The sequence below is a fragment of the Mesoplodon densirostris genome, chromosome 11 (genome assembly GCF_025265405.1).
Source record: "Mesoplodon densirostris isolate mMesDen1 chromosome 11, mMesDen1 primary haplotype, whole genome shotgun sequence".
Taxonomy (NCBI): Eukaryota; Metazoa; Chordata; class Mammalia; order Artiodactyla; family Ziphiidae; genus Mesoplodon; species Mesoplodon densirostris.
In genome coordinates this window covers 77,128,459-77,200,547 of record NC_082671.1, presented here as the reverse complement: position 1 = coordinate 77,200,547, position 72,089 = coordinate 77,128,459, and the positions used below count along the sequence as shown (strand labels likewise).

The window sequence follows — 72,089 nt, the reverse complement described above, 5'->3', positions numbered from 1 at the left end:
TGCTCAGCACATTTTCCTCTCCACTCTTGGGGCCCCACCTGTTCCTTGGTTCTAAGCCCCAAGTCTTGGAGTCCTGAGGTTGTCATAGTTGATGAAACACATAGCCAAGAAGCTCTAAGAGCCTAGCTCCATCCTACCCTCAGAGGTCACCTTAGAAGTCACCAACTATGTAAGGAGCTCCTCCACTTGTGCATTTGATCTCAGCCTGTTGCGAGGCTGAATCTCTTCATTGCACTTACCTCAGCTGATGATTTGGGGGCATCTATTCGTGGGTTTTTGTTGTTGTTGTTTTGTTTTATTTTGGTTTTTTGTCTGTCAGCTTCTCTAGGTCAGCCCTACAGTGGCATGGATAGATGCTCACATATATTCCTGAGTCCCTACTTTGGTCTAAGCACTGAGCGTAGTGCTGGAGAAACAATGATGAAGCCAAACCAAGCCTGATCTCTGTGCTAATGAATAGATAGTCTCATAGGAGACACAAAGGTTAAGCTAAGAGTCACACAGAAACCTAAACCTGCAACTGTGACAAGTGCTTTGAGGACAAAGAGGCTCTATAATAGGGAGACTTAACCCTGTCAGGGAGGTGAGACCAGGCTTCTCTGAAGAAGTAACACTTGAGTAAAGTTTGAAGGCTAACCAGGAATTAATTAGGCAAAGAGGAGAGAAAAAGAGCATTCCAGGCAAAGGGAACAGCTAGTGCAAATGTGTAGTGGTGGGAGGGACACAAAGAGAAACCCAAGAAGGGGATAAGAGGAGCATAGAAGGAGGAGAGGGGGATGGAGGTCAGACCAAGACTGGCCTTGGAGGCCAAGTCTAGGACTTTTGTTTTTTATCATAAGAGTGATATTGAAAATTCTAAGATGGGAAAGGGATGATTTGTTCAGATTTACATTCTGAAAAGGCACTCTGTGTTTTTTTGTTTTTTGTTTTTCTTTTTTAGGCCACGCCACGGGGCATGCAGGGATTTTAATTCCCTGACCAGGGATGGAACCCACGCCCCCTGCATTGGAAGGGCGGAGTCTTAACCACTGGACCACCAGAGAAGTCCCTTGAAAAGCCTCTCTTTAGTGCAAGGAATGAAAAGGGAAGGGGAGCCCACCTTGGTGCCTGACTAAGGTCTTCTCTCCCCCGCTCTCAATCCTAGTCCCTGCAGTCTGGGCAGAGCGATTGGGTGAAGTGAGCCTGGCCAATCAAATTGCCACACCCTCTTGTCCTCAATGACTCTTTCATGGATGAGCATGTGATGCAAAGATGGCTCAGTCAGAGTGACAATTGGGAATTGAGCAGGAATTACCAGAAATTACCAGAAAAGATGCATGAATTTTCTCTTTGGCCTTGAACTTGAGCACACATGAGGATCTCATGCAGCTGTCTTGGCCACCATGATGTGGAGAGTCTGACCCTACCAGGGGCCACTGAGTGGGTCCTGAGAATGGGACCGAGCTGAGAGATGGTGTGAAGCTGAGTCCTGATGACTTTTGGTATCTTGTCAAAGCACACATAGTCTTTGCTTATGTACTTTTCAGTTCCATGAGGCAATGCTTTCCTGGTTTGCTTTTGTCAAATTTCACCCAAAGGGTGAGAGGGCTGATGGGCAGTAGGGACATGTGGAAGCAGTCTTCACCTGGGCATGCTATATGATGCATTAGGACTGTGGAAGAGATGGGAATTTCTGTTTCTACTACTCCAGCTAAGGAGCGTGGACACCAGAGGAGGAGTGGGAGGGAAATGGGCCCTGGCCTGGGAAGATGTATTTTTCAATACTTGGTTTTCTAGTTAGGATGAGATGTGTAAATTTACCCTTCTCTATGTTGAAAAAATTACAGTGTGGGTGCTGCTGTGTCTTGGTTTCCTGGCAAAGTTCATTTTGGAAGCGCGGGTTGGCTCTTGGCTGATCTGAGGGAGAAAGGGAGGGAATCGGGGAACCAGAGAGGTCAGAATGCCCTGGAAGCTGGGAGGCCGATGGTGTGGCAGCCACTGAGGCCAAACTTCAGCTCCAGGGAGATGTGCCTGTGGCTGGTCACCAGGGAAAGACATGACTGTCCTCTTCTACCCATGATGGGGGCTCCTGCTAAGTACCTGCCAACACTGCCTCTATAGCCAGGAACTCTGAGTTCTAACTGATGTACTAGGTTTTCAGAGCCAAAGCCGCCTGCCAAATCTGTTGGTTATTTGAGGTTCAAAGGTTCACACCCCTCAATCTCTTGTCTACCAAAGGAAGAATAATATCTGCAAGGGAAGAGAACAGTCAGAGGGTTGTCAGTGGTCCAGTGTATCTTTAAGGATAAAAGGGGCAGGACAGTATAGTCTGCAGATGGAGGGTGGGGGGCGTCAAGTTCCTGCTCTGCTATCTAAGGGAGCAATGGTGAATAGACCTCTTTGCTGAGTTTCCTCACTCTCAGATGAGAGCATCGGAATCAATGTTCTTAAGTCAAATGCTGTATATGTTACAGTAGATAAATGCCTTTTAAAACTACTCAGAAAACGAACCCTCTCTCAGGTTTGGGGGGAATCACCTACTAGGTCACGATGGGAGGCAGAACTCCCCTTTCCCTCTCTCGATGGAAGGGAGACGGCTTCTCTTCCTCTCTGACCGTACATAGCATTTCACTTTGGATTTTTCCTCCTGGGGCTTTGAATCTTGCCGCAGAGTGGCACATAGTTAAGTGAGGGTGGGGTGGGGTTTGTGATAGCAGCAGTGGTAGATAGAGACAGAGGCAAATATAGTGCCACTGGTAGCAGGTATAGTGGCACTTGGGGACAGGCACAGCGCACCGTGGCTGCAGTGTCCCCATTGCTCAGTCTCCCTTGCCTTCTGACTGCTTCCCAGGTCTGTTCCCAATCTTCCTATTAAGTCTGTGAACCACCCAACAGAATCTACTCCTTAGGATTTTAATTTAATCCCCTTGAGGATTAAATGAGATAATTCATGCAAAGTAGTTATCATTGTGCCTGACCCACAGTAAGTGCTCAAAAATTCATTAAGTGCTCAAAAAGAAGCTAGTAGGTAGCTTCTTCCTACCCAGTCCTCCTTATAGACCACTCTGCTTAGTCTCCCTGTGGGTGCAATGCAGCCTGAAAGGCTTTCCCTGCTTACTTCTGATCCCCCCTCTTCCCTGTATCTTTCAGGTGTTTCCTGTAATAAATCTCTTGCTCTCCTAACTCCTAACTCCCAGGAGACCAGAACTCATGGAGCCTCTAAGTCATATTTTACTTTTACTCATATTTCATTGGCTAAATCTAATAACAAGTCTGTGCCCATCTTCAAGGGGTGGGACACCTAATCCAGAAGACAACTAGATATTGGGGCACATTTGTAATATCTATCACAACTACTGATTTAAGCAGCTATTAATTATTCTTCCTTTTTTTTGCCAGCAGAGCCCCAATTTTGTTCAGGTGTCTATCCTGCACTTCCTGTCATGACCAGGGCAAACTGTAACTTACCAGAGCCAATTATAAATGTCCTATTTACCTTCCCAGTGGCTGGATCAGGAAGGGGCATATGATCTGATCCTGGCCAATGAAATGGGAGAGGAAGTTCTCTGGGTGCCTCCTGGCTTTAGAAAGGAATATGAAGGGGGGAAAGCTCCCTTTTTGTTGCTGAGTATTGTCATGTGTGATTGAGCTACTCAGAGCCGAGGCAGCCATCTTGCAACCTGTCAACAGGGAAAAAGAGAAAAACAAAAATAAAACTCAGGTTGTCCAACTTTTTGTGGAGAGTCCTTTACAGAAGGCAAACCATGAAAACTGAGACTGACTGAGATCCATGTTCTCTGGTACCTTGTTGGCTCTTTCTTGTCGGATCCATTTCAGTCACATGCCTTTTCTGTCTCTTTCACACCACATCAGTTCTTGTCTGAAGAATGAAAATAACAGCTAAACGGTGTGATTTAAAACTGGCACAGAGAGAGAAGCTAAAATTGCCCAGTCAGGAAATGAGGCATGCATTAATGATTTTCTTTTGACTCAGTGTTTTTCGAAAACATCCAAATGCAGTTAGCCATTGTCCACGAAATAAAATAAGTTCCTAAAAAGGAAAAAGGAGACACTAGACTTATTCTTTTACTCCATGTTAGGGAGAGGACAGACTAACATGGGGCACTTACTGTATGCCTGACATTTTATTAGGAACTTATCGTCAAATGATTTTGCATTACCCTTCGAATAAAATCTTAACTTCTTCCAAAGCCCATCCTACCCAGTGCAATTTGGCCTACCTCTTCAGTGAACCCCCTACATTTCTGCTCTAGCTTAGCCATCCTGGCCTTTTTTTTCATTTATGAAACATACCCAGCTTGTTCCTGCCTCAGGACTCTTGCACGTCACATTCCTTCTATCTGGAATGCTCTTTCCTTGGTCTTCACATGTCTAATTCCTTCTCATCAATCAGACCTCAGCTAAAATAGCCCTTCCTCAGAGGGGTCTTCCTTGACCATCCAACCTAACACAGACCTCCCTCTTAGGAACCTATTCCAGTATGCTGCTTTATTTTTTTCCCCGTTGCACTTATAGTATCTGAAATTATTTTTTATTTGATTTTGATCTATCTCCTTGAATTAGATTTTTCCTCTATGCCTTGTTCACTGCTGTATGTCAAGCATTTAGAAGAGTGGCTGGCACAAATGAGACACACAATAGTGTTTGTCCAAAGAATAGGCAGATAGCACACTCTATAACCTTATAAGGCAGAGTATGTATGATTTACAAGGGCCAATGTCCTCCAGTCAAAGAACTCCAGGAACATCCTGGTAGTTGAACAAGTTGGGTTTATTGCTCATCATAGTGACAGAGAATGCATACCATGGGGAACCATGAAGCATCTCAGTAACAGAGTGTTAGACAAGGACTTAAAAGATCTGGGTTCAAGTTAGGTGATTTTGGTTGGGGTTTAAGGAAGCAGCACTTTTATTTCTGGATTGGATGTTGTCGGGAAGCATGAACAGTTCTATGACAGGATATCCTTAATGAATCTCACCTACAAGGCAGGAAGACTGGAATAGTGCTAAAATTACAACTGGTAAAAAAAAAAAAAGTAGCAATCATTTGTATTAGTCAGGATTGGGTGGTTTTTTTGGTTTGCCGGTGACTTTGTTTTTGTCATATTCAGACAAGATAAATGAGTGGCCTTACTTTTGGTCTACTTCCTCGGAGTTATTGAGCCACCATCTCTGATACTGGTGTTCTGTGCAACTGTCTTTAATAGGAGAACATGAAGACCTAGCTGTGACTGTCAGACCATTTTCTGGATGTCAGGGTCTGTTTTTCTCTTTCTTATGAGTGTTCTAGGGCTCCAGTGTCATACAGTGAAGAAATAAGCAAGAGTGTTTCTTTTGGCCCTTTGATAATTCACCGCCCCCCCTTTTCCCTCACCAATTCTGTATTTTAAAGGGGGTAGCCACTGAACCAAGATGGTGGAGGCCAAGGTAGAGAAGCAGCTCTTCTAAGATGGCAGACAATTCAAAAATGCCCTATTTGCCCAAGAGTTAATTACCATCTCAGCATGAGCCCAGCTATACCTAATTTTCAAATGGAGCATGGTGTCTCTTTTGTATCCTGAATGATAGGACTACCCACTCCTCACCATTGTCCCAAAGATCATGTTCAACCATCCACCAGGGCCTTGGTTCTAGTTCAAGGTTTCATCTAAACACAGCTGTATGCTTTTAGGAAAGTCTTTGTACCAGTATCCCAGCATCCCCTGGGTTCCCTGTATTCCTCTGTTAGCATCCCTGCTATATTGTAATTAATTTGTTTAAAATCTGTCTGCCTGGTTAGACTGTCTCCCACATGGTAGAATCCCTGGAACTTAATTTTAACAAAGAACTTGGCCCAGGCTATATTCTCTATAAATATTAAATGGATTTAAAATGGAGATTTAATTCCTGGCTTGAATTCATCTCACACAACATTTATTGAGTCTGTCCTATGAGCCAGGAGGACATTTTGATAAACCAGATAGTCCTTACTTTCAGGGAAATAGTGCTCATTTCTAATAGGTTTAAAAAAAAGAAGAGCTGGCATTTATTTAGGGTCAAGCACTGTGTTAGGTGCTTTGCATGTATCAGAATTATTATTGCCGTTTTACAGGTAAAACAACTGATAAGTTGTGAGTTAAGTAATTTTGCTGAAGGAACACAGCTATTAAGCGGCAGAGCAGGGATTCTAACTCAGACAGTCTGACTCCAGTAATACTTGCCCAACTATTAGGTTGAAAGATGCCACATAAATTCACAGTTCTGTCATTAAATTAGAGTTCAGGTTGATCTCCAGTGGCCTTGGCCTGCAGTGGCTTGAAACAGGATCTCAGTTCCCTGACCAGAGATTGAAGCCAGGCCATGGCAGTGAGAGCCCCAAATTCTAGCCACTAGACCATGAGGGCCAGTGGCTAGTGACAAGGCCCTGGATTGTCTGCTTTGGAGAAAGGAATTTCAACCAAGAGACAGAAAGTAGTGAAACAAGTAAAGCATTTATTAGGAGGAAAAAAGTACATGTGCATAGACACGCATGGGTGGGCTCAGAGAAAGTGTAGTTGACAGAGCATACTATGGTCTAGTGCCCCCTCCCTTCTCTGACCTCTGAGGAAACTTTCTGCTATGTGTAGTTTAAGAGGTCTCCTCGACCTCAAGAATGAGAAATAGACCAGAGGGCAGACAGCAGAAGCAAGAAGAATTACAATCCTGCAGCCTGTGGAACAAAAACCACATTCACAGAAAGATAGACAAGATGAAAAGGCAGAGGGCTATGTACCATTTGAAGGAACAAGATAAAACCCCAGAAAAACAACTAAATGAAGTGGAGATAGGCAACCTTCCAGAAAAAGAATTCAGAATAATGATAGTGAAGATGATCCAGGACCTCAGAAAAAGAATGGAGGCAGAGATCGAGAAGAGGCAAGATATGTTTAACAAAGACTTAGAAGAATTAAAGAACAAACAAACAGAAATGAACAATACAATAACTGAAATGAAAAATACACTAGAAGGAATCAATAGCAGAATAACTGAGGCAGAAGAACGGATAAGTGACCTGGAGGAGAGAATGGTGGAATTCACTGCTGCAGAACAGAATAAAGAAAAAGGACTGAAAAGAAATGAAATGAAGACAGCCTAAGAGACCTCTGGGACAACATCAAATGCAACAACATTCGCATTATACGGGTCCCAGAAGGAGAATAGAGAGAGAAAGGACCTGAGAAAATATTTGAAGAGATTATAGTAGAAAACTTCCCTAACATGGGAAAGGAAATAGCCACCCAAGTCCAGGAAGCACAGAGAGTCCCATACAGGATAAACGTAAGGAGAAACACACCTAGACACATAGTAATCAAACTGGCAAAAATTAAAGACAAAGAAAAATTATTGAAAGCAGCACGGAAAAATGACAAATAACATACAAGGGGACTCTCAGAAGGCTGACAACTGATTTCTCAGAAGAAACTCTGCAAACTAGAAGGGAGTGGCATGACATATTTAAAGTGATGAAAGGGAAGAAACTACAACCAAGATTACCCGGCAAGAATCTCATTCAGATTCAATGGAGAAATCAAAAGCTTCAGAGACAAGCAAAAGCTAAGAGAATTCAGCATCACCAAACCAGCTCTACAACAAATGCTAAAGGAACTTCTCTAAGTGGGAAACACAAGAGAAGAAAAGGACCTACAAAAACAAACCCAAAACAATTAAGAAAATGGTCATAGGAACATACATATCATTAATTACCTTAAAAGTGAATGGATTGAATGCTCCAACCAAAAGACACAGGCTTGCTGAATGGATACAAAAACAAGACCCATATATACACTGTCTGCAAGAGACCCACTTCAGACCTAGGGACACAAACAGACTGAAAGTGAGGGGATGGAAAAATATATTCCATGCAAATGGAAATCAAAAGAAAGCTGGAGTAGCAATACTCATATCAGATAAAATAGACTTTAAAATAAAAAATGTTACAAGAGACAAGGAAGGACACTACATAATGATCAAGGGATCAATCCAAGAAGAAGATATGAAGAAGATATAACAATTATAAATATATATGCACCCAACATAGGAGCACCTCAATACATAAGGCAACTGCTAACAGCTATAAAAGAGGAAATCATCAGTAACACAATAATAGTGGGGGACTTTAACACCTTACTTACACCAATGGACAGATCATCCAAACAGAAAACTAATAAGGAAACACAAGCATTAAATGACACAATGGACCAGATAGATTTAATTGATATTTATAGGACATTCCATCCAAAAACAGCAGATTACACTTTCTTCTCAAGCGCACATGGAACATTATCCAGGATAGATCACATATCAATCCTCAGTAAATTTAAGAATATTGAAATCATATCATGCATCTTTTCTGACCACAACGCTATAAAAATCACAAACACATGGAGACTAAACAATACATTACCAAATAACCAAGAGATCACTGAAGAAATCAAAGAGGAAATCAAAAAATACCTAGAGACAAATGACAACAAAAACACGATGATCCAAAACCTATGGGATGCAGCAAAAGCAGTTCTAGAGGGAAGTTTATAGCAATACAAGCCTACCTCAAGAAATAAGAAAAATCTCAAATAAACAATCTAACCTAACACCTAAAGGAACTAGAGAAAGAAGAACAAACAAAACCCAAAGTTAGCAGAAGGATAGAAATCATAAAGACCAGAGCAGAAATAAATGAAATAGAAACAAAGAAAACAATAGCAAAGATCAATAAAACTAAAAGCTGGTTCTTTGAGAAGACAAACAAAATTGATAAACCATTAGCCAGACTCATCAAGAAAAAGAGGGAGAGGACTCAAATCAATAAAATTAGAAATGAAAAAGGAGAAGTTACAACAGGCACTGCAGAAATACAAAGCATCCTAAGAGACTATTACAAGCAACTCTATGCCAATAAAATGGACAACCTGGAAGAAATGGACAAATTCTTAGGGGAGGTATAACTTTCCAAGACCGAATCAGGAAGAAATAGAAAATATGAACAGACCAATCACAAGCGCTGAAATTGAAACTGTGCTTAAAAATCTTCCAACAGGGCCTCCCTGGTGGCGCAGTGGTTAAGAGTCTGCCTGCCGATGCAGGGGATACGGGTTCGTGCCCCGGTCTGGAAGGATCCCATATGCCGCGGAGCGGCTGGGCCCGTGAGCCATGGCCGCTGGGCCTGCGCATCCGGAGCCTGTGCTCCGCAATGGGAGAGGCCACAACAGTGAGAGGCCCGCATACCGCAAAAAAAAAAAGAAAAAAAAAAAAATCTTCCAACAAACAAAAGTCCAGGACCAGATGGCTTCACAGGTGAATTCCATCAAACATTTAGAGAAGAGCTAACACCCATCCTTCTCAAACTGTCCCAAAAAATTGCAGAGGAAGGAACACTCCCAAACTCATTCTACCAGGCCACCATCACCCTGATACCAAAACCAGACAAAGATACTACAAAAAAAGAAAATTACAGACCAGTATCACTGATGAATATAGATGCAAAAATCCTCAACACAATACTAGCAAACAGAATCCAGATACACATTAAAAGGATCATACACCATGATCAAGTGGGATTTATCCCAGGATGTAAGGGTTCTTCAATATATGCAAATCAATCAATGTGATACACCATATTAACAAATTGAAGAATAAAAACCATATGATCATCTTAATAGATGCAGAAAAAGCTTTTGACAAAATTCAACACCCATTTATGATAAAAACTCTCCAGAAACTGGGCACAGAGGGAACCTAACTCAACATAATAAAGGCCGTATACAAGAAACCCACAGCAAACATCATTCTCAATGGTGAAAAACTGAAAGCATTTCCTGTAAGATCAGGAACAAGACAAGGGTGTCCACTCTCACCACTATTATCAACATAGTTTTGGAAGTCCTAGCCATAGCAATCAGAGAAGAAAAAGAAATAAAATGAATACAAATTGGAAAAGAAGAAGTAAAACTGTCACTGTTTGCAGATGACATGATACTATACATAGAGAATCCTAAAGACTCTACCAGAAAACTACTAGAGCTAATCAATGAATTTGGGAAAGTAGCAGGATAAAAATTAATGCACAGAAATCTCTTGCATTCCTATACACTCATGATGAAAAATCTGAAGGAGAAATTAAGGAAACACTCCCATTTACCACTGCAACAAAAAGAATAAAATACCTAGGAATAAACCTACCTAGGGAGACAAAAGACCTGTATGCTGAAAACTATAAGACACTGATGAAAGAAATTAAAGATGATACAAACAGATGGAGAGATATACCATGTTCTTGGATTGGAAGAATCAATATTGTGGAAATGACTATACTACCCAAAGCAATCTACAGATTCAGTGCAATCCCTATCAAACTACCAATGGCATTTTTTACAGAACTAGAACAAAAAAATCTTAAAATTTGTATTGAGACACAAAAGACCTCGGATAGCAAAAGCAGTCTTGAGGGAAAAAAACAGAGCTGGAGGAATCAGACTCCCTGACTTCAGACTATACTACAAAGCTACAGTAATCAAGACAATATGGTACTGGCCCCAAAACAGAAATATAGATCAATGGAACAAGATAGAAAGCCCAGAGATAAACCCACGGACCTATCATCAACTAATCTATGACAGAGTAGGCAAGGATATACAATGGAGAAAAGACAGTCTCTTCAATAAGTGGTGCTGGGAGAACTGGACAGCTACATGTAAAAGAATGAAATTAGAACACTCCCTAACACCATACACAAAAATAAATTCAAGATGGATTAGAGACCTAAATGTAAGACTGGACACTATAAAACTCTTAGAGGAAAACATAGGAAGAACACTCTTTGACATAAATCACAGCAAGATCTTTTTTGATCCACTTCCTAGAGTAATGGAAATAAAAACAAAAATAAACAAATGGGACCTAATGAAACTTAAAAGCTTTTGCACAGCAAAGGAAACCATAAACAAGATGAAAAGACAACCCTCAGAATGGGAGAAAATATTTGCAAACGAATCAACGGACAAAGGATTGATCTCCAAAATATATAAGCAGCTCATGCAGCTCAATATTAAAAGAAAAAACAACCCAATCCAACAATGGGAAGAAGACCTAAATAGACATTTCTCCAAAGAAGACACACAGATGGCCAAGAAGCACATGAAAAGCTGCTCAACATCACTAATTATTAGAGAAATGCAAATCAAAACTACAATGAGGTATCACCTCACACCAGTTAGAATGGGCTTCATCAGAAAATCTACAAGCAACAAATGCTGGAGAGGGTGTGGAGAAAAGGGAACCCTCTTGCACTGTTGGTGGGAATGTAAACTGATACAGCAACTATGGAGAACAGTATGGAGGTTCCTTAAAAAACTAAAAATAGAATTACCATATGATCCAGGAATCCCACTACTGGGCATATACCCAGAGAAAACCATAATTCAAAAAGACACATGCACCCTAATGTTCATTGCAGCACTATTTACAATAGCCAGGTCATGGAAGCAACCTAAATGTCCATCAACAGACGAATGGACAAAGATGTGGTACATATATACAATGGAATATGACTCAGCCATAAAAAGGAACGAAATTGGTTCATTTGTTGAGACGTGGATGGATCTAGAGACTGTCATACAGAGTGAGGTAAGTGAGAAAGAGAAAAACAAATATCATATATTAACGCATATATGTGGAACCTAGAAAAATGGTAGAGATGAACCGGTTTGCAGGGCAGAAATTGAGACACAGATGTAGTGAACAAACGTATGGACACCAAGGGGGGAAAGTGGCAGGGGGTGGTGGTGGTGGTGTGATGAATTGGGAGATTGGGATCGACATTTATACACTAATATGTATAAAATGGATAACTAATAAGAACCTGCTGTATAAAAAATATATAAAATAAAATTCAAAAAAAAAGAGAGAAATAAGTGGTCTCTTTATCTTCTATCCCAACAGGACTCAGCTCATCTTTGCTCCTGCCATTATCTTTATCTTGGAGTATCTGTCCACAGGGGACAGATTCCAGCTGCTCAGCCTGGGGCCCATCTATCTCCTGCCTCAAGGTTCTGGATCCAGGTCATCACAATTGTGGCAGATATTCATTTTAAAGTCGAGTAGGTTAATATGAACAACATGGGAAGACTTATGTTGTAACTGTGGATGGGGGAACAGAGCTGCATTGGTTTTCTGTTAGAGCAGAAATGGATTTCGGTGTTGGCTTCAGTCTGTAACATATTTTGGGCGCCCACTGTGCTCAAAACAGCTGTTCCCTGACACTTCCTCTCCTCCCCACATCCTGGCGCAGGGAGGGGAAGTGGCAAAAAGGAAGAAAAGGCAAAGAGGATGTGGAAGGCAGGCAGGTGGGCAACCTCTGCCGTCCAGCCTCACTCTCCAGCCCGCACCGGCCGCGCCTCTCGGCCCCGCCCTCGCCCCAACCTACTTTAAACTCCCGCCCCCTCTTAAGGGCGACCAATGCCCAGCCGGGGAGCCCGCAGGAGGCTGAGGATTGGCCGGCGCCGCGGTTGCCCAGGTGACGGGTGGGTCCTGCTGGGTCCCAGAGCCGGGCGGGGCGGGGGCGAGGGTTGCCCGGTGGTTTCCGTCCCGGCCCGCCCAAGCCTGCGGCGCCCAGGTTTGCGCCCGGCGGTAGCTGGAGGGGCCTGTCCCCGCGCGCCCCTCTGCCCAGCGCGTTTTTTGCCGGCCTCCCGCTAGGGGCGCGACGCCCTCCGCCTCCGTCTCCGCCCCCAGGATCTGCGGCTGCCAGCTTCCGAGCGCGGCTTCCCCGGACGGCGGCGCGATGGGCTGCGGGAACTCCACCGCCACCAGCGCGGGCGCGGGCCAAGGTGAGCGCGGCGGGCGGCTGGGGGCGCGGTGACGGCGACTCGGGGGCTGTGGGGAGCTCTGCAGGGCGGGCCGCCTCTGCGGGAGAGGCCAGGAGAGAGGCGGCGAGAAGGAAGGATGCAGGGACCTCGGGCAGGGAGGGCGAGCAGCCCCCTCTCCCCGTCCCCATTTTCGGGAGAGGAGCCGACCGTCCGGTTTTGAAAGACCGAAAGCAGGGCATGTCCCCCCTGTGCGGGGGGCGGTCGCGCCGGGACGAGGCGAGCCTGCAGAGCGATCCTGCGGAGGGAGCGCGGGGAGTCCTGGCGGCGGGGCTCCCCTGCAGCGCGTAGACCCGGAACCCTCCTGGGAGAGAGGGTTCCTACTCGTGGCCGGCGTCCGCTCCCCCTCGTCTCGCAGTCGCTCCCGCAGGCCTCGCCCCCAGCCCCTCGGAAGCCAGAGGCTGCACCTGGAAAAGTGCAGCAGAACAATTCAGTACTTTTTTGCGGGGAGGGGGGTGCTAGTGCGTTGGTAAGAACTGCAGACAGGGCTCTAAAAATTCATCCGAGTCTGTCTTGATGCTTAAGACCCGCTGGGCTGCTTGTACGATTTCTCTGAGAACCTGCAGTATTGAGGATGCTTTAGAATATGTGTGACAGAGCTTTAATATTAGCAGTGATCTGTTCGTATATTTTTCATTTAAAAAATAAAAAATATTAAAAGTTCTGTTTACACCTCTTCATTTTGTTGATTGGCAGGGGAAGTGTTCTACAGATTTCCGCAGTCAGCCAGGCTTTGTATCGAGTGACTTATTCCAAAACTCAACAGTTCTCTTTGACCCAGCTAGTGTCTACTGATTTACGAGTCTGGATCTGTTTTGAGTAATATCTGCTGACCTATTTTGGTGTCTTTTGGATAAAGAACTCATATCTCATCCAGTTGAGATCAATCAGATGCCACATTCCATCCTAGCCAGCAAATGGGAACAGCGCTCTGATGCTGCAGTATTTCCTAGGCGGGCGTGGATGCCCTGTCAATGACTTTGTGACCTTGGGTCTGTCACTTCCCTTAACCCAGGCCTCCTGGAAGATGTAGTTTAAAATTTAAGCCTTTTTCATTTATTTAAAGTTTATTTTGATGTTCACGTATGGGATCAGATATGGAAATCTGCTCATTTAATTGGCCAAGTTTGTTATTCCTCTTTGGCTGTCAGTGACCACACAAATGGAATATTTTAAGAAACGGTGCTAAAATATGTGGGATTCTAGTCCTAGAGCTTTGAATGAACCCAGGTAATAATTCATTGAAAAGTTTATCTCTTGCAGGTAACTTTTACCATCGCGAATTAAATTCTCAGTCTTGTGATAGGCAGAGAGCCACTGGGGAACACATTTTTCAATTCCTGTAATAGTGATGTAGGTTAGTTAGCTTAGTTAGTGCCTTAAGGCAAGGACAGGATTCTAACTTGAGAGTGGCCAGAGAGCTCTGCGTGGAAACCTGGAACAGTGTCAAGGCCATATCCTGCACCAGGAATTACAATTGACTCTCGAACAACATGAGGTTGACCTGTACAGGTCCACTTATACACGGATATTTTTCAATAGTAAATACTATAGTACTAGACGCTCTTTGGTTGTTTGAATCCGAGGACGTGGAACTGTGGATATAGAGGGCTGACCATAAGTTGTACTCGGATTTTCAACTCTGTGGAGGGTTGAGGCCCCTAACCCCTGCGCTGTTCAAGGGTCAAGTGTATATCTCTCAATCTAACATGCACTGTGGCCCTATGACTTCCACTGCATGTTCACCCTACTTTTTTTTTTTTTTTTTTTTTTCTGTACATGGGCCTCTCACTGTTGTGGCCTCTCCCGTTGCGGAGCACAGGCTCCGGACGCGCAGGCCTAGCGGCCATGGCCTATGGGCCCAGCCGCTCCGCGGCATGTGGGATCCTCCTGGACCGGGGCACGAACCCGTGTCCCCTGCATCGGCAGGCGGACTCCCAACCACTGCGCCACCAGGGAAGCCCCACCCTACTTTTAAAAAGGTTAAGAACCATTAACCACAATACACAAAAAAGGAAATCATAGGAAGGATTTGTAACAGATTTCCTTTAAAGTGGAGCTAGTTTACTCCATTTACATTTTTGTTTATTAATGAACTGCTTGTCAGGTTTGGGGATAGAGGGAGGAGTTCCACTGCTAAACCAGAATGATGATAAGGGAGCTCTGCAATGGTAAGGTAAGAAATAGAGAAAATATAATCCTCTTTACAAATATTTGGTTGACCTTCCCCCCACCCCCAGGAGCACATCCCTTATTATGTAAAGGGAAATACAGTTATATTGAAAAAAACCATTCCAAGTGCATGTCTTCTTGATGAGTAGCCTCACTTTTGTTCATGAAGGACAGCTCCTGTAAGAGCGTGCTGTTCTCTCCTCAAGCTCGTTCTTTGCTAAAAATTACTGTATGTTCAGAGCAGAGCAAGATACTGAGGGCAGACTGTAAAACATGAGGGAGGAGAAAACATTTGAGTTGGGAGTTGTTGCATCACTTCTTTGATGGCTCTGCCCTTGTCTCTGAGAAGTCATCCCCCAAACATTTCTCTGCTAGTGAGTCCAGCTGGCTAGCTTCGGGATTTGTTCATTGTTATTTTGAAAATTTCTATCAGCTGGTGGTAGGACTTCTGTTTCAGAAAGGAGGAGAGATGGAAGGTTAAGAAAAAAGTTCAGAGAAAGATGGTGGCCAGGTGCTGAACTTGAGTCTGGAGAGTGAGGCTCAAGCTTGACATGGGCACTGTGCTGGCTGTGTTACTGTGGGCATTTCATTTTACTTTTTTGTACTGTAATTATTATATAGTAGTAGAAAATACCACGTTGAAGGTGAAATGGTTTTCCTTGAATATTTTTCTATAAGAACATGGCAAATCTACTTTCAGAGGATGCATTTGCACTTTATAATAATGCCCCCAACCTGAAATCTCCATTGTAAGCCCTGTTTTTACTACCTAAGTAATTCAGGTAAAACCAGATAATTGTTTCTCTTTTCCCTGAGCTATTTGGACAACTGCTTTTCTTGGCTTTTGTCTGGTGAAATTGGTTTCTATGACAAATTGGTATTTAGTGGTGTACTTGAGTAAATTTGATTCTGTATGTCCAACATGTGGAAAAACTAAAATGCAGTACAATGGTCAAATGGCCGGAAGGAATCAGATCATTCAGCCCCTAGATAATTCAGGTTAGATTTCCTTTATAGTAGATTTCTAACTCTAAGCTTGTACAGAGTCCACCTCTATGTGCAAAGCTTTGTACTCTTTTAGGAAATTTTAGGGCAAAGGTAGGGGCAGCCAGCAAGGGATGATTGTAGAATGAAATCAAACGTTCCCCCTCTTAAGAAGCTGATTATCTAGGTAGGAAGGTTAACCATTTGAGAACAGTTGCAAAGCAAAGTGTAGTAGAATATACATCGAACGTCCAAATGCCCAGGAGATGTTGAATAAGATGCTAGTTTAATCAGAGAAGTCTTTGGGGAGGAGTCAAGCTATCAGTGCTTCAGTGTAGATGGGATAATGAGAACCATTCTGCTTACACAAGCGCTCTCTCCATTCTAATGTTTTAATAAGATCACCCTCTCAATGTAGGAATTTGATTTTTCCCAGCCTAGAATTATACAAGGACTTCTTGTATTTTCCATTCATTGAAGATTCAGTACATTTTTCCTGCACAGTGTAGAGTCTAGACACTAAACTGTAGAGAAACATCTGGGTTAAAGAGTCCATTTTTAAAAATTGAAGTATAGCAGATTTATAACATTTTGTTAATTTCTGCTGTACAGCAAAGTGATTCAGTTATACATATATATACTTTTTTATATTCTTTTCCATTATGGTTTATCTCAGGATATTGAATATAGTTCTTTGTGCTATACAGTAAGACCTTGTTATTTATCCATCCTATATATAATAGTTTGCATCTGCTAACCCCAAACGCCCACTCCATCCCTCTCTCACCCTCCCTCCCCCTTGGCAACCACAAGTCTGTTCTCTATGTCTGTGAGTCTGTTTCTGTTTCATAGGTAGGTTCATTTGTGTCATATTTTAGATTCCACATATAAGTGATATCATATGGTATTTATCTTTCTCTTTCTGACTTATAAAGAGTCCATTTTTAAGGAGTTGCATTTGCTATAGGGCAGGGAGCTTTTGCTTTCTGTGTGTTTTTCTCTGCTCTCCGTCCCCACCACTCTCTCACTCAGCAATCAGATTCTCTATCCGTTTGTTTTTCCTTGAATGTATTCTCTAATTAGGCTGAGACATGAACACCCTTGCATTTGAACTGATGATCCACAACAGGTCAGTCGTATCCTGTATACAGTCATATATGTAGATTGTTGAGCAAGTCTGTAATGTAAACCAGAAAGTCCTATTTTATGTGAACCAGAAAATCCCTTCAAAGTTTGGACGGTTCCAAATATCTACAAGAGCCTATTTCGATGCAGGCTATTTTGCAGGCTGTAGAAGCTTTTTGCAGGGCAGAGTCATTTCAGAAGTGTTCTGCTCATGGTAGTTGACTGAATTGGTGAGTTGTAGGTTTTCTACCAGAGATGTGTAACTGGCAGCTATCTGACCATAGCTTACTACTAGAATGTTTCTATAATGGTTCTTCTGTTATTTATATACTAATAGTCTGAGAAGGCATGGAGGAGGAATTTAACAATTCTTTAGCCTATTTTATCAGTGTACCCAGGGAGTTACTCTAATTCTTTTGGGTCCAATTACTTAGGTTAGTTATCTCCTTATCCTCAATTAGATAGGTAATTGCATTCTCTTCTTTTGCTGTAGCTGTATGGTCCGGCCTTAATCTACATCTGTAAATGGTTTGGTAGTATAAAAATTCTTCCGGGGCTTCCCTGGTGGCGCAGTGGTTGAGAGTCCACCTGCCGATGCAGGGGAAACGGGTTCGTGCCCCGGTCTGGGAAGATCCCACATGCCGCGGAGCGGCTGGGCCCGTGAGCCATGGCCGCTGGGCCTGTGCGTCCAGAGCCTGTGCTCCGCAACAGGAGAGGCCACAACAGTGAGAGGCTCACATACCGCAAAAAAAAAAAAAAAAAAAAAAAAAAAAAAAAAAAATTCTTCCACTGTGCTCAGCATTAGTCCAGGCCATGGGGGGGGGGGGAAATAATACAAAATTTTGCTGATATCATCAAAGAAGTCATTAATATCTTGTGCTACTTCCCCCCAAGTCACTTAGGTCCCAGCCCCACCATCCTTCTTTCTGTTCTTTATGCTGAACTCATTCTTGTTTTCTATCTGTTTGAAACACTCTTTGCTGGAGAGCTGATATTTTGTTAATTTATTTATTGTCTTTTTTGTTCCCCTTCCCCAAAGGTAGGCCTCATGAGAGCCTCGCACATCTTGTTCACAGCTGGACTCAGCCTCTAGACCAATATCCAAACTTTCAATGGAATTTTTAGGGTCTTAAAATTTTTTCTTTTGTTGAATGAATAACTATATTGGGGAAACAAAGAAGGTGTAAAATTGAGTCTTAAATTTTCATCATGTACCCTGTGACTGATGTAACACTGGAGGGAACGAAATAAAACCTTAAGCAATCAGGGAAGCCTGCTTGGAGGAGGTGGGACTCGATTTGACTTTGAAGAATAGGTAGGATTTGAATAAGCAGAAAACGGAAGGGAGGGCATTTTTAGAGCAGTATGAAAACATAGGGACAGAAATGGGTTCGGTGCATTTCAGGGCAGTGAGAAGTCTGGCCTGACTGGGTTAGTAGTTCATGTTGGTTGCGGGATGTTGGAAGTAAGAACAGTTAGGATGGGGGTGAGGAGGACAGAGAGGCAGGAAGGCCTCAGCATTGAGAGGAGGCACTGAGCCAAAAAATCCTAGTTTGAATCCTGCTTTCATCATTTATCAGCTGCATGACCTTGGGCCACTTGCTTAAACTGTCTGTACCTTAGTTTCCTCAGCTGTAAAATGGGAGAGTAGTTATAGAACCTACTCAAGATTAAATGAGTTAATATATGTAAAGTGCTTAGAGCAGTGCCTCATGTAAGTACTCAGTATTCTATTTATTATTAATATAGGGAAAGACATTCATGACTGGTATAGAAGGAAAGAGCGAGCATGTAGAGTGACATAATTTAATGCTGTTGTCAGGAGTGAGTGAAGTGAGAGGGCCGTCGGTGAGTGATGGAGGTATTGATGTCAGGGACCCCTGGAAGCCAGCTAGGCGGAGGATGGGCTGCATGTGAGGGAGGAAGGGGAAGGGAGAAGGAAAAATGAACCCAAACTGTTAAAGCCTGGGCGACTGGGAGATGGTACTTCCTCTAAAGGAAGGTAAGAGGATGCAGGCGATCCATATACTCTTGGGTGTACCGCGTTTGACGTGATGTGAATGATGAGGGGTGTGGAAACGCCTCTGCTCAGACAGTTACCACTGATGCAGCAGAATCAGGAGGTTCACTTGTTCCAACTCCCCAGAATCGATGTTGCAACCATGTGAATGGTTCATGCAGGTGACCCAAGTGAATGACCCAAGTTCTGCCGTGAGCCATTTACAGCTCAATCTAGACATGGCTTAAATTATAGCAGCTAACTGTCAATGTGTTATTTTATGTCTGTACTTATATGGCTACCTTTATTTATTAATTTTTACCTGCTGAAAGCATAGCTACTCAGCAAGGACAACCTGTAAGCAAAGAGCTTTTCTGTAAGAGCTTCCACGTTCATTAACATAATTTTATTTGCAGTAACATGGATGGACCTAGAGGGTATTATGCTAAGTAAAATAAGTCAGACAGAAAATGACAAATACTCTATGTTGTCACTTACATGTTGAATCTAAAAAATGAAACAAATGAATAACTATAACAAAACAGAAACAGATTCACAGATACAGAAAACAAACTAGTGGCTGCCAGGGGTTGGCGGTGGAGTTACGGGTGAAATAGATGGAGGGGATTAAGAGGTACAAACTACCAATTATAAAATAAGTAAGTCACAGGGATGTAAGGTATAGCACAAGGAATATAGTCAATAATATTTTAATAAGTTTGGTGCATAATCTATAAAAATATTGAATCCTATGTTCTTCTACACCTGAAATATAATATTATAAGGCAACTATACTTTAAAAAAATTATATTTCTAGGACACGTTGACCTGAATTTTTTTCTCCATTACTGAAGAAATGACTTATGAATCTGTATCTCTTATTGGCTTATTAAAAAATAAACACTGCTTTAGATGAACTAAAGAGCTGTTGTTCTCCTTCTTTGGGCCAAATTGAGACTATGACATAGTTTTAGAACTATTATGGGTCAGAGGAGACGTAGCAAGCTGTCAGAATTAGAGGGAACTCTGTTTATTTTTCTGTAGTTATGTTTATACAGTTCTCAGAGGGACATTTTTCTTTTATAAAACAAATAAAGAGTAAAATGTTTCTGCATATTTTTATTATTTCCCATGAGAGCCATAATCATTTATATTTCTGATGATTTATGCTGAAAGAAGAGTGATTTGTAAATCTTTAGTACCTTTTAGAAATTCTTCATATACATAATTTTATTTTTTGGTGTGTGTGTTTAAATGATCACTACTCAGTCTGAACAAGGAGACATGATTTAATATGTAATTTAGCAATTCATTTACTTGTGAATATTTCCAGTATGTTACATGAAAGCTATAAAGTGCATAGAGAACAGTGATGAAAAAGGCATTAATAGACTATATTCTCTAATGTACAGATGTATGTGACCTTTTTTTTTTTTTTTTTTTTTTTTTTTTTTGCGGTATGCGGGCCTCTCACTGCTGTGACCTCTCCCGTTGCGGAGCACAGGCTCCGGACGCGCAGGCTCAGTGGCCATGGCTCACGGGCCTAGCCTCTCCGCGGCATGTGGGATCTTCCCGGATCGGGGCACGAACCCGTGTCCCCTGCATCGGCAGGCGGACTCTCAACCACTGCACCACCAGGGAAGCCCCAGATGTATGTGACCTTTTAAAAGAGATAAATATTTTCTTTGTATTAGAATTTGGCACATGTAAGGAAACTCATAACAATAAATGTATGACTCTGAACAATATTGAAAACATACTGAGCAGTACAGCTCAATCTTTTTAACTTATAAGACTGATTAGATTGCAAAGGTTTCTGTCTATAGAAACCAAGATGTTATAAATATCTACTTAATATCACTGAACTGATGTAGTATCTTGCAGCTGGCTTTCTCATGCACAAGGAATAAAGTTTTGTCTGTGTTTGCAGAATGTATGATATGTCATATTAAACTTAATTCTCCCCCAAGATTAATTTTGCTATGTATTACTTTTCAAAAGGGAATTTCTGTTTTTGGAGAGGTGGAGGAGGCCAGGGATGAGGAGGTGTAGTGGGTTGAATGGTGACCTCTAAAAAGATATGTTCACGTCCTAATCCCTGGAATGTGTGAATGATATCTTGTTTGGAAAAAGGGTCTTTGCAGGTATAATTAAATGAAGAATTTTGAGATGAGGACATCATCCTAGATTGTCTGGGTAGGCCCTAAATCCAGTGATAAGTTTCCTTATAAGAGACAGACGAGGAGAAGACGGAAATACAGAGAGAAGGTGGTGTGAGGACAGGTGTAGAACAGAAAATGCACTATGTGGCCACAAGCCAAAGAATGCCAAGGAGGGCCCATTGCCACCAGATGCTAAGAGGCCTAGAACGGATTCTCCCCTGGAGCCTCTGTAGGGAGCTGGGAACTCCTGACACCTTGATTTTGTACTTCTGGCCTCCAGAATTCTGAGAGCAAGTATTTCTGTTATTTAAGCCACCCAACTAGTGGTGATTTGTTACAGCAGCCCTGTGGAACTAATACACAAGGCTTTTTCTGCACTTGTTCTGGAAATGGGATAAAATAAGAAAATATAGTTTACAAACTATACCTGGAGTGTAAATAATTATTTGCTGAAGCAAATACAGCACAATTTAATCTTGGTGTGATTCATAAAGCATTTCAAGGTTGTGCAGGGGGTACTCGAGTTTTATAAAACATGAAGAATATCTGAGAGGTTTATTCCCTCCATATGCTCTCCACTTCTCCAGTTCTCGGACACCAACTGGGCTGTCCTACCATCCAGTTCAATTCGGATGCTTCTACCCGGAGTTAGTGTCTGTCACCACAGGTTTGAGGGCTCAGTCCCCCGAGATGGTCTCACCTCAGATGCCAGTAGCAAGGATCAGGTCCCCAGCTTACTTGCATTGCCATCTGACTTGGCAGCAAATTTGGGGGTTCTCACAGCCCCCCTCCTCAGATTTGACAATTTGCTAGAATGCCTCACAGAGTTCAGGAAGGCACTTTCCTTACTGGTTTAAAGATACCAGTTTCTTATAAAGGACACAAACGAACAGCCAGATGAAGAAGTACAGAGGACATGTTAAGGGTCTCAGAGGCAGGGGTCTCCGTCTCCATGGAGTTGGAGGCTGCCCCCTCCTGGCACATGGATGTGTTCAACTCAGAAGCTCTCTGAACCCTGTCCTTATAGGGATTTTTATGGAGGTTTCACTACATAGGCATGACTGTTCAAATCATTGGCCATTGCTGATTAACTGAATCTCCAGCCCCTCTCTTTTCCCAGGAGGACAGGGAATGGGGCTGAAAGTTCCAAGCTTCTAATCAAGCCTTGCCTTTTCTGGCGACCAGCTCCCGTCCTGAAGCTGTCTAGGGGCTGCCAAGAGTCTCCTCATTGGAATGAAATAGGCTCCTATCACCCCTATCTCTCAGGAAATTCCAAGGGTTCTAGAAGCTCTGTGCCAGGAATGGGGAACAAAGATCAAATATCTTTCTATGACTGCTCAATATCAGATTAAGTTTTTTAAATGTTTAAAATAAATTGCATTTGCTGTGCATTTTAAAGTGACTGAGGCTTTTGACTTGGAGAATCATGAATACAATTTTAAAATCTTTTGACGAAAAGTATTGATAAAAGGTATAGACTTCCCTGGTGGTCCAAAGGTTAAGACTCCACGCTCCCACTGCAGGGAGCACAGGTTCGATCCCTGGTCGGTGAATCCCACGTGCCATGTGGAGCGGCCAAAAAAAAAAAAAAAAAACGAACGGTATACATAATCACGGTGAATGAAGTGATATTGTGAACAAGCAATAATCTTTAAGTGTTAAAGAAACAGTTACATTCAGAAGGAAATATTCTTCTTTACATACCCTAACCATTTACAATTTTTGTCACTGGAACTGTATATGATACTTTTCTGAGAGCAGACCTTCCCCCCTTCTACTTTTTAGGAAGATATTTAAAATTATAATTATCAGTACTACAATTTAGGAAAATAGTCATTAAATCTTTTTTTTTTTTTTTTTTTTGCGGTACGCGGGCCTCTCACTGTTGTGGCCTCTCCTGTTGCGGAGCATAGGCTCCGGACGCTCAGGCTCAGTGGCCATGTCTCACGGGCCCAGCCGCTCCGCAGCATGTGGGATCTTCCCAGACCGGGGTACGAACCCGCGTCCCCTGCATCGGCAGGTGGACTCCCAACCACTGCGCCACCAGGGAAGCCCCATTAAATCTTTTGACTGACAAAAATTCTAATGGTCTATATATTTTGTGGTGCTTTTATCCCACAAGAAACATTTTTACCTTGCCTCCCTTATATTAAGGTACCACGGCTATGTTCAAATAGTAAAGAGTCATTTTGGCAGGAAATGAAGTGGTACTAACAGGAACGAATGTTCTATCCCAGACGGCTTGAAAGAAGTAGCTACACCACTATAAATATTTGTTCAATAAATGATGAATCACATGAACCATAAACATAACTTAAAGCAAATGGGATTTTGGCACTATCTGAATAGTTGTAGTCAAAGGATCTTTTGCATGAATTATCTAGAGAAGAACTCTCCGTCTGGTTAATTATAATCAATACATAGGTGAAGTGTGATTAAAATGTTGCACTGAGGGTAATCAGAATTTTTCTTCTATTTCTAATAATTTTATGATTTTATACTTTTGCAGAACAAAGAGATATTTCACATTTTATATGCTTAGATATTCTGATAGTTTTGCTGACGGTTTCAACAATTACAGTCGTCTTTGTTTTTCCTTTTTCTCTGTGAAGCTGTGTGTTGGGAGTCGTGTTCTCCCTGCCCTGATTATAAGCTTATCATTAACCCCCTGCTACCTTGCTCCTAAGAAGATGCACATCTTCCCTTTTATAAAGATGGAGTGTACATTACAATCATATGTATATACTGGATTTCGTGTTTTTGACTTCTTGGCCTCCTTCACTTTGCAGTTATTAAATAGACGGTGCCCTTTAAATGAGGGACATTTAAGAACAGAAGAAATGGCCTGCTGACTTCCTTCTGGAAGGTAGTACCTGGCATCTGCCTTGAGCCTGCTGGGATGTTAGATGGTGAACCCAGCAGGGAAGAGGCCGTAAGGGTGCCTGGAGCCTCAAGGTGCAGTCAAGGTGAAGTGGATGCAGGGTTGCTGGTGGCTGATTAAAATAGGTACTGAGGAGGCAACGCTGTTTTGGCTGTTTTGAAGCGAATTTCACAGCCATTTCTTGTACTTTGTCTTCTCAGCTGCCTTTGTCGGCCCAGTATTAGAAACTGAAGCTGGGTGAACTAGTGACTGTCAAACAAATACTGGAGCAGGAATTTTACTTGGGTCTTCTGCCTTCCAGTTCCACTCTGTTCTTTCCCTACCACCCTGCTGCCATTCCCTGAGACACAGTGGGGCGGCTTCTGTCTGCTGTGCCCTCCCCGTGGATTGTGCTCGATGGCCCTTCATCTCTAAAGGCCCAGCACTCATGACCCATCATGATCGCTTTCTTCTCTCTGTAAGACATTACAGAATCAGTTCCCAACACCTCCGGTTCTCCCTTCCCCTGAGTGCAGCAACCCCCCAATCATTCCCTGTCCTTTTCCATGAAAATGAAAATAAGAAAATGAGGATATTTATTTTCTTTTTAGACTTTCTTCCAGATTCTCATGCTTGTTTTGACTCTGAAATAAAACGTTAATTTTTATGGGTTTTTGGTGGCACTAATCCTTTATTTTTACCTATCAAAACACTCCACTGTTCTTATGTTAAGGTTTTTAAAATTTTAGGATTTTTTTTTTTTTGGTTTTATGATCTCAGATTCCAAAGCAGTTTTTATTTATATAATTTTAATGAGAATTGTGGAACAGAAATGTTACTCTTCCCTGAGTAAAGACTCAAGTTTGTTACAAAGTTCAGGTTTGGTCAAAGCCTTAAAATAATTTATCTGAGACATAGTCTTGATTACCTTTATGCTCTGCTTTGAATTTGCAGAATTATAGATCCTAGATTAATATCACTGGGGTACAGTTTTTACAATTTTGGCAATAACTTTTTTGCAGACTTATTTGTTTATTTTGTAGCACATTTTCCTTTATTTTCACAGAAGTTAATTTAATTCCCATTTCATAGATATGGAAATTGAGATATTAAGGAAACTGTGACTGCTAATAATAACAACTTAGCTATTTTTATGTGCCAGACTTTGTGCTGTTTACATCTTTTTATAATTTTTAAAATTTATTAAATTTTTTTTACTGAGGTGTCATTGACATATAACATTGTACTGGTTTCAGGTGTACAATGAAATGATTCCATATTGGTATACACAGTGAGATCATCACCACAATAAGTCTAGTTACTATCTGTCACCATGCATAGTTAACTTTTAGGATTTACTGTCTTGGCAACTTTCAAGTATGCTCTACAGTATTATTGACTGTTGTCACTGTGCTGTACATGACATCCCCATGACTTATTTATTTTAGAGCTGGAAGTTTGTATCTCTTGACCCCTGTCACTTGTTTTGCCCATTCCCTAACCCACCTCCCCTCTGGCAACCACCATTCCTTTCTCTGTATCTTTGATTTTTGTTTTGTTTTGTTTTGTTTTTTAGATTCCACATATAAGTGAAACCACATGGTATGTGTCTTTCTCTGACTTATTTTGCTTAGCATAATTCTCTCAAGGTCCGTCCATGTTTTCGCAAATGGCAAGATATCCTTCTTTTTATTATGGCTGAGTAAAATTCTATTATTCTAGCCTCATATATATAGGTATATCTATATATATCTCACATCTCCTTTATCCATTTATCCAGCAATGGACACTTGTTTTCAATCTTGGCTATTGTGGATAATGCTGCAATGAACATAGGGGTGTATATATCTTTTTGAATTAGTGTTTTTGTTTTCTTTGGATAAATACCCAGGAGTAGAATTGCTGGATCATATGGTAGTTCTATTTTAAATTTTTGAGCAACTTCCATACTGTTTTCTGTAGTGGCTGCACCAATTTACATTCCCACCAACAGTGTGCACTGGTGTCCCCTTTTTTCCAGATCACTTACCAATACTTGTTATTTGTTGTCTTTTTGATAGTAGCCATTCTAACAGGTGTGAGGTGATATCTTGTGGTTTTTATTTGCATTTCTCTGATGATTAGTGATATTGAGCATCTTTTCATGTGCCTGTTGACCATCTGTATATCTTCTTTGGAAAATGTCTATTCAGATGTTTGTGCATTTTAAAATCAGGTTGGTTTCTCTCTCTCTCTCTCTTTTTTGCTATTGAGTTTCATGAGTTCTTTATATATTTAGAATATTAACCCCAATCAGATATGTGATTTAGAAATATTTTTTCCCATTCAGTAGGTTGTCTTTTCATTTTGTTGATGGTTTCCTTTGCTGTGCAGAAGTTTTAAAATTTGATGTAGTCCCACTTGTTTACTTTTGCTTCTGTTGCCTTTGCTTTTGGAATCAGATCCAAGCATTAATTTCCAAGACTGGTGTCAAGTAGCTTACCACCTGTGTTTTCCTCCAGGAGTTTTTATGGTATCAGGTCTTACATTTAAGTCTTTAATCCATTTTGTGTTAATTTTTGCGTATGATGTAAGATAATAGTTTAGTTTCATTCTTTTGCATATGACTGTCCAGTTTTCCTGACACCATTTATTGAAGAGACTGTCCTTTCCCTATTGTATATTCTTGCCTCATTTGTTGTAAATTAATTGACCATGTATGCATGGGTTTATTTTTGGTTTCTCTAGTCTGTTCCATTGATCTGTGTACCTGTTTTTTGCCAGTACCATACTGTTTTGATTACTATAGCTTTGTCATATAGTTTGAAATCAGGGAGCATGATGCCTCCAGATTTGTTCTTTTTTTTTTTTTTTTTTTTTTTTTTTTTTTTGCGGTATGCGGGCCTCTCACTGTTGTGGCCTCCCCCGTTGCGGAGCACAGGCTCCGGACGCGCAGGCTCCGGACGCGCAGGCTCAGCGGCCATGGCTCACGGGCCCAGCCGCTCCGCGGCATATGGGATCCTCCCAGACCGGGGCACGAACCCGTATCCCCTGCATCGGCAGGCGGACTCTCAACCACTTGCGCCACCAGGGAGGCCCTCCAGATTTGTTCTTTCTCAAGATTGCTTTGACGATTCAGGGTCTCTTGTGGTTCCATAAAAATTTTAGGATTATTTGTTCTATTTCTTTGAAAAATGTCATTAGTATTTTGATAGGGATATACATCTTTTAAAGAACTTCACAATAACCTTCGAGAAAGGTATTCTTATTTTCCTCATTTGACACAAGAGGGAAGTGAGGTTTTAAGGGATTAAAGTATACTTAATGCCATTTGGCTTGTAAAGTTGGAACCAAGTTCTGTATTGTTCAGGTAAGGATATTAGGGGAAGGAAGTGCAGATGGAACTGTGCTATGGGCAGAGAATCTGTGTTAAGTGATAGGACTGGGGTCCAAAAGAGATGGGTTGTTTTTGGCACGTGAGTGAGAAGCAGAAATGAGAGGGTTCAGTAGCAAATAGAAGCAGAGTTAGAAATATATGTTATTCCTTTTGGAGCTGGGCTGGCATCCTTTAGTATCGCTAATTCATTTAGGACATCACCTCCATTTTGTCTTGTGACTTTGCTTTACTTTATGATTAGTACATAATGTGACTTGTAACAGTTCCATGTAGGTACTAGCTTAGAAAAGAAAATATTTCTCAAATCTGTCAGTTTCCTAATCTGCTCATCTGTAAAATGAGCAGATTAGTTTGGGCTGTCTGTAAAATCCCTTTCAGAAACAACACCTTATAATTTATAGGAATTGTTAAAAATGGGCAGAATAAATTCTAAACCGAAGATTTGGATTTTATGATTTTCCTACTCTCCTTTTCTTTTTTTAAGATGATCTTTCAAAAAATCATATTCTCAACTCATCTCTTATAAAATATTATTTTAGTTGGGTATTGGGCTTAAGATTTTTGTAGCAATACTATCAAGATAATGGAAAGCTATCTTTTTCTTTTTTTCTAGGCCCTGCAGGAGCAGCTAAAGATGTGTAAGTACTTAATATTATGATTTTCTAAACTCTTTCTGAGGAAGACACTGTTTTCATGGTTATGACCTTTAGATATGTAGGTTTGGCTGAAAAGACATGGAAGTACTTTCTGTACTGAGCAAAAATTAAGATTATCATTTGGTTTATAACTAAAGGGCTGTTTGAAGAATGGGTTTATTTGTGACTTTTCATTTTAGCATTTCAGTTGCCCTAGCATTTTAACTCAGAACTTTAAGAAAGGGAAATGTTTAACTCTGTTTCTCTACCAGCTTGTGTAGAGATTTCTTCTAATTGCAAGCAAGTGATTATGGGAGAATTAAGCACCTAGCTCCTATGACTATGCAACATCTTAGAGTTTAGCCCGTGAGGAGGGCCTGGAGCCAAGCGTTTACCAAATGCACACTGAATCGTTTTAAAGTCGATAATTAGACGTTTGAGTGAATGTATATGACCATTCAAGGTAGTCAATACTGAGTTGAACTTCAGACCACAGGACCCTTTCAGTGTTTCCATCATGCCCCTTCTTTGCATCTTCCTACCTCAAATCTAGGTATAGTAAGCACATTGCAGTAGTTCACTATTTAAGAGTGTTTGTGGCACAGGAAACTGTATTCAATATTCTGTAATAAACTATAATGGAAAAGAATATGAAAAAAATATATAACTGAATCACTTTGCTGTATACTACAAACTAACACAACATTGTAAATCAACTATACTTCAGTGAAAAAAATAAATAAAAATAAAAATGAGCAGTTCTGGAAAAAAAAATAAAGTGCCATTAGGGAGCTGGACATTGGGATTGGGGGAGGGAGAAGGTGGGGATGGAGAACCCCAAGAACGACAACAACAAAAAGAGTGTTTGCGGTCACTCCATGGATTGTGGAATCAACCTCGGCCCAAGCCACCCCAGTTGGTTTGGATGTCAGGACCAGTGGCGCCACACACACACCAAGAGGGTAGGAAAAGATGTATTGCTCACATAGTGAGGCTCTCTGGGGAGAGCAGGGTGGCTCCCGAACTGGTCCATTCAGTCTGAGTGAAGGAAGGGGTGAGCAGCTTTGGTTTTTATTGGGAGTGGGGCTGGGGTGAGGGCTCCTGCGCATGGGCAGAGGAGTGCCTGGCTGTATCTTCCCCGCCAGCACACATGTATGAGTTCCCAGCTTTCTTAAAGGCTTTCACAGCTGGGGCAAATGGAGTGGTGGGCCTTAAAAGCTTTCGTCAAAAGCAGAGTCAGCCTTTTTTTTTTTTAACTGTAAAAAGGAATCTGGAGAAGATTAGAATAGGGTTGTAAATTTTGGGGGGAATTAAATAAGCTTTTTATATGGGACTTTCAGTACAAAGGAGGCAGTATAGAATGCTTCAGTGTCCTGGTTGCAGTGGTTGAGTTTATTACCAAAACGTTTAGCAACAATGTGTTCAGCATCCTTACCTGTTCCTGTTATTGCAGTATCTGGGTCTCTCTTCAGTCTCTCCCTCCCCTTTCTATATGTTGTTGCCAGATTAATCCCCTGCCCTTTTAGGCCCTCCACTCCCAACTTCTGATTAGTCTCCACTGCCCACAGGATTGAGCCCAGAATCCTTTGGGAATAGGAAGCCCCTTTAGGTTTCAGCCTTTAGGGGGAAGGAAACCCTGCAGTTAGAGAGTGAATGAGGCCAAGGACCCAGAGGTGAGCTGAAGTCCTGCTCTGAGACCACTCTCAGCATCTCAAACTGACCTCCTGTTTTCTGTCTTGGCTCCTTGTTTTTTTTTTTTTTTTTTTTTTTGCTGTTTCCTCTGCCTGGAATGGCATTTTCCCCAATTCTGTCTGTAAAAATTCTATCTCTATTCTCCTGGGTTTATATCTTATCCTTTATGAGAAGAACTTCCTGGATCTCTCTACTGAATATGTCTTCCTCTTCTGAACTTTTAACAGCAGCTTGGACCTGTCTTACGGTATGTCATATTGGGCTTATAATGTTATTTATCTCCTTGTCTTTTCTCCCTTGGGAATTAAGAGAAGTCCCCTCTAGTTAATGGTATCGTGCTGTGGACATAGTGTTTAACAAATGAATTCCATCATTTCTCTTTAAGGAGAGATTGATTTCATGACTTCCTCTTTCTTTCAGAAGCATGGAAATTTCTAAGAAGATTTAGTGATACCTTTGTGGACATTTTGTCAACATTAACTACTCCAGGACATGAGATGCCATTTAACTACTTTCTAAAATCCTGAATTCTCTAGAATTTAAACTTTCTGTGACTTTGTGTACCTCATAGGTTCTATAAATAAAAAGATGTAATTTTACTCAGTAAATGACCCTTTAAAAAATAAATATGGTAGGGGCTTCCCTGGTGGTGCAGTGGTTGGGAGTCCGCCTGCCGATGCAGGGGACATGGGTTCGTGCCCCAGTCTGGGAAGATCCCACATGCCGTGGAGCGGCTGGGCCCGTGAGCCATGGCTGCTGAGCCTGCACGTCCGGAGCCTGTGCTCCGCAATGGGAGAGGCCACAACAGTGAGGCCCGCGTACCGCAAAAAAAAAAAAAAAAAAAAAAAAGGTAAATTTAATTGGAAAAAATTGAAGAATATTATAGTATTATTTTTCCTTGCACAAAAGGTATACTCAAACCCTTTTTTAAGAAAAAATCAGAAGCTATAGACTTATAAATCTTGACTGTAACATTAGGGGGGGTGCTATGAAACTAGGGGGTGCCATGAAAGGAGCTAAGAAATTAAGACAATTTAAACTTATATTATGAAGATTTAAATTTTTTCTTTTTGTTTTAAATCTGAAGACACTGATTTCCAGGCAAAAGAAGTGGCCAAACTCACGTAATGGATGCTAAGAGTACGGAACTTCAAATAGGGCAACCACCATAATGTACAGACCACATAAAAGTCTTTTGGGGGAAATTATGATTGTTTTTTAGAAGTCAGAAACGTTATGATTACTCCCTTAATATATAATAAAAATCAGTTCTCTAGGGAAGGTTTGGGATTTTTACTATATCTCCACTTACCTGTTTATTTGCCTGTTTTCTATAGGCAAGAAGCCAGGATTTAATAACAAATAAAATGATATTTCTGCCCTGAAGTAGGTCATTGGCTACTGGGGACCAAAATACAGTGTGATTTTAAGTGTTAATTATTAAAATAGTCAAAATTTAATGCTTGTCTGGGTCTTGAAGGGTGAGCAAGAATTTGTGTAGGAAGGAGAAGAATGGCAACCCAGGGCAGGAGAAAGAGCACGAAAAGAGGCACATGGGTACAGAGAGCCCCAGCTCTTCTGGGAAGTCAACCAGTCTGCCCTGAGCCTGTGGTGTAGGCTCAGCAGAGGTGGAAGATGAGGCTGGTGGGCTGGAGCCGGCTTCGGGGGTGCCTTTGGTGCCAGGCGGGTCATTGTACTTGATTTTTATATGCATTCAAGAGCCATTCAGAATTTTAAGGTGGGGAATTACATGACTGTGTTTGAGCTTTAGGGTGATGACTCCCAAGGCAGTGGGATATGTGAGATGGGGGAGGGGTGGAGGCACAGGGGATTAATGGCGCTGAGGCCACGAGAGGGTTAGACAGCAGACAGGACACCGGAAAGGAGCAGAGGTGGTGTGTTCAAGGTGCACCTGGAAATACAATTGATAAGACCTGTTGAATGACTGAATGGGGAAGGAAAGGAAAGGAAAATGTGAGGCGAAGATGACCCTGTGGTTTCAAACTTGAGCCAAGGGAAGGGATGGCTGATGATCCAAAGAGATCACATGAGCTAAAGGGAGAAGAGAAGCCAGTGCATGTAGAGCGATAGCCACACTGGTCACTTGGGGGACTGTGGTTTCAGTTGGGTGATGTGAGTTCTCTGATGGAGTCAGGGTGAAAGCGAACTTAGGAGTGAGGAGGTGATGCCTGGTCTTTTGTTTTACAACAAAAAGGCAGTAAGGGATAGAAAGATGTTAGTAGCTTAAAGAGGAAGCATATTTCAAGAAATACATTTCTTTTTTTTTTTTTTGGCCACACCGTGTGGCTTGTGGGATCTTAGTTCTCCAACCAGGGATTGAAACCCGTGCCCCCTGCAGTGGAAGCACAGAGTCTTAACCACTGGACCACCAGGGAAGTCCCAAGAAATATATTTGTTATAAAAGGAATACTAAGGAAGTTCAGAAAGTATGGAAAAACATTTTTTTTTAAAAAAAGAAAAAATCAGCTATTATCCTCCCACCAGAGACAATCATCATTAATATTTTACACTGTTTTCTTCCGTTTCTTTGTGATTATTTCTGCCTAGTTATGTGTATGGATGATTTTGTATATTGAGGTCTGTTTTTCTTTTTCTGTTTATTTTTTATATGGAGGAGAGGTAGGTGTGCCCGTAGGCAAAAGGGTAGGAGCAAGTTGAGTACGAAGAGCTGAGGGTAGTTTGGGGAGGTGTTATCTGTGTGACTGAGGGAGTAATCAATGTACATAGATCGTAGGACATGCAAGAAGGATTAAAAACATAGAAGGGTCCCCTTAGCAACTTGAGATAAGGAGGAAAGCATGGGTGAAGATATATAGAAATTTAATCATCATAAGACAGACCCACATGTATATCAGGGAGTGAGACTTTCTTTTTTCTCTCTCTCTCTTTTCAAAAATAAATCACAGTAGACTAACATGCAGAACAAAACAGAAGTGAATTCAATGTGATGACATTTGGCTATTTTCACAAACCTGCGAATCAACCATGCTTTTATTTTTTATTTTTTTTAACATCTTTATTGGAGTATAATTGCTTTACAATGGTGTGTTAGTTTCTGCTTTATAACAAAGTGAATCAGTTACACATATACATATATCCCCATATCTCCTCCCTCTTGCGTCTCCCTCCCTCCCACCCTCCCCTTCCCAACTGTCTAGGTGGTCACAAAGCACGAGCTGATCTCCCTGTGCTATGCGGCTGCTTCCCACCAGCTATCTATTTTACATTTGGTAGTGTATATATGTCCATGCCACTCTCTCACTTTGTCACAGCTTACCCTTCCCCCTCCCCATATCCTCAAGTCCATTCTCTAGTAGGTCTGTGTCTTTATTCCCATCTTACCCCTAGCCATGCTTTTATTTTATTTCAGCGAATTATCTTAGCTATTTGGCACAAATAGGCCATGTTGGGATATTTTTGGTTGGAAATGGCAGAAGCCCAGTTTAAACTGGCCTAAACAAACAAACATAAAGGAATTTATTGGCATGTGTAACGGAAAACTTCCAGGGGTTAGGCCTTAGTCACAGCTGGATCCAGGTGATTGAATGACAGGAAGAAACTCTCATCTCTCCTTTCCTGTGTTTGGCTCCATGCTAAGGCAGCTTTCCCCCAGTGGTGATGGAGATGGCCAGTTTCTATCTCATCAGCTTAATAATTCCTGTAGAAAAAGAGCTTCTCTTTCCCCATAGATTGATCAAAAGTCCTAGGGCTAGGCTTTCACTGGCTAGGACGTGGGGTCAGGTGCCTCTCCCTGAACCAGTCAGTGGGCCAGGGGAACGTGGGCTCTCATTGGCCAGGCCTGTGTCACGTGCCCACTGCTGCAGCCAATCGGTGTCATTAACCTCACCTAACCATATGGCTAAACAGTGGGAGAGTGGTGATGCTGTTACCAGAATGGGAGAGAATTATAACTGGGCAGGCAGAAGAGAAGCAACTTCTCCATGTAGGTCACCTTCCATGTTATTTCAAAAAAATCTCTTGATTTTTAAGAATACATATATTCTATATATATGAATTTTCCAAATATATGTTGAATAACAAGTTGACTCAGATTTAATGTCTGCTGTTGAACATAAAAGCTCATGGGCACTCAATTTAAACAAGGTTATTCAAATACTTCTTTCACTTAAAACTTGTAAAGTGATATTTCATTAAGATTTTTTTCTGGACAAAGTAATTTTATTGTTATGGAAGGTAACAGCTATAGAGAAAAATATCTTGGAACGAGTTATCATAAAACACGCTGAAGGGACTTCCCTGGCAGTCCAGTGGTTGAGACTTTGCCTTCCAAGGCAGGGGGTGAGGGTTCAATCCCTGGTCGGGGAGCTGAGATCCCGCATGCCCCGAGGCCAAAAAACCCAAAATATAAATCAGAAGCAATATGGTAACAAATTCAATAAAGACTTTAAAAATGGTCCACATCAAAAAAAAAAATCTTTAAAACAACAACAACAACAAAAACATGCTGAAGCTCTGTCTTTTTTAAAACATGAAATTATGTATCTCTAATCTTGAGTTTCCTTGGAATTCTTTATAAATTTCTCGTGTCATATACACCCGTGTCAGCTGAGCCCTCTCCTAATTACAAGCCTGAGGGTATCTGACAGCCTTGTTTCTCCTCTGTGACATGGCAGGCAAGGCTGTCTTCTGAAGTGAGGTAGCATTGAAAAATTCTACCCGTCTTCTGTGGTGGAAGTAGCATTGAAAAAGCATGCATTTTGGAAGCAGACAGACCTGTGTTTAAACTGCTCTCCATCCTTTACTAGCTGTGTGATATTGTGTCTTAATCTTCTTCTCTGTAAAATTGGGATAATAATAACTGTTCACGGTAACCGTCTTCATCATTATCCTCATCATTCTCAATTTTAATGGCTCATCTTTATTGAGAACTGCATACCATAGAGTGATTTCCAGCACTTTAAGTACATTATCTCATTCAGTTCCCCCAACAGTCTGATGAAGACAGTAGTGCTCTTTCATTTTACAAATGAGGAGATGGGACACAGAGAGGTTAAGTAACTGCTTAATGGTTATGATGGTTATTAGTACAGTATATTCAGTTCCTAGGATAATACTTGGTATTATGTGTTGCTATCCTGCTCCCCCATCCTGCCCCCCTGCCCCCCGCCCGTAAATGGTAGCTAGAATTATTAGGTGGTTTAAGGGTTGTTGAAAAGATTTGGCAGTGCCTCTGTTATGAATCCCTGATGGCAGAAGACTCAGTGCATTGAGGGCCTTGCTGTGGTTAGAAATCTCACATTCCTATTGGTTGCCCATCAATACATGGTCAGATTTTCCTTGGTGGGACCCAGTGGAATAAAAGCAGGCAGAGAAGCAATTGAGTGGGTTCATTCAGGGATAGAGAGGGGTTGGTGGTGACCAGCAAGTGTGGTTGAAATGCTTGACTGCAAGGCACATGCTAGAGAGAGGGGGAGGGGAAGCCCTAAGGGGCTGATGAATGGGGAGAGCTGGGGGCATGGATGGACTGGAGGCTTCTTGGGAATTGTGGGGAGGGGAGAAAGAAGGATTTTTTTTTTCCCTAAGGAGTGGGATTGTCTACTCTAAAATATCAGAGGTGAAATAATTGCAGGAACTAAGCTCCATGGAGCACCCCTGGGATTAAGTTCTTAGAGCAGCAGTAAACGTGGCTGGGATAGAGGAAGTCAGCAAAGTGTGAAGCAAGAGGTCGTTTAGGTGGTTTTCATGGGATTTAATATTGTCCAAGGTAATGATGGTTAGGGAGAAAACCTTTGAGTCAGGGCCAAAATGTTTAGTGCGTCCGGGGCTGTTATGGCAGGGCTGATGCCAAAGAGGAGAGTTTTTGAGTGAAAATGAAATTGGCCCCATCTGAGAGAGTGCTCTGGCGAGGTGGGAGCATTCTGGCTCTGTCTCCTGTTTGGAGACCCTGGGACGAGGGAAAACAAGCTGCTTATTCCCAAGGTTTTGAGAAAAGTGATACATCTGGGAAGAGCAAGGTTTCTTAAAGGGGAGAGAACACTCCTGCCTGCTTTGTAGCAAAGGATACTTCTACAGCCAATGTTGAAGTAATCCAGCACTGTGTGCTTCTTAGAAGGAGAACAGAAGAGGGGTAGGGAAATTGCAATTTAATTCTTGATCCATTACCCCATACAAAGAGCAAATGTCACTCACATTCTCCGGTAGTACATTCTGGAAGAAAGAAAGGGGCCCATCCAAGGAGAGAGACTTAAAGCTAACTGTCCTAAGAAGTTTTGAAATTGTGAAGACATGAATAAGATTACATATAGGCCCTAACAGTCAATGATAAAATGTTAATTCTGTCCAATATCATATGTAATTAAATGCTTGGTAGAATCGATTGGAACCTCCGTGAAAAGGAGAGGTCATCATAAAAACATAGAGAAAATTAAATGATTCCACTGTATCTGGAGGATGGTGGTGTCAATGGAAGTAAACATTGTCAACTAATAAGCTTATTCCAAAAGATGATCATGAATGGTAACTAAAAATAGATTATTGGAGCTACACGCATGATCACCTGAGCTTTCCATATTGAAATTGTACCGTTTACAAATCAAAATAAGTTTGGCCTCTGTAGTGACACTGCAAATATGGAAAAGGAAAAGGCTGCAACCTGTTTTTCTGCTTTTTAGATCATCGCTAATAAGAATAGCTCTATATTTAGAACATTTTTGTTGATGAATAAGTAAAAAATAAATCCTTTCTTTGCCACAGAACTATGTCGTTCTGGAAGTCTAGGGCAGTGAGAACGTTCTGAATTTTAAGGCACCTGTAGCCACCATGCGTGAGGAGATATTGATTGGTGTGGCTAGTGGCTGCCTGATGTTTATCATCTGTGTTTGTTCTAGAGCATGCACATAATGTATCCATGCCGTGGTTCCATTATTTTACCTTTGAAACCTTTTTTGTAGGTCACTTGGGACAGCTATTTTATACAACCCAGAAACTAAGCAAATATTGTGACGAAAATATTTTGATTACCATGTGCTACTGAGGAAGAAAAAAGTAGTGGTTTATATTTACTATAGTAGCTCTGAATAAGGTCTCACTTCATTGAAGTGATCATTATTGATAGAATGGTAACCATAGCGGTATAAATTGATTGAAAGGTTTATGTGTTTTGTGTGGATAATTAGTTTTAAATGGGTATATGCACAAAATACATTAATGAAGAAAGGACAGGCAGAGGAAAGCCAGCCAGCCCCGAAGAGCAACCACAGACATGGAGCTGGTTTGGAAGTGTCTCACCTTCTGGAACCTTGACTTAAAAGAAGTCGGAGCTTTATGGTTAGAGAGAAATTCAGTGTCTCTGATTCATTTAGGAGAAGGTCTGCAAAGCTAGTAGGAAGCAGATGGGTGTGCAGTGACCTAGAGAATCTGGATCAGTATAGATACTCAATCTGAGAAGTGTGAGGAGAGTACCATGCTGGCTTCACAGGAAGTAGGCTAGAAGTATTTGGTGGAAACTCTGAGATATAAGAAAGCAGTTTTGAAACCAACGGTTGCCTTTTTTTTTTTTTTTCTTTTTCTGACATCGCCCCAAATTGGGGCAACTTTGGTAAGATAGGGATCACGAAACACTATATCGCTCTGCAAAGGTGTGTCATTTTTTTTAAACATCTTTATTGGAGTATAATTGCTTTACAATTGTGTGTTAGTTTCTGCTTTATAACAAGATGTGTCATTTTTAAACTATCAACTGAGGATTTAGCTTTTCAGCAATCCCCAAAGTGGGGGGAAATGATGGACTGGTGGTGTACCCTCAATCACACTTGGCTCTGCAAACATTTTTATGAATGCAGTGGCCGAAAATCTGAGTCAGAGACTGGGAGCATGTGATCTCACTCTAGGAGATTATCATGAGACTCAATGGGTGGCTTTAACTTTGACACATTCTTTCTCCTCCAACATCTGTCCTTTGATAAAAGAAGCTAAATCTTTGTTAACAAAGAGAGACCCAATGGTAATTAAATGCCCAGTGTATTTTTTAAACCTGGTCCCAAATTGTTAACATATGCTCCATGGTTCTTAGGAAATGTTCTTGCTGTTTAAAAGTTTTTTTTCAAAAGGTGTGATGTAACCTTTGGATTAAACAATATCGCACTATTACATTTTCTTTCTAAATGTGACATCACTTTCCACAGATTTTCAGATGGTGAAAATTTCAGAAATAAGACACTGTCTTGAGACCAGAGAAAGCAATTTACCAAGAAGCTTTTGGTCATGCTCCCTCTGGAAAAAAACAAGTTTATTGTACAAGGTTACTCTGTAGAGTAGTGGCTCAGGAGGATTTAAAAATGGAGGAACTACTTGCTAAACTTAATCTAGGTCTCTTAGTACCTCTTCACTCCTTTACTCTTTGGACCCAAGAAGTAAGTCTTCCTTCTAAAATGTGTCCTGGGCACAACTGTGAAATGGACCCTGTTTATACCCAAACCCCAGCTCTTAGTTCCAGCCCCTCCCCTGGGGCCCGGCCCCTTCTTTCACGTGCCTCTCCCTTCATTGACACTGAGGCATACATGATGGATAATAGAGAACTTGAATTTGTAACTTTAGCCAACAGGTAAAATTAAACTATATTTAAATCTTAGCCTTTCCAGACCCTTAAAATTATTCAAATGGGTGGTTGCTTACACCACTGAATAAAAAAAGCCAGCCTACCTGCCTCTTTACACTCCACCCCCGCTTCCTCTTCACTTAGTTGGGGACACCAGAAATCAAGGGGGGCTGTGACTTTCTCATCTTGTTGCATTTGTTGTGATATTAAGGCATTAAGACTGTGTTAAGTGGGCGGGCTTTCTCTGTTAGCTGTTTTAGATTCAGTTACACATTGCAGGGAGTAGTCTGTGGCCATTAGTCCCTGGTTAGATTAGAGACAGCTGTTGTAGCCTCGTCTATGTCCCATTTCCTCTCTCAAGAGCACTAGACGGGGCTAAATTAAAATTGAGGTGAAGCTAATGAAGAAGAGCTGACTTCCTCTCCCCATCTTTGCCAGCCAGAAACTTTCTGTTTTCCTGGCAGGGCCTTTGAGAATGGGGTAGACCAGCTGGGTAAGAGGCATGGAATTGGGTCCCCTTGCCTGGGTGATTGCCTTGTTAGGGGGTGCTTGTCCTCCTCAGGACCTACTGCAACCACCGCTTATTGCTACGGGACCCACAAATAGAATCAGACCTCAGGATGCTCCCACGGGACAAGCACAATGTCTGACCTGGGCGGAAAGAGCTTATACTGCAAAGTAATTGCAGGCTTGTGCAATTTCTTCTACCAGAATCCTCAGGAATACGTATGGAAATGGCTTCTAAGGGTATGAGACCAAGGAGAAGCAGTGTATGCTGAGACTGAATTTATTGATATTGTTGTATTTAACAGAGAGTCCAGATTTAATTTAGGTGCATGGCTAGGACTCTTAACAGTTTAGTCAACTTGGTTGATGAAACTAAACTGTAGGAGCTTATGCTGGAGTATGTCAGAACTTCTCTGGTGTGATGGAGAGGAAGGAATCCAAAGGCTTGAAGAGATAGGAAAGCTGGTGTGAATTTCTCAGGTGTGAGCTGCTCCCCACTGCAGAGGAGACCCCCTTCCCTAGGAGACTGAGCAAATTGAGAAACACATAGTGAAGGGAGTATCCAAGATGATTGTCCTCTATAACATGGCTGTGACAGTTGGGAGATGCTGCCCTTGAGATGGGTTCTTTGTTTCCTTGGGTGTGATGGGATCCCAGAGAAGCAGAGGCCAAGAACTGAACCACCTAAGACAAGGTGGGCACACTCACCATAACAGACAGCAGGGATGAAGAGGCAGAATGTTTCATCCTGGAAGGAATTTTGATAAGAGCTAGTTGGTCACAATCTCCCTAGGGATAGATGAGAAGGATGGCCATCTAAGGGTTCATTTTCTCCCTCTGTATATTTTATAAGAGAAAGGCTTCTGGTCTGTGAGCCAGAAAGCTAAGCTGAGTCATCACAATGGAAAGGCATAGCCTCTTAACCCAGTTTCCAGACCCAAGTCAGACTCAGCGTAATTAAGGCCACATTCCCTTGAGGGAATTTCAAACACGGCCACATGTATGTACGGTAGATATTTTTTCACATCTTCCCCAAAGGATTTGTGTTCATTTACTAGAGCAACTGTGTCCAGAACAAAAGGAAGTACCTGGACCTTTTAGAGATTTCTAGGCACTGGCTGTGAGTCGCTGTTAACACCTGAGGACCCAAAATGCCATTATGGGTGATCAGTCCATGAGTGGGCTTATAGTCAGGTAAAAAAATGGAATTTTGGCTAACCTAAAAATTGCAGTGAGTCTAGTAGTCTGCAGATCCCATACTCTGGTTATTTCCTCAGTTTGTGAGTTCATAATCAGAGTAGATGTATTTGGCAACTGGAAGAATCCCCACATTGGCTCTCTGACCTGTGAAGGAAGGGCTATCTTGGTAGGAAGGGTCAAGTAGAAGCCTATGGAATTTCCCTTCTATACCAGAATAATACACAAAAAGGAATACTGCATTCCTGGTGGAGCTGCAGAAATTGGTGCCCTCACCAAAGACTTGAAAAAATGAAGACGCTTCTCATGTCTCCTTTTAACTTGCCTCTTTGGCCCATGTGGAAGGCAGATTTATTTTAGAGAGTGACTTTGGATTCTTGTAAATTTGATGAAATGGTGATTCCAATTTCAGCTGCTGTTCAAGGTGTGGTATCTTTATTGAAAACACTCAACATAGCCCCTAGCTCCTGTTTTGCAACCTTTGGCGAATACTTTACCTCTGAACCAGTTTGCGAGGATAATAGAAGCAGTTTGCTTTTACCTGGCAAGGCCAACAGTATACCATCACAGTGTTGCCGTTCATCCTCTATTCTGCAGTATCTTGATGTTACTGATGTCCCACAGCACGTCATACTGGTCCAATACACTGATGACATAGTAATTGGGCCTGATAAACAGGAAATAACAGGTAATTTAAATCCTTTAGTGAGACACATTCAATGCAGGGCTGGGAGATAAACCCCACTCTTGCTACCAAGTAATGTGTCAGTTCGTGTCCAGTCAGGGTAAAGGAAACCACATTAAATATTTTAGCAGAGAGAAATTACTATTAGGAATTGGTTAAACAGGTCATGGAGGACTGAGGATGTAAGAAAGGAAGGCTGAGATCGTAGGGAGAGTTATAAGAGGAAATGGCTACCGTTTCTAGGGCAGGAGTGACAAAGGAAGGAAGTTGGGGTTATTGGAATCTAGGACCTGGAAGAGGAGCGGTTCTCTGGGGCTGGGACACTGACTTCTGGAGAGAGGGCACTGCCAGGCTGGTGTAATCACAGCTGAATGTTGTAATCACAGCTGAATGGTGTAATCCAGCAGTAAGCACAGCTGGAGGCCACATAGTAGCCACTGCCCACCCACTTGAGCTGTAGTGACCCAAAAAGGAGTGTTAACAGGGCCTGTCCTGGAAACTGGAACCAGCTGCTGGGGTGCTGTAGGCTGGAGCAGCACGCAGAGCTGGAAGGAGCAGCCCTTTCCCCTCTTTTTGCATTTTATGTCTCTTGAGCATCCCATTTGGTAGAACCTAACAGGGAGCCGGGTGGCAAAGGAGGATGTTTCTCAGAGTCCTCGCCCCTGCATTGCAGAATGTGGGGAGGGTGAGTCCAGCACAGTTTCCCTGGCCAGAGCAGATTTTGTGTTGATAGACCACGTAGTTGTTTCCAGTTGTCGACCCCTTGGTAATTTGTGCTGGTTTTCCTTCCCCTTATTGACATCAGCCTCCATGGTGGTGAAATTGGGACCGGAGCGGGGGAAGGGGGGAGGGAAACTGGTGAAAAGTACCTTTCACTTTTTGTTTTTAGGTGATTTGATTGATGGTATCTGGTCCCTTGCCTCCTATAACCCCGTGTTTTGGTTCCCTTGGTAGAGCCTTATTCTCAAGGTTCCTTCCCTATTTATGGTAGATTCAAGGGTGTTCTCGTCCCTGAGTCCCTTCATTCACACTTCCCATTTTCAGTGCCTCTGCCTGTAGGCACCTGGGCATTGACTTCTGCACTGTGCTTCAGAACTATTATTTAGAAGTGGATTGCTACACTAGGAGATTTCTCCTGGTTGAGGTATGTCCACTTGCTTCTTGTCTAAAGGAGCAAGTGTACGGGTAGGCTGAGTTTGTGGAGATATTTGGACCAGTTAACTCCCGAGCAGTGCGGTCTGGCCTCTTCCAGCTCATCTACTGTGAATCGGCCTCCTTTTCACTTTGTCGTTTCCAGCATGGACTAATTCAATCTTCAGTCTCTGTTTTCTAAGGGAAGACTCCGGGGTGAAGTCATCTCATTCTTTATCTTTAGTACCAGCAGAAAATAGGGCCATGATGTCCGTGACCGAGGGCCCTCCAGACTCTGTCAGCGGCTGCTGTTCTCGCCAAGGCGGAGTCCGTGTGGCTTTCTGTCCTGCGCTTCCTCCCCACTTCCTTCCCTGCTTTAGGAACAAATCTTGTGATCCGTCAGCAGTCACAGCTGCAGGCTGCACAATAGCCACTGCCCTTCCACTAAAGCTGTAGTGACCAGAAAAGAAAAATAATCAAGTCCCTCATGAAAAACAGTGGCTCATCCAAGGGCTCCATGGTGGGGGGTGATCTGGCCCGAGCGCAATTCCTAGCCCGATGCTCTGGATTGGCAGCGTCGAAAAAGGACCACAGGCTATTTTCATTACTTTAGAAACTGAACGGAAATCTGCATGTGCCTACAACGCGGCTGCACAGGCTCTACATTAGCAAAATATAAGATTTATTTGCCTTGGATTCGAATTACACAAACGCCCTGTGGGAACCATCCCACGCACATCAGAGGCTTCCTTTGGCACTTGTGTGTCTAAGAAAATTATCAGCAAGTGAGATAGTAAGGCCAGTTGATAACAAAATCTTTCAAAATATGTTTTGTGAGGGGAAACAATTACAGTGATTCTTTAAATTGGTGTACAGGTGGGGCAGCCCAGGTGTTCGGACAGCCAGGCCATTACTCAAAACTTGAAAATCTCCCCAGGGATTAGAATCCTAAAGACTGAAGTTTCTTGCTAAGTTGCTTAGCTGTCAGATTAATTTATCACCCCAGTTTTGAACTGTCCCGAGATAATGTCCACTTTTTATTGACAAGAACCACCCTTTCAGGAGAAGTTGGTCCCCACACCAGAAGGTATATTTTTTGGATGCCTGTCTGGAGTTACTAGTAATCATGAGACAATTTCGCCAGCTTTTCAGGGCCTGTGGCTTAACATCTCTGGGCTTTCCTTTTACCGGGAATCTTTATTGCTGCTTGATGAACCATTTCTTCTTCGAATGCTACAGCCTGTTCAGTCGGGGCAGGACCACATCACCCTGCTGGGAGGATGCTGTCTTCCTGGACAGGACAGGGCAGCACTTGGCTCTCAGGCAGCTAAACACAGTGGCTTGGACCTCTCTGTCACAAGGAGATTTGGTTTAGACCAACCATGGTTTTCTGATTTAACCTCAATTTGAAACTGGTTGTCCAGATGAATAGAGTCTAATGTAACTGCTGATCTGGAGAGGTTTTCTATCGGAGTAAAAATGATTTATGTAGCCATTCAACAAGTTCTGCAAAGATTGATTGTCCCTGGCAGCATAGAGGTTTAGGTCTAATGCTATTCAAACATTGACTAAGACTCTTCTGCCATCTTGTTTCCCTCTTATAAGTGGGATGGTAAAAATCAGAGAGATCCAGCTTGGGAGATGGGGGTGTTTGTCTGATACAAATTAGCATGGGCTCACAGTTTTTGAAGCAGGAGCTAGAATCACACAACCTTGGTTTTGAATTCTGGCTCTATTACCTGGGCTTGTAACATTGGTCATGCTGCTCCACCTTTCAGAGCCTCAGTTTTTCATCTTTAAATGTGGCTAATACCCATCTTGCAGGATTGTGATGAGGATTAAAGGAAACAGTAGAATCCTACGAGCAAAGTGCCTGGTGCACTACACAAGCAGGTTGTGAGACAGGGGTGAGGCTCAAAGCTTTTGCAAGAGTGATACAGAGGCAGTGCCCGCTCTAGGGGAAACCAACATGTTGGTTTGTCACTGGAAGTGTTTTTGACTTTCACATCTTCCTATTTGAGAGGCAGAGTGGTGAATTAGAATGTGGAGCATGTTTTTCATGTCAGATAGATGGGGTTTCAATGTTGGTCTTGCATATTTGTTAATTACCTAGCTCTCTGAACCTATTTCCTCGGGTGTAAACTCTCAGAACTGTTGAGAGGAGTAGCACTGATGCATGTGAAGTGTCTGGCCCTGTACCTGACACAAAGGAAGGACTCAGTGATGATGCTGTTTTTACCCATGTAGTCTTTAGTCTCCAGTCTTTGTATCATAGAATAATTGTTTGTGGAAGGAAGAGAGCATGTAGACAAAGACAGGCATTATAACTTACTTAAAGGTTTAAAAGAACGGACATCTGAAAAGTCTTTATAAATGGTATTTTTAAAGGTTTAGTAATATCTCTGAAGCTTAATTTGTTATCCAATAAATATGACAGCCACATTATCATTTCCTGCAAATTAGATGTGTAAGATTGTTGATTAATTTTATCAAGGAGAACACAGTTGGGTTTTAGGGCATTGAATAATTTATGAGAGATAATAGATTAAAAATAATTCACTATTTTTTTACATTTGGGGAAGTTAAATATATTTTAAAACACTGAATAAGTCCTTAAGATGGATTAGGCAAAAGGGGAAAGATTTAAAATACACAGATATGTCATTGGATATGAAAAGAATATCTGTGAGAAAAAATGAGACATTGTATATGTCCAAATCTGCCAGTTTCAGCTTCACAAACAATTTCATTATAATGTTGACTATTCAGAACCAGAGTAAACAGTTCTGATAATCTTGAACGAGTTTGTCACCATCATTTTCCCTAGTATCTGTACTAACAGGTTATAAATCCATTTTAATTAAAACTGGTAAACAGCACCTGAAAGTGTTATACCACTTCAATAAGCATAGCACCAGTTCTAATACAGTATGACTTTGACACCTTTGAATTAAAAAATGATCCAACTTTAGCAAGAGATAAATGAAGTTGATAATTAAAAGTGGGTTATGGGCTCAATTTGGACAAATTAGATTGCAGGGTGGTTTTTGCCCTCTATTGGAGTATTTTCTGTGTGCATGGCCAGTGTTTAACAGATAATTTCCAAATCTCCACTTCCTTTCTCTATAGGCTTCGGATTTATGGGCTGTTGCAATGAAGCAAAATCTCACGTACATATATACATTCACAGCTTTTAAATGTGTGAAACCATGATATGACAACCCCTGCAATTAAAAGACTCAGTGAAGCTGTTTAGATGTTTTCAGTCTGCTTTCTTCTTAACTGAAGCCCCTTATAATTACATGTTGAGTTCAGCGAGATACATTTGAATCTTGTTTTTTTTTTTTCTTCAGAAAAATAACTAATGTATGCTAGCTAGTATTTCAAGGTAAGCTTCCTGATCCTCCTAAAAATATGCCAAGGAATTCTAGTAGAATGTGGATTCCTCTTATTCAAGGAAATATACTGTGCATTTTAAAGTAGTGATTCCCTCTAGAAATTTCCTTTGAACATTTCCCTCTTCTCTTTGCAGTAGATCATGTATAAAACGGTTGTTGTTTTAGATAAAAGAAAGTTAAATTGACTTTAACTCTTTTTGCACTAAGGAAATCTTTCATACCTAGAATTGTGCTGCTGAGCTGGCATAAGAGACACAAACTCATAGTGTGTTAGGACTAGAAGGGACCTTGGGCGTCATCTGGTCGACCCCATTATTTTACAGATGAGATACAGGCCGGCAACTTGCCCACAGCCTGTCACACAGGGAGTGGGTGGCACAGCCAGACAAGAACCCAGGCTTCCTGACACCCAATTTATATGCTCTTTCCAGTCTTGGCTGCCCTCAGGTTTTTTGTTTTTGTTTTTTGTCCCTTGAATTAGTGTTTTCTGTTTTTTTAGTTAAAAAATTTTTAATTGAAGTATAGTTGATTTACAGTCTTGTGCCTATCTCTGCTGTACAGCAAAGTGACTCAGTTATACACATATGGACATTCTTTTCTTTATATTCTTTTCCATTATGGTTACCTCAGTTTTTGATCTTGTTCAGCAATTGGACTTGTTGGCACTTGATGGATTTGCGCTTTTTGGTAAGTAGAAAACTGCCAATTTCTTAGTGGATAAGTGATTGAGGTGAAGAGAGGATCCTGTGTTACAGAAATACTCGATGGAAGAACTTGAAATAAACAAAATTGGCTTTAACTTGTCAGTCCCTCTTTTCTCAGAGCCAAAAATGAAGTCTCTGACTGTGTAACCAAACAGCTCATAGCAAATGTTTTTGACCTTTTAGAACAGAAGAATCAATAACAGAAGATGACAAGAGGAGGTATGTTTGGTGTTGAAGCTACCTTTAATTTGAATGATTTTGGTCCCACCTCATGGATTTAATTTAACATGAATTAATTTAACTCATGCATTTAATTGACCACAGTAGCACATTGCCAGTAATACAGATTCCACCAGGAAAACTTTTGGCACAGAGAATACAGGTAGGAGCATGCAGTGTGATAAATATCTTGCCCAGGGACCATAATCTTTGCTTCTTCCAAACAAGCTTGGTTTGTCCTGTGCACACGGCTTGTGCTAGTTTCCATCTTGTGGCCTTTGCATGTGCTGTTCTCTAAAATTGGATGACATCTCCTCCTTCCTTCCGCCTTCTCCATCCTTCCATCCTCTGATTAGCAGCACCCCATTCTCATTACTCCTTATCTCTCTCTCTTCCTCCTCACTTTATACCTACCTACAGGTAAAGTGTTTTTGTGTGTCCATAGCACCTCATACCACATTGACCACTCTGAATTCTTGATGAATGTTGACTGATTAACTGTAACATGTCATGCTACTGATATTTATTACTCTACTAAATTCTAAAAATCCCAACTTCTCTTCTTTCTCATTGCAAGTAAAATATCTAAAAACTCTACTACACAGCTTTCTTTTTTTTATATATAGCTTCTTTTTTTAACATAGAAAAACAATGATCTCTCCAAGGGCAATAATATTCTGAATTCTACTTTTGAAAAGTCATGAGTTATTTTAATAATTCTATAATTGTTTGAAGGACCCCATGCTCTCATCATTTTCTGCAAATGTTTAGTAACCATATAGTTTGGTCTGATTTTTCTATGTCTGCTTCTTTTCATCAAGAAACTATGGAGGGGTGTATGTTGGTCTACCATCTGAAGCTGTCAATATGGTGTCCAATCAAACAAAGACTGTGCGAAAAAGTAAGTAAAACCATGTGATGTTTACTCTCTCTACATGTTTATTTTTTTTGTTTTGTGAAAAACGTATGAAATGTATATTTCAGCTTGCCTGACTCACCCTACATATTACTGACTTGCAGTGAACTGTGTATAAGAGCCATAGCTGGGACTTCCCTGGCAGTCCAGTGGTTAAGACTCTGTGCTTCCACTGCAGGGGGCATAGGTTTGACCCCTGGTCGGGGAACTAAGATTCCACATGCCGCTTAGTGCGGCCTTAAAAAAAAACCCCAAAAAACCCATATCTGCTCATTGTAATCATTTGTTGAAATTGCCACCCACATGATGAGAGTAATTACAGAGCAAAATTTAGCATCTGTTTGTGGTTATGCTCCATGGATATTTTAAATTTCTTGTTAATTTCAGTGAGGATCAGCGTGAAAATGAAAGCAAACATTTCAGCAAGTTTATGGAGTTTTGGTAGAACATAAAGTTACATTCCTATAATATATTATAAATGTGACTGATAAGTAGTCTGGTGATTAGAAGAAAATTAACTGTCTTTTGTATAATGAAATGAAGTGGATGCTCCTTTTTCTGAATTTTAGTAGTTAGTAATTGCAGGGCTAATGAAGTGCTTTTGATAATAGGTATGATTGCAGCCTTGTAGATAGCTTCTTGCTTAAGTAAAATTTTTTTTTAATTTATTTTTATTTATATTATTTATTTTTGGCTGTGTTGGGTCCTCTTTGCTGTGCACGGGCTTTCTCTAGTTGTGGCGAGCAGGGGCTACTCTTCATTGTGGTGCTCGGGCTTCTCGTTGTGGTGGCTTCTCTTGTTGCGGAGCACGAGCTCTAGGTGCATGGGCTTCAGTAGTTGTGGCATATGGGCTCAGTAGTTGTGGCCCTTGGGCTCTAGAGCACAAGCTCAGTAGTTGTGGCCCACGGGCTTGGTTGCTCCGTGGCATGTGGGATCTTCCTGAACCAGGGCTCGAACCTGTGTCCCCTACATTGGCAGGCAGATTCCTAACCACTCCGCCACCAGGGAAGTCCCTTAAGTAAATTTTTAAGTGTGGCTCGTGGTGAAGAATGCTGATTTACTAATCACTGTACAGTTGTCTGATAATATGGTTTTCAAGAACTATTAATATGTACAGATAAAATTATATATATGTAATATTTGATTTAATTTGTACACAAGCCTTATTATTTCTTAACGTACTATGGTTATTTGTTCCTCATTGTTTTTTCTCTACTCGATGATTCAGACTAGCAAATACATATATGTCACAACTATTTGTAGTTTTGTAGGAAACTAGAATATATTCTTTATAACTGAACATTTAACCTTTCTTAATTTTCTCTTTTTTAAGATTAGAAGAAAGTAATATCATGACAATAATCAAGAGGTACTATATATTTTTCTAAATAATTCTATATATTTAGCCTGGATGAATGAACTGTAGATATTAATGCTCTATATTTCTAAGAAATCTCGAACTTGAGTATGAGGAGGGGTCTCATCTTGTGGTTAAATCTATGGAACCCAATATATTTTATTGTAAAGAGGTCTTTAATGATTAGATCAATTTTCTTTGCAGTTACTTTTTTTTCATTAATATTTTTGCAAATGTAACTTAATTCATTTAATAAGAACAAGCTGTTTGCCTAGACTACCAGGGTTTCACTCTTCATTGCCAAAATCTTTGAGGGGCTAGGACCTTGGAAGTGACAGACAAGGAGAGACTAGAGAGGTTGGGAATTAGATTAGGATCAATATTAAATATTTGGCAATAGTCAGGGGTAGTTGATATACAGAGAGAAGATGTACCAGTACCAAAACTCCAGTAGAGATAGGCAATCGTCAGTGTGCAAAGATGCAGTTTTTCAGGAAAGAATAGTAAAATCATAGACCAAGTTTAAAAGATGAAGCACTGTGGACCTGGTGAAGAGCTTGAAGTTAGAATTATAAGACAAACAAGAACAAGGACAGAAGAAAAATAGCTTTCATTTATTAACTACTGTCTGGGTACTAGTCTCTAAAAGCTACTGAGCAGCATTTCCATTGAGGAAAAGAGTTTCTGTTTACCTGGACCAAAATGCATGCAATGCTTAGATCCCCGCTGTCTTTCAGTCTTGCTGAATGACATCCCACCTCTTTTGAACATCCAGTGATCAGGAATACTCTGTCTCCTGAGATAGCCCATTCTCTTTTGGGTGTCAAACAACCCTGGATTTGAATTCAGGCTCTTTCACTTAACTAGCTGGGCAAGTTTCTCCCCCTGATGCTTATTGAAGGGCTCGTGTTAGGATTCAATGTGAAGTAAATGGTAGCTTCTGCTATAATGGTCATTGTCATCATCACCATCAGTATCATCATCACTGTACCATCATCCTTTTTTGTAACCAGAATCCAGCCATTGGTAGATCAGAAGCTAGACTGATTTGATATTGAACCAGCTTCTGGCTGAGGGCCAGTACTGATGCTGGTGTCTGGGAGTGGATGGGTTGCAGAATAAGCTCACAGGTGGAGACAAATAAGCTTTCCTACTGGAGAAAAGGGACATGGAAGCCGTAACTGGTTTCTTCTGGACAAGAAATACAACAATATTGGGCAGCTGCTTTTTCAAAGACCCTCTCATCAAGGCTACAGCATCATGGAGCATTATTCCCTAGTGCCCATAGCCACATTAGGGTGTTGAGCTTCTCTTTAGGGACTTGCTGGAGATTTTCTATTTCCAGTATTTTTAACAGGGTTCTAACTCTCATGTAGATTTCTAAGTTCCCTGCTAGTTTTCCTGATGCAGCAGTAGTTTTACTATTTGCATCAAACAGAAAAGATAATCTAGTTGAAAGGAAACATATATTAGTGTTTACCCTCCTGAAAACAGGGTGTATTTCAAAAAGCATCTGAATAGAGTGGGAAGAAGTGCTGTGTAGATAGATATCTGGAGACTCGGTAGCTCTGCTGTTAACACAGGACCTTAGATGAATCCCTTACCTTCTCCCAGCTTCACCCAATTTTAGTTACATGACAGAGTTAGACAAGATGATTGTCCAGCTTTGTATATGGATCTAAAATTTCCTGTTAACAGTTGAGCACTATTGCTGGTTAATCAGCCCACATAACATTAGACAGCTAGGTAGAATTATCTCCCTACTGCTCGTGGCTGTCAATATAAAAATAAAAACTCTTTTACTGCCATCCCTCTCTCCTCTCAATTTCCACCATTCTTTACCTCTATTGCTAAACAACCCATTTGCCTCTTTTGAATTATCTGAAAAGTTTTCTAAGTTGATAGGCTGTCCATTTACTCAATTGCTAAGCATCCATTGTGGTACTTATCTGTGAGCCATCTGGACGCATGGCATCTGAGCTTAAATTATTGGGCAGAAACCCTGATGAGAAGAGACATTTTATGGAAAAGTTTGGAGACACTTTTTTTTTTGACCTAACATATAAAACCTCTCTAGAAATAAAGCCACCGAACTCACTCAGTGACCCAACTTCAAAGTTGATTTGGTTACTTTTTGAAGCAAATTGAGGAATGATTTCAGAATCAAAGTTACTTATATCACGATACAAATGTGTAGTTTCTTCCCTAGATGACCCAAGGGTGAAAGTTATGCCCATTTAGGTATACGGGATGCTGCCAGCACAGTGATGCTTCTCAGATGCCAGTGGATGGGCTCGCTGCATCAGATCCCCTGGGGGAGCTCGAGGTGAAGTGGATGGCTCTCCCCTCTTCCCAAGAGGGTCTGACCAAACAAGGAAGGGATAGATTGTGGCTGAGCAGTTGGTATCTTTGTGATGTTGCCGTGTAGCTTGGTTCAGGCATCCTCCTGTTGTATTTTGTTATAAGTTTAGAAGTCTCTCTCTCCACCTGACTTTGTCTCTTCATATAAGTGTCATCAGTGCTTCACACTGCGCTGGCCACATATTCAGTCTCACATCAATACTGGACGGATGTTGAACGTGTGTTTTACTGAAAAGAAAATCAGTAAATAATTTGCAGGCTTAACGCTGATGTGTTTTTATCTAAGTGGTGCCTTTTCGCGCTTGCTAACTCTTTTCCCTTTTTTGTTTGTTGCCTTCATAGCCTGCTCTTCAAGATCTGGATGGAATTTTTGCTTTGTGGGATTTTGTAACGTGCGCAGACATTTCCAAGGAAATTCTAAGCAGTCGCCCCCCCGCCCCAAATTCTTAGTTTATAGTTAAAACCATGGTACATATTGAATGTTGTGGTACTAGAAAGGAATTGGTTAAACAACACACATATATGGAACTATATTTGGTCCACCTGCGGAAGACAAGCTTACAAAGGGTTCTTGCCCAGCTGGCTGCTGTGCCCCAGCTGTGTTCTCACCCTGACCATCCCCACAGCTCATGAAGATCATGTCTTTTCACTGATACTTTTTTGATAGTTTTTATATAACAAAATCCTTCATCTGTTTATAACTTACAATAATAAGGCACTATCGATGAATTACCCAAAGTAATATATTTGCTGTTATCTTTCACTATTTCTACTTCATGTTAATTTTTAGCTGTAAAATTGTTAAATTGATTCTTACTGTTATCTCTTTCCTTTTTTACTATTTGGTTTTCAGCTTTATTTAAATATCAGAGGAGTTTCTTTATTGAGAACAATGTACTACATGGGAATACTTAAACTGTTGAGGTTTGCATGCCGTATGTACATTTTGATTAATTTCCTATTTTCTCTAGTCAAAGGCTTATGTAACTACAAATACTTCGTAGCCATTGAGTCTCCCATTCTACCTGTGTGTGATCAGAGCATCTCATCATGTTAATTCTACACTGTTTTCAAGGACTTGTCACTGATGTTAGTCGGATATTTGGAAAGTTCTTAATTTGATAGTGATCATGTGTATCCACTTAGTACTGAAATGTAAATCACTCAATTTACCAGTGTCTTTCAACAATTAAAACATTTTTATCCCTCTTTACCTGGATTTCTTCATTATTTTTCAAAAGAGCACTTTCAAATAAGTCCCACATTGTGATGTATAGATATAATACATCAGTATAAAAATAAAAATGTATAAATAGATTACTATGAAAACCCAAAATTTTTAACAAGAAGAAAAGCATTATCTTATATATTTGGTCCATACAACTATCATAGGGACACAAAAATTTTTTTTATATCTTTACTGGAGTAGAATTGCTTTACAATGGTGTGTTAGTTTCTGCTGTATAACAAAGTGAATCAGCTATACATATACATACATCCCCATATCTCCTCCCTCTTGCATCTCCCTCCCACCCTCCCTATCCCACCCCTCTAGAGGGACATCCAATTGATCTGAAAAATAAAGCTGAAGATTAGAGTCACTGAGAAATGATTACGATACACCTACTCCTGTCCCATATCCACATGTCCATATGGAATTTAGGTGAAACATCAGCAGTTTATCCCATTAGAGATAACAGATTAACTTTTTGAAAATTTTTAATTTTGAAATAACTTTAGATTTACAGAGTAGTGTAAGGATGGTACAGAGAATTCCTATATGCCCTTCATTTTTAAAAAAATTAATTTTTATTGGAGTATAGTTGATTTACAATGTTGTGTTTCTGCTGTATGGCAAAGTGAACCAGTTATACACATACATATATATCCACTCATTTTTAGATTCTATTCCCATATAGGTCATTACAGAGTATTGAGTAGAGTTCCCTGTGCTATACAGCAGGTTCTTATTAGTTATCTATTTTATATATAGTCGTGTGTATATGTCAACCCCAATTTCCCAATTTCCCAATTTATCCCTCTCTCTTCTTCCCCTGTGGTATCCATAAGTTCGTTTTCTACGTCTGTGACTCTATTTCTGTTTTGTAAATAGGTTCATTTGTACCATTTTTTTTAGATTCCACATATAAGCAATATCATATGATATTTGTCCTTCTTTGTCTTTCTATGTCTGACCAGCTTCCCCTAATGTTAAATAACATCTTACAAAACATAGCACATTTGTCAAAACTGAGAAATTGAACTTTGGTACAATGCTATAAACTAAACTGCAGCCTCTCATTGGATTCCATTAGTTTTTCTATTAATGTCCTTTTTCTGTTCTGGGATCCAACCCAAGATCGCACTGCATTCTGCTGCATTTAGTCATCCTGTCTCCTGAGTCTCCTCTTCCTGGCATTTTTCTCAGTCTTTCTTTTTCACCACAGAGGTGAAGTGCCGCTCTCATCACATCATATCATAATATCTCATGATTTCAACATAACTTGTTATTGGTGATATTAACCACGATCACTTGGATAGGGGCGTCTGTCAGGTTTCTCCACTGTAAGGTTTCTTGTTTACTGTTTCCATCCTCTGTTCCTTCTAAGTGAATCATAAGTTTAGACCACACTCAAAGGAGAGGGGAATGAAGCTCAACCTCCTGGAGGAAAGAGTATCAAGAAATTTCTGGCATTTTTTTTTTAAATTTACTATCTTAGCCATTTAAAAAAATATTTATTTATTTTTGGCTGCGTTGGGTCTTCGTTGCTGTGCGCCAGCTTTCTCTAGTTGTGGCGAGTGGGAGCTACTCTTCGTTGCACGGGCTTCTCATTGCGGTGGCTTCTCTTGTTGCAGAGCACGGGCTCTAGGCGAGTGGGCTTCAGTAGTTGTGGCACACGGGCTCAATAGTTGTGGCTTGCAGGCTCTAGGGGGCAGGCTCTGTAGTTGTGGCGCACGGACTTAGTTGCTCTGTGTCATGTGGGATCGTCCTGGACCAGGGCTCGAACCCGTGTCCCCTGCATTGGCAGGTGGATTCTTAACCACTGCGCCACCAGGGAAGTCCCTGGAATTTGTTAAAAGCATTTTTAATATATGTGTGTGTGTGTATGTGTGCGTGCACTTTTATATATAAGCATTATATATTATGTATATAATGAAATATTATTCAGCCATAAAAAAGAATGAAAATCTTGCCATTTGTGACAACATGGATGACTTAGAGGGTATTATGCTTAATGAAATAAGTCAGACAAAGAAAGACAAATACTGTATGATTTCACTTATATGTGGAATCAAAAAAACAAAACAAATGAACAAGCATAACAAAACAAGAACAGAGTCATAGACATAAACAGCTGTTTGCCAGAGGGGAGGGGCTGGGGGGAGGAGTGAAATCGCTGAAGGAGATTAAGAAGTACAAACTTCCAGTTACAAAAAAAGGAGTCACAGGGATGAAATGTACATTGTGGGGAATATAGTCAATGTTAATGTAGCATCTTTGTATGGTGACAGATGGTAACTAGACTCGTGATCATTTCGAAATGTATAGAAATACCAAGTCACTATGTTGTGCACCTGGAATTAACAAAATGTTGTAGGTCAATTATACTTCAAATCAAGAGGGAAAGGGGAAAAACCAAGCACCACAGTAATTATTAATTATTTTGGGGGAGATACTTTGAGACTCTGCACATGTCCTGTTTCTCCCTAAAGATTTGTCCATGGGCTTCCCTGGTGGCGCAGTGGTTGGGAGTCTGCCTGCCAATGCAGGGGACACGGGTTCATGCCCCGGTCCGGGAAGATCCCACATGCTGCGGAGCGGCTGGGCCCGTGAGCCATGGCCGCCGAGTCTGCGCGTCCGGAGCCTGTGCTCTGCAACGGGAGAGGCCACAACAGTGAGAAGCCAGCGTACCGCCAAAAAAAAAAAAAAAAAAAAAAAAAAGATTTGTCCACTAATTTTAGCATTCACCTTTGGACCTTGCCTGTAGCTTGTACTGTGGTGTTCCAATGCTGATTTTCTACTTCCCTTGTTCCTTCACATGTGTTACTTGGAATTCTTCTGTAAGGAATATTTGTCTTATCTCCCAAATTTACTTTTTATTCAGTCATTTATTTATATCCATATGGACTCATAGATATTAATTTCTTTAGATTATAATCCAACACTATAGTCATTATTTTATTGCTCAAATTGTTCAAGCTTTGCCCATTGGTAGTTTTTTCATGTTGGTTCTTGACAAGCCCCATCCTTTTTTTCTTCTTAGGTTGACTTTTAATAGCAAGCAGAATAAAAATCCAACTCAAAAGTTAGTTAAAACACATTCCTAAAACTTCATCAAATTTAATTATAAATGAATAGTGTTTTCCATATTATGACAAGTCTTACCATTTTCCTTCAACTAGACATTATTTAAATTTAGAACCTCGTGATTCTTGCCAGTTAATAATACCTACCACCCACTTACCTAGGTCTTAAGGTTAATGATTATAATTTTTATTAAGTATTGCAAAGATCTTGAGTGAAAGTCTTAGAGAAGAATAATTACTAACATTAGGAGCTTTCAAAAGAAAAGTGAGAGATTGGAGAAGCCTTTAAAATGCCTGAAATTTAAGAGTTAATAGCTTTTCAAACTATATTCTGGTTCTTTGTAAGATTGTTATTGAAATGTATGTGTACTGGAGAGATGAGTTTCAGAGAATTTCCGATTAATAAAATTGTTTGTTTTGATTAGAAAAGGTTTTCTTAAGAAACCTTCTAAGTCAGGAGATATTTATTCCTAGACTTGGTTAAAGGAGACTGCTAGAATTTAGTTTTGGAAGAACTGTTTCAGTCTCTGGAATGTAGAAATCTGGTTTGGCAAGTACAGCTAACTTCTGGGATTTTATGGAAAAGTGGCTGCTTGATGAACTGAGTTCTCAAAAGTGATCTGGACTAGGCTTTGGGGAGAGGAACAGGATGATAGAAGGGGCTACGTTAGTACAACTGGGAAGTTATCTCTCTGGGCTTTTGAATTGAGAAGAGCTTGAAGAGGAGGAGAAAACAGGTTCCGTTTTGCAAATGAGAGCTTTATGTAGTCATGTTATATCTACGCCTGAAGTTGTGAAGAATTTCAGGAGGGAAAAGCTATGTAAGGAACTCATTCCCAGGAAGATAGTTTACATTTTCTTACATTTCATTTTACATTTTCTTTCCATTACTTTTACTTAATGCACATGATAAATCCCAGCAGTACAAAATGATGTGCTTTTCCATAGATTGGGTTCTGATACCCCATTCTGATTTTTAGTTGTTTATCAATCGTCACCACTTGAGTTCTTGCTGTGCCCCACTTGGGGCACACTAGTTACCAAGGGTACTGCTGGAAGACCCACCCCCTGCATTCAGGGCTCTTTAGAATAGTGGGGTTACACTGGTTAACCTGTAATAAACACAGAGCAACGCCCAGGGGACCATGATGACTTTGGGAGCACAGCGTAGGGGCACCCATGTCAGACTCATGGCTTAGGAGACTCCCCAGAGAGCAGTCCCCTGCAGAGCCACAAGGGAGAGCACCAGGTAGCCAACTATAGGCAGGAAAAGAAGAAAAGTTTGGGCAGAGAACCATAGGTGCAAAGGCGCAGAGCCCTGAGGATCCTCAGCGTGGTCTGGGAACTGCTTGGAGTTCATCCTGGGTGGGTGGGAGGAGGTGGGAATGGGGTCGCAGAGGTGGGCAAGGTGAGCTGCGGGGAGCATCATGGGCCGCGCTGGAGCTTCTCCTGAAGCCTGTGCGAAACCACTGTGGAGAGAAGCAATTGTGAGGTTTACCCGCTTGGTCTCCCCATTCACCTGTCACCTGGGAGCCATCAGAAGGCTTTGTCTTATGGTCTCTTCCAACTCCTGGTTTGTGAGTCTCTCTGTGTAGGAAGCATGATCAATACTTGCAGTTGTGTTTTGTGAAAGTGGGCCTTTCCCATTTAATCCATAATACAAAAGACTTGGAGTTTTCAGACACAGTGCAATTTGTAGAAACGTTTGTTAGACAAGCAATAAGGTCCATCTCCTATACGAGACACTCCTTCCAGACTGGAGAGGTGGCTGGCTGTTTAATCTAATGCATAGAAACCAACACAGAGAGTCAAGGAAAATGAAGAAACAGAAGTGTATATTCCAAACAAAACATTCCGTTAGGAAGGTCAGAAACATTCCATAGGGCAGGGCCATGCCTATCCTAGCAGCAGGTATAACCAGGTGCTTAGTAATTGGGTTTTTGATAATGTTGAAGCCATCCTATTGCTTCACATTGCTCTCCCACTTCTCTCTCCACTAAGGCAATCCCTTAAATGAAGACAAACTTCTTTCTCCACCAGTAGAGTCTGTAACACTTAGATAATTTAGCACTCGATTACCTATTTTGCTTATCCTCTAAATATTTAATAGCAAAGTACTGCAGACTCCCTAGAATGCAGGTGCCTTGTATATTCTTTTCCATTCTTCTTAGAATTGGGTCCCAGGAACATATTATGAAGAAATGGCCTTGGGTTGGTGTGAAAGCAAGATAATTTGTGACTCTCAGACAGGGACAGACTGTGGTGTCTTCTCTAGAGCAGTAGTGTCTTTGGAACAGATTTAAGGCCTTTGTTAAATCATTTGGCTTTTCTGTGCCTTGGAAATTTTCAATGATTGGGACAAAATCTATTCTAATTTTCCTCTAGGATTATTAACAGAATTCATTCACTCATTGATTCATTCATCAAACTATTATTTTCTGAGTGTCTACTCTAGGCCTGGCATTGTTTTAGGTATTGGAGATGCAGTGGTGAACAAATCAGACAAAGGTCCCTTATATCATGTGTTTTAGGTTTTACAGAGGGGAGGTGCACTAAGTGAATAAATATTATATATGTAGTTGTCAGAGTAATAAGTTCTACGGGGAAAGCTAAACCAGAGAAAGGGGAATAAGGAGCTAGTTGGGAAGGTGGGTATTGCAATTTTAATCTTAAATAGGACAATCAGGGAATTACTCACCAAAAAGATGACATTTGAAGGCAAAGAACTGACGGAGAAGTAACTACCCGTGTGGGTTCCAGCAGAAGAACATTTTAAGGAGAACTGGCAAGTTAAAATGCCCCATGCAAAAGTGTGCCTGGAATATTTGAAGAAGAGTAAAGAACTCAGTGTGGCTGGAAAAAGATGGCAAATGGGAGAGTCATAGTAGAGGTTAGAGGGCTGTTGGGCAGGGGGATTTTGGAGGAAGATCAGGACTATTACAGACAATTTGCTTTTTAATTTTTTAAAATGTATTTTAAAATAAAATTTGGATATATTTATGGTGTTCAACATGATTTGATATACATAGTGAAATGATTACTACTGTCAAACTAACACATTATCTCCCATACATTTTTTTGTGTGTGATGAGATCACTTGAAATCTACGTTTGTAACGTATTTCAGGTATTCAATACAGTATTATTAACTGTAGTCATCATGCTGTACATGAGATGTCTAGACTTATTCATCCTCCCTAATGGCAACTTTTTACCCTTTAACCAACATCGCCCCATTTCCCCCACTCTCCCAGACCCTGGTACCCACTGTTCTACTCTCTGTTTTTTTTAAAAAAATATTTATTTATTTATTTATATTTATTTTTGGCTGTGTTGGGGCTTTGTTTCTGTGCAAGGGCTCTCTCGAGTTGTGGCGAGCGGGGGCCACTCTTCATCGCGGTGCATGGGCCTCTCACTGTTGCGGCCTCTCTTGTTGCGGAGCACAAGCTCCAGACGTGGAGGCTCAGTAGCTGTGGCTCACGGACCTAGTTGCTCCGCGGCATGTGGGACCTTCCCAGACCAGGGCTCGAACCCGTGTCCCCTGCATTGACAGGCGGATTCTCAACCACTGCACCATCAGGGAAGCCCTACTCTCTGTTTTTATTAGTTCATTTTTTTTTTTGGTAAGACTCCACTTACAAGTGAGATCAGACAGTACTTCTCTTTGGTTTATTTTACTTAGCATAATGTCCTCCAGGTTCATCTATGTTGTTGCAAATGGCAGGCTTTCCTTCTTTTTTATGGCTGAGTAGTATTGTATATGTACACCACATTTCTTTATTCATTCCTCCATCAACAGACACCGAGATTGTTTCCATGTCTTGACTATTGTGAATAATACTGCAGTAACTATGGGGGTGCAGATACCTCTTTGAGATAGTGATTTCATTTCTTTCAGCTATATACCCAGAAGGAGAATTGCTAGATCCTATGGTAGTTCTATTTTTAATTTTTTGAGGAACCTCTTTACTGTTTTCCATAGTGACTGCACCAATTTACATTCCCATCAACAGAGTACAAGGATTTCCTTTTCCCCACATCCTCTCCAGGACTTACTGTTTGTCTTTTTGATGATGGCCATTCTAAGAGGTGTGAGGTGATACTTCACTGTGGTTTTGATTTACATTTTCCTGATGATGAGTCATGTTGAACACTTTTCATGTACTTGGCTGTTTGTATGTCTCCTTTTGAGAAATGTCTATTCAGGTTCTTTGCCCATTTTTTAATTGGGTTATTTGTTTTCTTGCTCTTGAGTTGAGTTTATATTTTTTGGACATTAACCCCTTATCAGAAAGATATATGGTTCGCAAATATTTTCACCCATTTCATAAGTTTCTCTTCACTTGATTGTTTCCTTTGCTGTGTTCAACAATAAGGGAATACTTAAAAATTATGAGTCAGCTGGGGCTTTCCTGGTGGCGCAGTGGTTGAGAGTCAGCCTGCTGATGCAGGGGACACGGGTTCGTGCCCCGGTCCGGGAAGATCCCACATGCCACGGAGTGGCTGGGCCCGTGAGCCATGGCCACTGAGCCTGCGCATCCGGAGCCTGTGCTCCGAAATGGGAGAGGCCACAACAGTGAGAGACTCGCGTACTGCAAAAAAAAAAAAAAGTCAGCTACACAGGACTATTACATAGTCAGAAAAATCATGCTTTTGAAGAATATGTAATTCAATGGGAAATATGCATAGTATATTTCAGAAAGCAGAGATAAAAATTATATACAGAATTATCCTGTGTGTTTGTGTGTGTGTGTGTGTGTGTACACACAGAATAAGGGTGAGTGGGGGGTAGTGCAGTGGTGGGGAGGGTCCTTGACTCTCACTGTTCAGTGACCTTCATGCCTGGTACACCCTGACCCCTAGCACTAGTGCAGTGTTAGGCTCACAGGCATGAATAAAAAATGAAGTGAGGCTCACAGGCGTGAATAAAAAATGAAGTGAATATTGATGGATGAAGTCCTTTCATCAGTTTACCAGATCTTGACAGTTTATAAGATATTTTTAACTATATTATATTTAACCCTCACAGCAATCTTCTACACTTTAAGGTGATAGGAAAATAGTTTGAATTGACTTCTTCCTTAACAATCGGCATAAAATCTGCAATAACTTTCAGAGTTTAATGTCTTAAAAAGAAGACAAACTCCATGGGCTAGGGTCATGCCTATGTAATGCATACATTTACTGCCCTCTGGTGGAATCAACTTCTAATAGCAGCTTAATTTTTTCCCCTTTATTGCTGGTGGGAAGTAATCCTTATCTTACTTTCCTTAATATATTCATGGATATGAGGATTCATCAGTTTCTTCATAATGGCCAAGAGTTTATATCCTGGCTTTGCCACTTACTAGCTATGTATCTTGGGCAATTTACTTAACTTCTCTGTGTCTCAGTTTCCTAATCTGTAAAATGGAGACAAGTAACTACGATAAAATATCAAAAAGCAATAGGTATCAAGTGTTTCCTACATGCCATGCATTAACTCATTGAATTTCCACAATAATCCTATCATAATAGGAACAAATGTTATTTCCATTTTACAAAACAAGGAAACCAAAGGCCCAGAGAAAAATAGTTTCTACTTCTCAGAGGTGTGAGAATCAAGTGAGTTAATATATGTAAAGTGATTTGAAGATGGCCTGACTGGAGTAAGTGTTCAGTCACGTCATCAACATTATGAGGATTACAAGACTGGATCTGTGCCAAAGACATTTGCCATGCACCACATGGGTCGTTATTTATGTTTGGATTACTCCCATTTGTAACACATGCCAGTTACTTGCATAATGAAACATACACTATATCAAAGAGTAAACTGTGTTTATTTATACGTATTCTTCTAGACACTTTTCTTAAGTCAGGACATAATTCCTTCTCATTTCTCCAGGGGCTGATGTGAGGTCAGCCTATTTCACTGCTGACTGCCCTGGGAAATTCAGGGGAAGGGAAGAAAGGATAAAAGGGCAGATGTAGTATTTATATTAGTTTGTGATTGTCTGCAGGTAAGTGGGATCTCCACATATTTTCCCAGGTCTGAGAATGGGGAGTGTGAATGAGGGAACCAGGATGGTGCCCAAAGCTGTTCATGTAGCTCATTATGCTGCCCATCGCTTTATTCATCTACTCAAAATACATGTACTGAGTCCCCTCATGTCTTGTATTATTCTAAGCACTGGCCTCTCCCTCAATTCTCCTTTACGAAATTCATCATGCTGCTAATACCAACAGAAATTAAAGAACTGGGGACACAGATCAAGTTGAGAACACAGCTAATATATGGATTTTCTCATAGACAAATTTTTTTTAAGTTTTATTTATTTGTATATATACGGTGCGCGGGCTTCTCATTGCAGTGGCTTCTCTTGTTGTGGAGCACGGGCTCTAGGTACGTGGCCTTCAGTAGTCACAGCATGTGGGCTCAGTAGTTGTGGCACAGGGGCCCTAGGGCGCTCGGGCTTCAGTAGTTGTGGCGTGTGGGCTCAATAGTTGTGGCTCACAGGCTCTAGAGCGCAGGCTCAGCAGTTGTGGCACACGGGCTGATAGGCTTAGTTGCTCCGTGGCATGTGGGATCTTCCAGGACCAGGGATCAAACCCGTGCCCTCTGCATTGGCAGGCGGATTCTTAACCACTGCACCACCAGGGAAGTTCCAGACAAATTTTTTTACATTGCATCTTAAAAAGAAAAAATAGGTATTGTGTAAAGAAATTCAATATATGTACTGTGAACATTTGAACATTCAACAACTGACATTACATTTGATTCTTTTAAAAAAAATATTTTATTTATTTATTTGGCTGCACCAGGTCTTAGTTGTGGCATGTGGGATCTTTGCTGCCACTTGCGGGATCTTTTTAGTTGCAGCATGAGGGATCTTTAGTTGTGGCATGTGGGATCTAGTTCCCTGACCAGGGATCAAACCTGGGCCCCGGCATTGGGAGCGTGGAGTCTTAGCCAATGGACCACCAGGGAAGTCCCACATTTGATTCTTGATCAAAGGGCTGCTCATGCAAACTTAAAAATTGAACTTCTGAGCCCGGAGGAAGATGGCGGAAGAGTAAGACGCGGAGATCATCTTCCTCCCCACAGATACATCAGAAATTCATCTACACGTGGAACAACTCCTACAGAACACCTACTGAACGCTGACAGAAGACCTCAGACCCCCTAAAAGGCAAGAAACTCCCCACATACCTGGGTAGGGCAAAAGAAAAAAAAAGAATAAACAGAGACAATAGGATAGGGACGGGACCTGCACCAGTGGGAGGGAGCCGTGAAGGAGGGAAGGTTTCTACACACTGCAAGCCCCTTCGCGGGCGGAGACTGCAGGTGGCGGAGGGGGAAAGCTTCGGAGTAGCGGAGGAGAGCACAGCAACAGGGGTGTGGAGGGCAAAGCGGAGAGATTCCGGCACAGAGGATCGGTGCCCTCAGGCACACACCAGCCCGAGAGGCTTGTCTGCTCGGCCGCCGTGGCGGGCGGGGCTGGGAGCTGAGGCTTGGGTATCGGCTTTCAGTCGGAGCGCAGGGAGAGGACTGGGGCTGGCGGCAGGAAGAGAGCCTGAAGGGGTTAGTGCACCACGGCTAGCCCGGAGGGAGTCCGGGGAAAAGGTCTGGAGTTGCTGAAGAGGCAAGAGTCTTTTTTCACTTTCACTTTTGTTTCCTGGTGTGCGAGGAGAGGGCATTAAAAGGGCTGCTTAGGGAAGCGCCGGAGACAGGCGCGAGCCGCGGGTAAGGCGTGGACCTCGGAGACGGGCGTGGGCCGCCGCCCCCGCCGCCGCCGCCGCCCACCGCCCGCCGCCGCCCGCCGCCGCCGCGGCCCGCCGCCGCCCACCGCCCGACGCCGCCGCCGCCGCGGCCCGCCGCCGCCGCCGCCGCCGCGGCCCGCCGCCGCCGCCGCCTGCCGCCGCCCGCCGCCGCCGCAGCCGCGGGGCCTGTGTGAGAGCGCGGGTCACTGTCCGCCCCGCCTTCCGGGGGACCTGTGCACCCCGCCACTGCCGGGGTCCCGAGACCCGGGGACGGCTTTCCCGGGAAAGCGCACGGAGCGCCACGGGCTGCTGCAACGTCACGCCGGCCTCTGCCGCCGCAGGCCCGCCCCAAACTGCGCGCCCCTCCCTCCCCTCTGCATGAGTGAGCCAGAGCCCCCGAATCAGCGGCTCCTTTAAACCCGTCCTGTCTGAGCGAAGAACGGACGCCCTCCGGCGACCTACGCACAGAGGCGGGGCCAGGTCCAGGGCTGAGACCCGGGAGCTGTGAGAGCAGAGTCAGGGAAATCTCTCTGTGCAGCCTCGGAGGCAGCGGATTAAAGCTCCACGGTCCATTTGATGTGCCCTGCGTCTGTGGAGTGCATGAGTGGACAGCGAATCATCCCAAATTGAGGAAGTGGACTTTGAGGACAAGATTTAAGACTTTCCCCCCTTTTCCCCCTTTTTACAACGAATTATTCCAAAGTAAGGAGGTGGACTTAGAGAGCAAGATTTCAGACTTCTTGCCCTTTTCCTCTTTTTACAACGAATTATCCCAAATTGAGGAGGTGGGCTTGGAGAGCAAGATTTTTGATTTTTCCCCCTGCTCTCTTTTTGTGAATGTGTATGTGTAATCTTCTGTGTAAGATTCTCTCTGTATAGCTTTGCTTCCACCCTATGTCCCAGGGTTCTATCGGTCCGTTTTTTTTTTCTTTTCAATAATTACTTTCTAATTTTAATAACGCTACTATATTTCATACTTTATTCTATTTTACTTTACCTGCTCTTTCTTTTTTTCCTACCTTCCCTTCCTCCCTCCCTCCCTCCGCTCTTCCTTTCCTTCTTTCTTTTTCTTTCCTCCCTCCCTCCCACCCTTCTTCTTTCCACTTTCTTTTTCTTTCCTTCCTCCCTCCCTCCCTCCTGTCTTTCTTTCTTTCTTTCCTTCCTCCCTCCCTCCCTCCCTTCTTCCATTCACTCTTCCTTTTGCTTTCATTGCTCCCTCCCTCCCTCCTTTCTTTCCTTCTTTCTTTCCATCCTTCCTCACTCCCTCCCTCCTTTCTTTCTTTCTTCCTTCCTTCCTTCCTTTCTTCCCTTCTTCCTTTCTTTCCCTCTCTCTTTCTTTCTTCTACTAATTCTTTCTTTCTGCTTTTTCTCCCTGTTATTCTGAGCTGGGTGGATGAAAGGCTCTTGGTGCTGCAGCCAGGAGCCAGTGCTGTGCCTCTGAAGTGGGAGAGCCAACTTCAGGACACGGGTCCACAAGAGACCTCCCAGCTCCACATAATATCAAGCAGCGAAAATCTCCCAGAGATCTCCATCACAACACCAGCACCCAGCTTCAGTCAACGACCAGCAAGCTACAGTGCTGGTCACCCTATGCCAAGCAACTAGCAAGGCAGGAACACAACCCCACCCATTAGCAGAGAAGCTACCTAAAAACATAATAAGGCCATAGGCACCCCAAAACACACCACCAGACGTGGACCTGTCCACCAGAAAGACAAGATCGAGCCTCAACCACCAGAACACAGGCATTAGTCCCCCCCACCAGGAAGCCTATACAACCTACTGAAACAACCTTAGCCACTGGGGTCAGACACGAAAAACAACGGGAACTACGAATCTGCAGCCTGCAAAAAGGAGACCCCAAACACAGTAACATAAGCAAAATGAGAAGACAGAAAAACACACAGCAGGTGAAGGAGCAAGATAAAAACCTACCAGACCTAACAAATGAAGAGGTAATAGGCAGTCTACCTGAAAAAGAATTCAGAATAATGATGGTAAAGATGATCCAAAATCTTGGAAATAGAATAGACAAAATGCAAGAAACAGTTAACAAGGACCTAGAAGAACTAAAGATGAATCAAGCATCGATTAAAAACACAATACATGAAATAAAAAATACTCTAGATGGGATCAATAGCAGAATAACTGAGGCAGAAGAACGGATAAGTGAGGTGGAAGATAAAATAGTGGAAATAACTGCTGCACAGCAAAATAAAGAAAAAAGAATGAAAAGAACAGAGGACAGTCTCAGAGACCTCTGGGACAACATTAAACGCACCAACATTCGAATTATAGGGGTTCCAGAAGAAGAAGAGAAAAAGAAAGGGACTGAGAAAATATTTGAAGAGATTATAGTTGAAAACTTCCCCAATATGGGAAAGGAAATAGTTAATCAAGTCCAGGAGGCACAGAGAGTCCCATACAGAATAAATCCAAGGAGAAATACACCAAGACACATATTAATCAAACTGTCAAAAATTAAACACAAAGAAATCATATTAAAAGCAGCAAGGGAAAAACAACAAATAACACACAAGGGAATCCCCATCAGGTTAACAGCTGATCTCTCAGCAGAAACTCTACAAGCCAGAAGGGAGTGGCAGGACATAATTAAAGTGATGAAGGAGAGAAACCTGCAGCCAAGATTACTCTACCCAGCAAGGATCTCATTCAGATTTGATGGAGAAATTAAAACCTTTACAGACAAGCAAAAGCTGAGAGAGTTCAGCACCACCAAACCAGCTTTACAACAAATGCTAAAGGAACTTCTCTAGGCAAGAAACACAACAGAAGGAATATACCTACAATAACGAACCCAAAACAATTAAGGAAATGGGAATAGGAACATACATATCAATAATTACCTTAAATGTAAATGGACTAAATGCTCCCACCAAAAGACACAGAGTGGCTGAATGGATACAAAAACAAGACCCATATATATGCTGTCTACAAGAGACCCACTTCAGACCTAAAGACACATACAGATTGAAAGTAAGGGGATGGAAAAAGATATTCCATGCAAATGGAAATCAAAAGAAAGCTGGAGTAGCAATTCTTATATCAGACAAAATAGACTTTAAAATAAAGACTACTAGAAGAGACAAAGAAGGACACTACATAATGATCAAGGGATCGATCCAAAAAGAAGATATAACAATTGTAAATATTTATGCACCCAACATAGGAGCACCTCAATACATAAGGCAAATACTAACAGCCATAAAAGGGGAAATCGACAGTAACACAATGATAGTAGGGGACTTTAACACCCCACTTTCACCAATGGACAGATCGTCCAAAATGAAAATAAATAAGGAAACACAAGCTTTAAATGATACATTAAACAAGATGGACTTAGTTGATATTTATAGGACATTTCATCCAAAAACAACAGAATACACATTTTTCTCAAGTGCTCATGGAACATTCTCCAGGATAGATCATATCTTGGGTCACAAATCAAGCCTTGGTAAATTTAAGAAAATTGAAATTGTATCAAGTATCTTTTCCGACCACAATGCTATGAGACTAGACATCAATTACAGGAAAAGATCTGTAAAAAATACAAACACATGGAGGCTAAACAATACACTACTCAATAACGAAGTGATCACTGAAGAAATCAGAGAGGAAATTAAAAAATACCTAGAAACAAATGACAATGGAGACACGACAACCCAAAACCTATGGGATGCAGCAAAAGCAGTTCTAAGGGGGAAGTTTATAGCAATACAATCCCACCTTAAGAAACAGGAAACATTTCGAGTAAACAACCTGACCCTGCACCTAAAGCAATTAGAGAAAGAAGAACAAAAAACCCCCAAAGCTAGCAGAAGGAAAGAAATCATAAAGATCAGATCAGAAATAAATGAAAAAGAAATGAAGGAAACGATAGCAAAGATCAACCAAACTAAAAGCTGGTTCTTTGAGAAGATAAACAAAATTGACAAACCATTAGCCAGACTCATCAAGAAAAGAAGGGAGAAGACACAAATCAATAGAATTAGAAATGAAAAAGGAGAAGTAACAACTGACACTGCAGAAATACAAAAGATCATGAGAGATTACTACAAGCAACTCTATGCCAATAAAATGGACAACCTGGAAGAAATGGACAAATTCTTAGAAATGCACAACCTGCCAAGACTGACTCAGGAAGAAATAGAAAATATGAATAGACCAATCACAAGCACTGAAATTGAAACTGTGATTAAAAATCTTCCATCAAACAAAAGCCCAGGACCAGATGGCTTCACAGGCGAATTCTATCAAACATTTAGAGAAGAGCTAACACCCATCCTTCTCAAACTCTTCCAAACAATTTCAGAGGAAGGAACACTCCCAAACTCATTCTACGAGGCCACCATCACCTTGATACCAAAACCAGGCAAGGATGTCACAAAGAAAGAAAACTACAGGCCAATATCACTGATGAACATAGATGCAAAAATCCTCAACAAAATACTAGCAAACAGAATCCAACAGCACATTAAAAGGATCATACACCATGATCAAGTGGGGTTTATTCCAGGAATGCAAGGATTCTTCAATATACGCAAATCAATCAATGTGATACACCATATTAACAAGTTGAAGGAGAAAAACCATATGATCATCTCAATAGATGCAGAGAAAGCTTTCGACAAAATTCAACACCCATTTATGATAAAAACCCTGCAGAAAGTAGGCATAGAGGGATCTTTCCTCAACATAATAAAGGCCATATATGACAAACCCACAGCCAACATTGTCCTCAATGGTGAGAAACTGAAACCATTTCCACTAAGATCAGGAACAAGACAAGGCTGCCCACTCTCACCACTCTTATTCAACCTAGTTTTGGAAGTTTTAGCCACAGCAATCAGAGAAGAAAAGGAAATAAAAGGAATCCAAATCGGAAAAGAAGAAGTAAAGCTGTCATTGTTTGCAGATGACATGATACTATACATAGAGAATCCTAAAGATGCTACCGAAAAACTACTAGAGCTAATCAATGAATTTGGTAAAGTAGCAGGTTACAAAATTAATGTACAGAAATCTCTGGCATTCCTGTACACTAATGATGAAAAATCTGAAAATGAAATCAAGAAAACACTCCCATTTACCATTGCAACAAAAAGAATAAAATATCTAGGAATAAACCTACCTAAGGAGACAAAAGACCTGTATGCAGAAAATTATAAGACACTGATGAAAGAAATTAAAGATGATACAAACAGATGGAGAGATATACCATGCTCCTGGATTGGAAGAATCAATATTGTGAAAATGACTCTACTACCCAAAGCAATCTACAGATTCAATGCAATCCCTATCAAACTACCACTGGCATTTTTCACAGAACTAGAACAAAAAATTTCAAAATTTGTTTGGAAAAACAAAAGACCCCGAATAGCCAAAGCAATCTTGAGAACGAAAAAAGGAGCTGGAGGAATCAGGCTCCCTGACTTCAGACTATACTACAAAGCTACAGTAATTAAGACAGTGTGGTACTGGCATAAAAACAGAAAGATAGATCAGTGGATCAGGATAGAAAGCCCAGAGATAAACCCACGCACATATGGCCAACTTATCTTTGATAAAGGAGGCAGGAATGTACAGTGGAGAAAGGACAGCCTCTTCAATAAGTGGTGCTGGGAAAACTGGACAGGGACATGTAAAAGTATGAGATTAGATCATTCCCTAACACCATACACAAAAATAAGCTCAAAATGGATTAAAGACTTAAATGTAAGGCCAGAAACTATCAAACTCTTAGAGGAAAACATAGGTAGAACACTCTATGACATAAATCACAGCAAGATCCTTTTGGACCCACCTCCTAGAGAAATGGAAATAAAAACAAAGATAAACACATGGGACCTAATGAAACTTCAAATCTTTTGCACAGCAAAGGAAACCATAAACAAGACCAAAAGACAACCCTCAGAATGGGAGAAAATATTTGCAAATGAAGCAACTGACAAAGGATTAATCTCCAAAATTTATAAACAGCTCATGCAGCTCAATAGCAAAAAAACAAACAACCCAATCCAAAAATGGGCAGAAGACTTAAATAGGCATTTCTCCAAAGAAGATATACAGACTGCCAACAAACACATGAAAGAATGCTCAACATCATTAATCATTAGAGAAATGCAAATCAAAACTACAATGAGATATCATCTCACACCAGTCAGAATGGCCATCATCAAGAAATCTAGAAACAATAAATGCTGGAGAGGGTGTGGAGAAAAGGGAACACTCTTGCACTGCTGGTGGGAATGTGAATTGGTACAGCCACTATGGAGAACAGTATGGAGGTTCCTTAAAAAACTAAAAATAGAACTACCATATGATCCAGCAATCCCACTACTAGGCATATACCCTGAGAAAACCATAATTCAAAAAGAGACATGTACCAAAATGTTCATTGCAGCTCTATTCACAATAGCCCGGAGCTGGAAACAACCTAAGTGTCCATCATCGGATGAATGGATAAAGAAGATGTGGCACATATATACAATGGAATATTACTCAGCCATAAAAAGAAACGAAACTGAGCTATTTGTAATGAGGTGGATAGACCTAGAGTCTGTCATACAGAGTGAAGTAAGTCAGAAAGAGAAAGACAAATACCGTATGCTAACACATATATATGGAATATAAGAAAAAAAATGTCATGAAGAACCTAGGGGTAAAACGGGAATAAAGACACAGACCTACTTGAGAATGGACTTGAGGATATGGGGAGGGGGAAGGGTAAGCTGTAACAAAGCGAAAGAGAGGCATGGACATATATACACTACCAAACTTAGGGTAGATAGATAGTGGGAAGCAGCCGCAGAGCACAGGGAGATCAGCTCGGTGCTTTGTGACTGCCTGGAGGGGAGGGATGGGGAGGGTGGGAGGGAGGGAGATGCATGAGGGAGGGGATGTGGGAACAGATGTATATGTATGACTGATTCACTTTGTTATAAAGCAGAAACTAATAAAAAAAAATGAAAAAAAAATTGAACTTCTGACAATTTAAATAATCAAGTCCAATATTAATGAAGGCAGATAATTGAAGGTGGGAGGAAGTACATTTTGGAACTTGATATTTTTTAAAACAAATAGAGCACTAGAGGACAGCACATAGAAAGCTGAGGGAGTATTAAGAGAATGTGCTAGGGAATGACCAGCACATAGGACGTTCCAGGGGAAGATGGGCTTGGTGCCCATTTCACTTTGAATATGAGTGGTATAATGACAGCATGGCTGCTTCATGGGAAACAGGCAGCTGCCCTGCAATGCCTGTTACCTAAAACTGCCAGTTCTTACCAACACTGTTGCTGTGCAAGTACATACTGAATCTGTCCAGCTTTCTACCCAGCATAGAGTGAAGTCTCATCCGTGGTCTTTCAACTTAGCCTGAAGACTTTAGAATCTAAGTCCCTTCCTTCTTTCCTTCCTTCTTCTCCCTCTCCCTCACTCCCCACTCCTTTCCTCCCTCCCCCCTTCCTTTCTTTCTCTCTCTCTTTCTCTCTCCCCCTTTCTTTCCTCCTTCCTTTCTTTCTTTCCTCCTTCCTTCCTTCCTTTCTTCCTTCCTCCCTCCCTCCCGCCTTCCATCCCTCCATCCTTTCTTTCTTATTGTTGCCAGGATGGGGAATCCTTTTAGACAGGAACGCAGAAGTGCAGACCATGATCCATTCTACCACCCACAGTCCTTGAATCCCTTAAGCCCATTGCACTGCTCAGGATAGTGGCCATGTGACCCCTGGCCCCCTGATTAAGCTTCACTTTTCAAGGACATTTTGTTTCCAGAGATCACAGGTGATAGTTTAATTGCTGGATTTACCCATGAAATGCCATGCACTACTAGAGTCCCATCTTACAATTTTAGCTGTAATCTCCCAACTTCAGAGCCAGTCGAGCCAGAAATCCATCCTTGATGCCCTTGTCCTCGAGTGTCCGCTGCTGGTGACAACCCCTGACACTATTTACTATAATAGGCAGGGCTTTTGTTGAAATAGCAGAGTCTGCCTTAACTAATTTTAGCATAAAATGAATTAATGAAAGGATATTAGTAGTGCAAGAATCTGGCATGAGGGAGAAGAAGGAAGGCAGAGAGTGTCAGGCTCTGAGGCTATTTCAGCCAGAAGCAACACCCAGGCCATCCCATAGGGGCTGCCCCAGTGAAGATTCCACCGCTGCAGCTGCCGCTCAGTGCACACACTGATGGTCATGGAACTGGACGCTCATGCTGTTGAGACTGGATACCAGAAGGCCTGCCACTGCTGCCCGTCTTCAGCCGCCTCTTCCAGGAAGCCTTCCCTGACTCCACGAGGAGTCAGGCCCGAAGGGCTGGTAGATGGCAAGGTGGGGCTTGAGTCTAGGTTTGTACAACCTCAAAGACTTTCTACTACAGCATAGTAATATTTGTCACAGACTTAACTAACAAAAGAGTGGTTAAAAAGCATAAAGAAAGAGATAAAAGGAAACAACAGGGAAGAAAAGAAAAAAGTATGCAGGGGAGAGATGACCTCATTACTGTGTGGTTTAGAGCAGGGGTCCCCAAGCCCCAGGCCACGGACTGGTACCGATCCGCGGCCTGTTAGGAACCGGGCCACACAGCAGGAGGTGAGCAGCAGCCGAAGCTTCATCAGCCGCTCCCCATCGCTCACATTACCGCCTGAGCCATCCCCCCATCCCCCCCCCATGCGTGGAAAAATTGTCTTCTACGAAACCGGTCCCTGGTGCCAAAAAGGTTGGGGACCGCTGGTTTAGAGATTGCAAATAGGCAACATTCGTGTTAGATACGACAGCTGGACTTTTAGGAGATAAAGAAAAAACAGTCTTTTTTTCCTCTCCCAGTTGGAACCAGTGTAGAGATAGACACAGGAATCAGACAGGTGGAGATTAAAATATCACTCTTAAAAAAAAAATCTGGGGCCTCCCTGGTGGCGCAGTGGTTAAGAGTCCGCCTGCCGATGCAGGGGATACGGGTTCGTGCCCCGGTCTGGGAGGATCCCATATGCCGCGGAGCGGCTGGGCCCGTGAGCCATGGCCGCTGGGCCTGCGCATCCGGAGCCTGTGCTCTGCAACGGGGGAGGCCACAACAGTGAGAGGCCCGCGTACCG

General features: G+C 41.7%; 1 protein-coding gene across 2 annotated transcripts; it reads left to right on the top strand.

Moving 5' to 3' along the window:
• The first annotated feature begins 12,559 nt into the window (after positions 1–12,559).
• C11H12orf75 (chromosome 11 C12orf75 homolog) lies at positions 12,560–52,104 on the top strand. Of its 2 annotated transcripts, none has more exons than XM_060113273.1 (6): positions 12,560–12,838; positions 28,166–28,190; positions 46,263–46,298; positions 47,120–47,199; positions 48,553–48,583; positions 51,275–52,104. In XM_060113273.1, exons 1-6 carry the CDS (start codon positions 12,793–12,795, stop codon positions 51,321–51,323), a joined length of 267 nt encoding a protein of 88 aa, XP_059969256.1. In that variant the 5' UTR covers positions 12,560–12,792; the 3' UTR covers positions 51,324–52,104. The 2 variants fall into 2 exon arrangements, with proteins under 2 accessions (XP_059969256.1, XP_059969257.1); XM_060113274.1 differs by having other exon boundaries at positions 48,548–48,583; positions 51,275–51,334.
• Positions 52,105–72,089: the final 19,985 nt, after the last annotated feature.

Bases quoted from the DNA above. Each gene is read 5' to 3' on its own strand.
- C11H12orf75 (XM_060113273.1), top strand. From the start codon at position 12,793: ATGGGCTGCGGGAACTCCACCGCCACCAGCGCGGGCGCGGGCCAAG. The intron at 46,299-47,119 runs GTATGTTTGGTG...CTTTTCATCAAG, and splicing joins ACAGAAGATGACAAGAGGAG to AAACTATGGAGGGGTGTATG. The intron at 47,200-48,552 runs GTAAGTAAAACC...TTTTAAGATTAG, and splicing joins AACAAAGACTGTGCGAAAAA to AAGAAAGTAATATCATGACA.